Source organism: Schistocerca americana, chromosome 6, assembly GCF_021461395.2.
Source record: "Schistocerca americana isolate TAMUIC-IGC-003095 chromosome 6, iqSchAmer2.1, whole genome shotgun sequence".
Taxonomy (NCBI): Eukaryota; Metazoa; Arthropoda; class Insecta; order Orthoptera; family Acrididae; genus Schistocerca; species Schistocerca americana.
In genome coordinates, this window is record NC_060124.1 from 237,491,741 (window position 1) to 237,563,829 (window position 72,089).

The following is a 72,089-nucleotide window of genomic DNA, read 5'->3' on the forward strand; positions in this document are numbered from 1 at the left end:
TTAAGTAGTGTGTATGTCTGGGGACCGATGACCTCAGCAGTTTGGTCCCTTAGGAATTCACACATATTTGAACATTTTTTTGTGGTAAAGCTTTAAACACTCTAAAAGCCTATATTACACTAGCAATTTCTACAAACAGGTCAACAGTTGTAGGTAATGCATGATACATATAAATTACACTAGAGAACAGCAGTCGCTCATTCGACGTACAGACTCTGTGCCGTATGAAATGAAATTTAGATATGTCGATGTAGTGTAACTTTTCGCAAGTGATTATCACGAGCTCTTATTGATTTTCACAAGTTACTCGAAATACACGCTATCAGAAGTCATAGGTATCTCATATTTTTCCAATATAATATTTAAATTTTTGCCCAATGTGCAACACACATTTTATATCCCCGTAAGGTATGCTTCAGGCAGAAATGATCTTACGCCTTTCAGGTTGTACTGAAATCTAATAAGCCTGCTCCAATGGCGGACGCACATCAAACTCCGAGCGCAAAGATATAGAAGCATTTAATATTAAAACCAGTAAGTGGGCTGGAATCGTAGTTTCCCAGTAAATTATATCTGGATCGTTTTTCAGTGATCAGTCTTTCGTCTGGTACTCATTTCTTTCCATATTGTGCTAAACTTCCAGTTTCTTGGTAGCTGCTATACCAAGGAGGCTCTACAACATTTTATAGTTTTTTCCTTGTCGTACTGTTTTTCCGCACTACTGCTCTTCCTACCGCTACAAATGTTTCTGGATGTTCCACCGGTTAGTCACGTATTTGGTAAAAGTCTTATGTAAGCAACTCACCTCACCTCCTCTTTCTAGTAGTTGCTCTATTCACACCTTAGCTGCTCCTTAATTCATATTGTTCTTCGACAGTATCGTATTTCACACATGAAACTTAAACTACTCCCAGCTGTTAAAATGTTCAAACAACTTATGGGGCTGAAGTCTGTTAACATATTTCTACAGATAGACATCGTAGGGGCAAAAGCAATGAAAGCGCTGTGAAAGGAAAATTAAACCATCGGCAGATAGGACTGTGCCCATAAAAAACGGTAATACGCCATCAGCAGAAGGAGACACACACACACACACACACACGCAAGCACTAGTGTCACCACACAGTGTTAGAGGATTGGGGTTTACGTGTACTTGCTCACCCGTTGGTAATTAATATTCTTTATCGATAACTTCTGACATTTGTGACCTTTGGTTGTGTGTTTGTCGTTTTTCTGCATATGCTGTGTAATGGTCCTTGGTCTACATGTCCCCGCCCGCTGAGGCACAGAGATCTCCCATTACATATCTGTCTTGAAAATGTTACAGCATTCAGCTGTAAAAACGTCAGCGGTTGTCGAAGGCACTTTCCTCTAAGTTGCTTGAACATATTTCAGACGTATCCATTTACTTTTACTCCGTATTTCTATTGATCTACATTCAACTTCTACACAATACCATATTACACCTGCATTCTTTCATGAACTTCCTTCTCGTTTCCCTATGAATATAGTACATTAGTAGAAGTCTTAAGTGACTAATGCATTCTTCTCTCTTGCCAATATACTACAGGCATCATTGTTGCATGTGTATTTCATCCTTGTATTGATGGCAGCAAAATTTTCCTTTTCTTTTTTGCAAATAATTGCGAATTATGATTTTGTCTTCATTTCCGCGAATTGCTACGATATATATGCTATCTACGGACAAAAGTCTTTGTTTATGATTGCATGCTCTGGTACTGTTATCCAATAATAAAGTAAGTATTCACGAGTTTCAAGTCATGTCACGTGGTTAACTTCCCACCAGCTTCTATCAGAGATCTCCACTGCCCTTGTCAAGTTGTTGACTGTCAGTCAAACACTTGATAAGAACAGACCAGATTTCTGCCGAAAGCTCGTGGGCAGTTAACCGCGGCTTGAAACCTCAGAACAGCTTATTATGAGTCTTCGTCATTATCCGCTGGTATCAGCGACGCCAATTGTTTTTGCTAACGCGTTCGACTTTTTGCCAGATGTTAGGCTGGGAGACAACAAATGGACTCTTACCTTTAAGCGATATTAGGCGAATCCTATGTTCGAATTTAAGTTACAGTCGATAACAGTGAAACTTACTCTAATGGTGGTATTCATTACGTTCTTGGCGATTTCTGTCACAAATATACAAAGAAAAACAAACCTGTTAACACTTCTATACAGTTATTATTCACCAAAACTGAAAAATCGCTGTTATCGTTTCATACCTTGAAGAACAAGAAACAAGACGACAAAATCTCTACATAAACTTAGGTTGAAGAAGCAGTGTACCAAAGAATTCATTTAGAAATCGAAATGTCACCGGCGGCAACGTAAACGATATAAGAAGGTTCTTGGTTTGAAACATCAACAGTTTCTACAATAATGTCGTAGGGATCCCATTAGCTAAAAACTCAATTAAGGCAAACAGCTGGTGAAAGGAAACTAATTGTACAGTCAAGGAAATGCCTCACCTGGGATTTACTTCTGCCAATATAAGACTTTTATGGTATCAAAGATTGACCTAAGGTGAGTACACGTTTTCGAAATATTGCATCTTGAGCTCAGATAAAACTAGAGTGAATGAGAATAAAGGAAAATAGAATAATGCTACAGACAAAAAACAAAACAAAGAAAATATCAAAGGATCGAAGAATGACGAGATAATGAATCGAGGGAACTGCGTAAACTGCTTGTACAGATTTGGAAATATGATTCAAAATAACAAGAAACAGGAGAGCAGAGGAAACCTGTCCAAAAGCTGCTGATTAAATGAAGAAAAAGGAGGAAAATGAAAAAGGGGAGTTCGCGTTCCGCTCCCTTTAAGACCGATACTTTCTTTTGCAACTTAATAATGAGTTACCAATAGAACACTTCCTTGAGCGTACTCTACAAAGCAATGATCGAGTTTAGATACCTAACGAACAGCTCTTACTTTTATTTAATTATTTAAAGAGATCTTTAATGAAAGGCACTTTGTACGCTGAGCAGAAAATGGTTGCAACAGATAACCAAACTCTTTGACGCTAGTCTGCTCTTCAGCGTTTTCTGAAAAATTACGGATGAAAGACTGCAGGCAGGTGCAGCGTTAATGATGAACACGACAGCAAAATTAAGTATTAGGACGCAGCCGACATCCTATGCAAACGGGCTTAAATACATAGCGTAGACTGGAGTCAACGTTCAGGAAATCAATTACTGGTATTGATCAAATTGCAAACAGAATTATAAAGATTTGTTTAACTTAATAAGTACTGTCCTTAGTGGTACATACGTCAGAGGGAAATTTTCCAGACAGAAAAATATTTCACCTTTACATACTTTCACTGATCAACTATCAAATGCATTGAATAACCGAACATTACTCACTGGGATTTTTTGTGATCTTTCAAAGATAGTGTGAATCATGAAATTTTTCTAGATAAAGTTAAGTATTGTGGTATGAGTGGGACAATGCACAAATGGTTTGATTCACATTTTACTGTAACAATGCAGAAGGTTGAAATTAACAGCAGAGATAGTCTGCAAAAATCAGCAGAGTCCGCTAACGGGGGAGGTATCAAGAATGGTGTCCCAAAGGGATCAGTCTTGGGTCCCTTATTGCTCTTAATATATATTAATGACTTTCCACTTTATATTCATGAAGATGCAAAGCCAGCTTTTATGCTGATGTTACAAGTATAGTAATCACACCCAACAAACAAAAATCAGCTGAGAAGATTGTATATAATGTCTTTCAGAAAATTATTAAGCGGTTCTCTGCAAATGGACTGTCACCAAATTTTGAGAAACCACGGTTTATACAATTCTGTACAGTAAATGGCATAACACCACTGATAAATATAGACTATGAACATAAATCTGTTGCTCAGGCAGAATATTCAAAATTTCTGACTGTGCGCATTGATGAGAAATCGAATTGGGAGACGCACATTCATCATATGCTGAAATGGTTAGGTTCAGCTGCGTATGCTATTAGGATTATTGCAAATTTTGGTGATAAACATATCAGTAAATTAGCCTACTATGCCTATTTTCATTCACTGCTTTCATATGGCATCGTATTTTGGGGCAATTCGTCATTAAGAGACAAAGCGTTCATTGCACAAAAGTGTGTAATCAGAATAGTAGCTGGAGCCCACCCAAGTTCACCTTGCAGACATTTATTTAAGGAACTCAGGACATTCACAGTACCTTTGCAATACATACATTCCCTTACGAAATTTGTTATTAATAACCCATCCCAACTAAAAAGTAATAGTGAAGTGCATAGCTACAACAACAGAAAAAAGGATGATCTTCACTATTCTGGATTAAACCTCACTCTGGCACTGAAAGGGGAAAATTATGCTGCCACAGAAATCTTTGGTCATTTGCCAAATAGCATTAAAAGTCTCACAGATAGTCAACCAACATTTAAAAGTAAATTAAAAGCACTTCTGAATGTCAACTTTTACTCAATAGATGAATTTAATTAATAATATTTTTTCTTCTCTTATTACAGTTAGTACCTCATATCTAAAAATATATATTAAGAACAATACAGCACCCAAGACTGAACCTTGTGGGACACCATTCTTGATACCTCCACAGTTAGAAGACTCTGCTGACTTTTGCAGACTATCTGTGCTGTTAATTTCAACCTTCTGCATTCTTACAGTTAAATATGAATCAAACCATTTGTGCATTGTCGCGCTGATACCAGAATACTTAAGCTTATCTAGAAAAATTTCATGTTTCACACAATCAAAAGTCTTTGAGAGATCACAAAAAATCCCAATGGCTAATGTTCAGTTATTCAATGCATTTAGTATTGGATCAGTGAAAGCATGTAAAGGTGTGTAAATAGAACTTATGTTAAAATGGCACATTCCACATCATTACGAAATGTCGTATTCATGATCTATGGAACAAGTATTAATGTACATATGTATGTATGTGGTGGCTCGGTAAGAGATTTAAGTGTGCGTACAGCTGATACATGATATACTGTGATTTGACTGTTTTCGTGAAGCCTCGCATTCCATCACGGCATGTATCTGAGAGTCATGGTGGTCGTTCATCGTGTCTGTACGGTTGATGTTGACATCGCGGGTCGAGGCTTCACAAATTGAGAAGTAACAACGTTGTCTTGCCTGTGCAGTGACTGGCGATATTCAGGAGCTGGACATGGGTGTGTTCCTGATGCCTGGGCTGGTAGTTGTGGCCATATACGTCGTCCACGATTCGCTTTCTCCTGATACAGGAACTAAGGTGAACACCATTTATTGTGGATGTTGAGTGTTGGACACGGCTCGCGAGATAACGCCTCCCTTGTGCAGTCACCTCTGAGTACCGTTTGTTATACACTACTGGCCATTAAAATTGCTACTCCAAGAAGAAATTCAGATGATAAACGGGTATTCATTGGTCAAATATATTGTACTAGAACTGACATGTGATTACATTTTCACACATGTAGCTTCAACACGATACCACAGTTCATCAAGAGTAGCGACTGGCGTATTGTGACGAGCCAATTGCTCGGCCACCATTGATCAGACGTTTTCATTTGGTGAATGTGCTGGCCAGGGCAGCAGTTGAACATTTTCTGTATCCAGAAAGGCCCGTACAGGACCTGCAACAATTGGTCGCGCATTATCCTGCTGAAATGCAGGGTTTCGCAGGGATCGAATGAAGAGTAGAGCCACGGATCGCAACACATCTGAAATGTAACGTCCACTGTTCAAAGTGCCATCAATGCGAACAAGAGGTGACCGAGACGTGTAACCAATGGCACCCCATACCATCACGCCGAGTGATACGCCAGTACGGCGATGATGAATACACGCTTACAATGTTCGTTCACCGCGATGTCGCCATACACGGATACGACCATCATAATGCTTTAAACAGAACCTGGATTCATCCGAAAAAATGACGTTTTGCCATTCGTGCACCCAGGTTCGTCGTTGAGTACACCATCGCAGGCGCTCCTGTCTATGATGCAGCGTCAAGGGTAACCGCAGCCATGGTCTCCGAGCTGATAGTCCATGCTGCTGCAAACATCGTCGAACTGTTGGTGCAGATGGTTGTTGCCTTGCAAACGTCCCCATCTGTTGCCTCAGGGATCGAGATGTGGCTGCACGATCCGTTACAGCTATTCGGATAAGTTGCCTGTCATCTCGACTGCTAGTGATACGAGGCCGTTTGGATCCAGCACGGCGTTCCGTATTACCCTCCCGAACCGACCGATTCCATATTCTGCTAACAGTCATTGGATCTCGACCAACGCGAGCAGCAATGTCGCAATACGATAAACCGCAATCGCGATAGGCTACAATCCGACCTTTATCGAAGTCGGAAACGTGATGGTACACATTTCTCCTCCTTACACGAGGAATCGCAACAACGTTTGACCAGGCAACACCAGTCAACTGCTGTTTCTGTATGAGAAATCGGTTGGAAACTTTCCTCATGTCAGCACGTTGTAGGTGTCGCCACCGGCGCCAACCTTGTGTGAATGCTCTGAAAAGCTAATCATTTGCATGTCACAGCATCTTCCTCCTGTCGGTTAAATTTCCCGTCTGCAGCACGTCATCTTCGTGGTGTAGGAATTTTATTGGCCAGTAGTGTATGATTGTAAACTGATTTGGATCAATCTACTGACCGTGTTTCGCCGACGCCATTATGTGGATCAGTCAGACTAAATCAAATAATTGTTTCATAGTAAGAGGGTATCGGTTTCAGAAGGCGTATGTATTTTCTGTGTGTTTGGCAGTTTCTGTACTTAGGTGCCTTTTGTATATACATTTTCTTATTTTAGATACTAGAGGGCGGAATGGAGTCAACTATGTGTCATCAAGTTACTTTTGTCGTTGGGTATATGCATATTGCTTGACACTCCGTTGCAGAGTAAGTTTAATTTATCCTCTTTGTATATGTTTTAGAATTTGTCGAACAACCGTCTGGGAGATCGGCCGAACTTACTGTAATTGCCAAATATATTTGCTCTAAGCCCTTCGGTTGCCTGGAATTTTGTTGGTTGTTAACGCCCTCAGTCTGCTTTAAAGACGCGACCATTATTTTAAAATTTCTATGATTACATATTAGTGAAATAGTAATTTCCTTTGCCAGCCTCACCGCCGTGTCCGTAACGTTAACTTTTTGAAACTAATTTTCTCATCTAAGAGAGTGATATTTACTAACGTAAAAGTATACCTCATAGACGTGGGCATTTCAAATTTTCTACTTTCCATCACTGTACAAACTAGTGGGACAACAGTCTCCTCTGGTTACTTCACAGTTGTAAATGTAAATTTTTTTAAAGTTTTGGCTTGTAATCCTATCTACGCGTTTCGGTAATTACTGATGTTACAGTGCGCCCTGTCTCCATCAGAGACTTGTATATTATTCCATGTTTTCGGGTGGGGGGGGGGGGCGGGGGAGCTGTTAACTCTTATTAAAGGAACTGCTTTTAAAATGGCTATAATTTCTTGAAATTTTCTGCTGTATGTATTAGCGCTGCTTCACAGACGTGTATGTAAACTTACTACTGTCAACTCTTCCACCTATGTGATTTGTTATTTATTGATGCTACATTCTATTCTCTCACAGACGTATATTTTATTTATAAGCAAGTGTTACTTGCTTTTGCATACTAAACACGGCCTCTTTGGTACATAAATAAATAATTTTCTTTCAGGCATTGTTTCTTCTTCGCTCAGCAGCTTACTTCTGTCGGACTCAAGCTCCTAGGTCCCTACCTAGCACGAATCTTACAATGTTTGTGAATCTTCATGAAAATGTATATATTGGAGTCTGTATCGACTATTGAAGTAGAGTTGTGCTAACTCCTTCCGTCCGTGATTTTGAAGACAGGGTCGACTCAATCCGCGACGTTTCAAACCGTGTCTGACACACCACTCTGTCTTTGACGATAGTACTGTGGACGTTAGTGTATACGAGCAGATCGATGCAAGGGAGACGAGTAATACTACGCCATATGAACGTGCATTATGCATTATAAAAGAGTTTGTAATGAGTCATTCTCAGGTATCGACAACCAGTCTTCTACTGTAAACTGCGCATTAGAGATGTTATAGACAACTGGGTATTATTTGTTGTGGTGGGTTCACTAACATTGATGTGGCAGGCACTTATTTGTCACGTAACACAGGCAGTTTACACACACGTGACTCACTCGAATCAGTTATTGAAGAAGTCGTACGAAGCGTCTCATTTCTACATCTACATCCGCAAGCCACCTGACGGTGTGTGGCGGAGGGTACTTCGAGTACCTCTATCGGTTCTCCCTTCTATTCCAGTCTCGTATTGTTCGTGGAAAGAAAGATTATCGGTATGCCTGTGTGTGGGCTCCAATCTCTCTGATTTTATCCTCACGGTCTTTTCGCGAGATATACGTAGGAGGGAGCAATATACTGCTTGACTCCTCGGTGAAGGTATGTTCTCGAAACTTCAACAAAAGCCAGTATCGAGCCACTGAGCGTCTCTCCTGCAGAGTCTTTGACTGGAGTTTATCTATCATCTCCGGAACGCTTTCGCGATTACTAAGTGATCCTGTAACGAAGCGTGCTGCTCTCCGTGGGATCTTCTCTGTCTCTTCTATCAACCCTATCTGGTACGGATGCCACACAGGTGAGCAATATTCAAGCAGTGGGCGAACAGGTGTACTGTAACCTACTTCCTTTGTATTCTGACTGCATTTCCTTAGGATTCTTCCAGTGAACCTCAGTCTGGCATCTGCTTTACCGACGATCAACTTTATATGACCATTCCATTTTAAATCACTACTAATACCTACTCCCAGATAATTTATGGAATTAACTGCTTCCAGTTGTTGACCTGCTATATTGTAGCTAAATGATAAAGGATCTTTCTTCCTATGTATTCCCAGCACATTACATGTGTCTACATTGAGATTCAATTGCCATTCCCTGCACCATGCGTCAATTCGTTGCAGATACTCCTGCATTTCAGTACAATTTTCCATTGTTACAACCTCTCGATATACTACAGCATCATCCGCAAAAAGCCTCAGTGAACTTCCGATGTTATCCACAGGGTCATTTATGTGTATTGTGAATAGCAACGGTCCTACAACACTCCCCTGCGGCACACCTGAAATCACTCTTACTTCGGAAGACTTCCCTCCATTGAGAATGACATGCTGCGTTCTGTTATCTAGGAACTCTTCAATCCAATCACACAATTGGTCTGATAGTCCATATGCTCTTGTTTTGTTCATTAAACGACTGTGGCGAACTGCATCGAACGCCTTGCGGAAGTCAAGAAACACGGCATCTACCCGGGAACCCGTGTTTATGGCCCTCTGAGTCTCGTGGACGAATAGCGCGAGCTAGGTTTCACACAATCGTCTTTTTTGAAACCCATGCTGATTCCTACAGAGTAGATATCTAGTCTCCGGAAAAGTCATTATACTCGAACATAATACGTGTTCCAAAATTCTACAACTGATCGAAGTTAGCGGTATAGGTCTATAGTTCTGCACATCTGTTGGACGTCCGTTCTTGAAAACGGGGATGACCTGTGCCCTTTCGTAATCCTTTGGAACGCTACGCTCTTCTAGAGACCTACGGTACACCGCTGCAAGAAGGGGGGCAAGTTCCTTCGCGTACTCTATGTAAAATCGAACTGGTATCCCATCAGGTCCAGAACCTTTCCTCTTTTAAGCGATTTTAATTGTTTTTCTATCACTCTGTCATCTATTTCCATATCTACCATTTTGTCATCTGTGCGACAATGTAGAGAAGGAACTACAGTGCAGTCTTCCTCTGTGAAACAGCTTTGGAAAAAGACAACTATCAATGCGTTATTTTAGAACGTTTTGACTAAAGTTCTCTAACCTGAGCTTTATTTGACCCTGCAGACGTTACTTGTCATAAAAATTGTCATCAAAAGAAAGATGACAGGAAGATGTTCGAGCAATACCAAGGTACTGATTAGCTCTCATGCACATAAAAAATGCAACACATGGAATAGTAAATAGGAAGCATAAAATAAGCCGTTGCTGGAAGTCGGTGGATTATTTATAATGTATATTCATGGACTTGGGGGCACACCAGTATTCTACGAGTTTCAGCGTGCGCTGCCGGCGTCTACCTGCCTCCTCGCGTTAGTTGCGTCTGCAGACACCAGCCGGTGCAGCTGTTGCTAGCTCCACCCACTACTGTGTCCGCATGACGTCACACGTGTGCTCAAAGGGGACTCTCTCATAGTCACGCAAAAGCGTCTGCTGTTACATTTCAGCTTGACAAGAAGTATCAAACTGAAGAGTCGGGAACAAAAGCTGCATTGAAAAAATACAGTTTACCATGTAGGGCGTGGTTCTCTGGAAGCGCCTTGTTTGTTCTAGACATTCAAAACAAACTCATAAAGAAACAGTCACCTCTAGCCTGCCCGTATTAGCAAGACAGCGCTCAGACAAATGTAGCGTTATGCTCACGTATGTGGCAAAGGCAATGGGCGTTGCAGATGGTAAACAGATGTGTTTACTAACACAATCCCCTTCGATAAAAAAGAATCCAGCAATGAGAAGGAGTGCATATGTCCCTATATATATGAGTCTGTTGAGGGCATTTCGGAGATAGGCTACAACCATGGCTCGTCTGGCTGCCCTGTCGTTGCTGACGATCGTCGGCGTCGCATTCGGTTAGATAACTTTATGCTTATCACGTTAATCGCGCAATGACATACGTTTAATAAACAAACGTCGTGTAAAAATATCTCGTACGGTTCTGAAGCTTAATTTTAATTTTTTATAGAGTGAATTTAATATCGTGTTTACAGAATTCGAATGTGATATTCTCGCATGACTCCGACTGTGTCAGTTCATATACAAAAGCAGTTAACTTTAACTTACCGTAAACATACATGTTGGCCAGTTTTATGAGACGTTTCCCTCTATTTTTTTTTCTGTGACGTGTTTCACAGGCGCGACGTACAACTACACTGAGGTGATCTACAAATCGCTGCTGTTCTATCAGGCCCAGCGCTCTGGCAAACTGACCGGCATGGATCCTCTAGTTTCTTGGCGCAAGGACTCTTGTCTCGACGACAAAGGAATCTTCGGCGAAGACCTCACGCAAGGCTACTTCGATGGTACGTATAAAAAATATGGAAAACTAACACGCAAGCAGTAGTGTTAGCTTTTGTTGACAAGTGCGGTGCTTTCACACTTTACCGAAGCACAGATTTTTTTCTAAATCTTACTGCAGTGAGGCATACTTTTTGTGAATATTCATTGACTTTGCACAACGTGTAAAAAAGAAGTGTTCTTGTATTTCACGATCTGCAAGTACTCTACGACCGCCCTATTTTTAATCTCAATGATCTGTAAAACACCACATGTGACAGAATCAGAACGCCCAATACCATTAAAATGTTTCACTAACTGCTGAAGCACACTGTTCTTTATGTTAATTTCAGTCAGTGTAGTTCCGAATGGACAGTTACAAATTTTTAAGCAATTTATTGCGGTCTACAAAGCTTGCTGGAGCCGGTATAAAAATTACTAACGTCACAGATTGTCGTTCTAGTACATAGACAGCCAACTAGGTCCAGATTCATGGGTTATTTAACATGTAACTACAATAACATTTCTTGACGAGTACAGTTATTTCCTCTAAATGAATATGGATTAGAAACCCAGAAAATATATTACTCTTGAGTTTTCACGAATAGTTAACTGCAGAAATTGCGCACGTGCACTAAATTATAGCACACTCAAAGAAATAACCTACAGCAATCCTAATTCCTTGCTCTATCAGTCCACCTAATTTTCAACCTTTTTCTGTAGCACCAAATCTCAAGTTTCGGTTATCCCACAGTCTATGCCTCGCTATCATACAACGCTGTCTTCCAAACGTACATTCTCAGAATCATTGTAAATTAACCAAACAAACACTGTTTTTGCTTTGTTTCACAGATTTTGTTATTAATGTTACTGCAGAACCTAGGTTTCTGGTTATAAGCCCGTTTTCAAGTACATTACTGATTCCCAAAGATGATAATGCACAGATAAACATGATGATAAAGCAAAGATAGCAGTCTAAATTTCTTAAGATATCGATCCGTAGCTTAATCGAAAATTATTTCATTGATCATTTTTTAACAAATTACATGTGGACTTGCATAATTCAGCAATTACACTAACATAACAGGACTAAAGTTGTGCATCAGCCAAGAACTTTTTATCTATTGATGTTCTGAGGCCCAAAGCTTTGCTTCTATCCTGGAGTTGTAATTTCATCCAAAAGAGGTCAACAGCTGAATTGGGTTGCTCTTTTAATAGTAACACATCTGTCTTTTAATTCCTAAAATTTCGAATTGGTTTAGCTCCCTTTTCCTCTGTGTGTAAGAGTTCAACATCTATTATGTGCTTGTGGTTATTGTTCAGGCGATGTTCCGCAAAGCCTGTATCAGGCTTCTTCAATCTCCAGCCTTTGCGGTACATTGCCCGAACAATAACCACAAATACATAACACTCGTAGATGTACAAGTCCTCCGCCTTCAGGCCACAAATGGCCCATCGGGACCATCCGACCGCCGTGTCATTCTTAGCTGAGGATGCGGATACGAAGGGCGCGGTGTCAGCACACCGCTCTCCCAGTCGGTATGATGGTTTCTGTGACCGGAGCCGGTACTATTGGGTCGAGTAGTTCCTCAGTTGGCATGACGAGGCTGAGTGCACCGTGAAAAATGGCAACAGTGCATGGCGACTCGGATGGTCACCCATCCAAGTGCCGGCCACGCTCGACAGCGCTTAACTTCGGTGATCTGACGGGAACCGATGTATCCACTGCGCCAAGGCCGTTGCCTATACATAGATGGAAAGAGGGCTAAACTACTGCGTCATGCAAGACGTTGAAATTTATTACTTCTTTGCTACTGACTATTCCCAACATATATACATTCAGTATCCGAATATGCCGCATAATTTCGAGTCATCAGTGTTCTGACTGTTTTGATGCGGCCCGCTACGAACTCCTTTCCTATGCCAACCTCTTCATCTAAGAGTAGCACTTGCAACATACATCCTCAATTATTTTCTGACTGTATTCAAATCTCTGTCTTCCTTTGCAGTTGTTATCCCCCACAGTTTAGTCTTGCATATGTCTTAACATATGTCTTACCATGCTGTTCCTTCTTATTGTCAATATTCTCCATACAGTCCTTTCATTTCCGTTTCTGCGCAGAACACCCATATTCCTTACCCTATCATTCCAAATTATTTCCAACATTCGTCTGCAGCACCACAACTCAAACGCATCGATTTTCTTCTCTTACGGTTATCACACGGTCCATATTTCACTACCATACAATGCAGTGGTCCAAACGTACATTCTTAGCAATTACTCCCTCAAATTGATATTTGTAGCCTTCTCTTGGCCAGGAATGCACTTTTTTCCTGTGCAGGTCTGCTGTTGATGTACTCATTGCTCCGTCCACCATGGGATATTTTCCTATCGAAGTACCAGAATTTCTTAACTTCATCTACTTCGTGATTATCAATCCTAACATAAGTTTCTTGCTACTCTCGTTTCTGACCTACTTCTCACTACTTTCGTCTTTCTTCGATTTACTCTGAGTACATATTCTGAACTCAATAGACTGTTTCTTCCATTCAGCAGATCTTGTAATTCTTCTTCACTCTCACTGAGGATAGAAACGTCATCAGAGAATCTTATCATTGTTATCCTTTCACAGACTCTTGAACCTTCCTGTCATTTCCATCGTAGTTACTTCGATGTATAGATTGATCAGTAGGGGTGAAACACTACATCCCCGTCTTACTCCTTTTATAGTCTGAGCACTTCGCTCTTACTCTTCCACTCTTATTATCCCTTCGTGTCTCTTGTACATTTGTATATTATCCATCTCTCCCTATAGCTTACTCCTATTTTTCTCTGAATGTCGAACATCTTCCTCCATTTTGCATTGTCGACCGCTTTTACCGAGTCAACAAATCCCATGAACGTGTCTTGATTTTTCTTTAGTCTTGCTTCCATTATCAACCACAACGTCAGAAATGCCTCTCGGCTGCCTTTACTTTCTCTAAAACGAAACACCGTCATCTAGCACATTCTCAATTTTCTTTTCCATTCTTTTGTGTATTATTCTTGCCAGAAAATTGAATGCATGAGCTGTTTAGCTGATTGTGCGATAATACTCGCACTTGTTGCTTCTTTCTATCTTCAGAATTGTATGGATGATCTTTCTCCAAAAGTTTGAGGGTATATCTCCAATCTCATACATTCCACACATCAACGTGAATAATCGTTTTGTTACAATTTCCCGCAATGTTTTTAGAAATTCAGATGGGATGTTATCTATCCCTTCTGCGTTATCGGATCTTAAGCTCCTTTAAATTGTAATTGTAATACTGGATCCCCTACCTGTTCCCCATTAACTCATGCTTCTTTTACAATCGCATCGGACAAATCTTTATACTCACAGACGGTTTCAGCGTTCTCTTTCCACTTATCCGTTCTAGCCTCTACATTTAACAGTATAAATCCCATTGCAGTCTTAACGTTATCACTCTTGCTTTTAATCTCACCGAGGGTTGTTTTAACTATTGTTTATGATCAGTTAGTCTTTCTTACTATAATTATTGTCCGATTCCTTCACATTTCCGCCTTGGCTTCCCTGTACTTCCTATTTATTTCATTCCTATTTGTGTGTTCCTGAATTTCCCTGAACGGTTTTGTACTTTCTTCTTCCATCGACCAAAGAAGTATTTCTTCTGTTTCCCATGGTTTCCTCGTAGTAACTTTCTTTCTACTATCGTTTTCTTCGCAATTTGTGTTAATACGCATTTTGAGAGATGTCCGTTCGATTTCAGCTGAATTGCCTACCGAGCTGTTCCTTATGGAAGTGTCTATAGCGAACTTCTTCATTCTTCAGTACTTCAGAATCCCAAATCTTTGCGTATTGATTCACTCTGAGACTTCTCTTAAACTTCAGACTTTCTTAATCACTACTAAATTATGATTTGAGACTGTATCTGCTCCTGAGTACGCCTTACAATGCGGTACCTGATTTCGAAATCCCTGCCTTGCCAGCTGATATTTATTGCAGGACTCAGTTAGTCTTTTTCCTCTCTCATTACTGACACCAAGCCCATATTCTTTCTTCTGCTGCTTCTGCCCCTACAACCGCATTCCAGTCTCCCATGGCTATTATATTTTCGTTTCCGTTCAAGTATTGAAACACTCGTTTAATATCCTCATATACTTTCTGTATCTTTTCATCTTCAGCTTGCGACGTCGGCATATATACCTGAACTATCGTTGTCGGTGTTGATTTGCTGTCGATTCTGATAAGAACAACGCTACCATTGAACTGTTCACAGTAACACGTTCTCGGCCCTACCTTACTGTTAATAACGAATCTTACTCCCGTTATATCATTATTTACTGCTTTCGATATTACCCTATATTTATCTGATGATTAGAAATCATTGTCTCTTTCCATTCCTCACAAGTGACCCCCACTATATCGGGACTGAGCCTTTGAATTTCTCTTTTCAGGTTAAACCTTCTGACATTCCACGCCCCGTCTCGTAGAACGTACTCTTTCATTGGTTATTCAGCCGAACTAATGTAAAGATAAAATTATATCACTGCATGACACATAGTTCAGAAGATGTGACTTCATAAACATTGAGCTACATGAAAACGAAACTGCAGAGCAAAGTTCGGTAGAGAGACGGGATAATTACGTGTACAAATACGTGTGAAGCATGTGAAATACATGTGAAGTATGTGGCATGTACTTATGTGGGTAAATCCAAAGGTAAGAAGGTCCTCCTAAACTTGTGGATCGATTTCAAGCAAATTCGATACTCATACTACTTACTCTCTGAAAAGAAATTCTGTGGGGGTAAGAATGAGCAACCTCCTGTTGGAGTACGGGTGATGACGTGGAGAGAGAAGGAGGGGAGGGGGAGGTGGACACAGATATTGGGGAGAAGGAGACGCACATAGAGCGGGGAAAGGGTAAGGGGCAGAAGGGGATGAGGAGGAGATGGACGGAGAAATGGAAGACCAGGAAAATGTCGCACGAAGAACTACCAGAAAGGTTTGATACTGTCCCATCAGCAGTCCGGCAGTGACATAGTTCCAGTATGGTGAGGTCCCACCACACTTTTCTGCTGATGTCAGAGAACGGTTAGACAATGTGCTCAACAGCTGTGGTAAACGGAAATGCCGTGTGGCTAGGGCCTCTCGTCGGGTAGACTGTCCACCTGGTCCAGTCTTTCGAGTTGACGCCACTTCGATGACTTGAGTGTCGATGGGGATGAAATGATGATAAGGACAACACAACAGCCAGTCCCTGTTCGGAGAAAATCTCCCACCCAGCCGGGAATCGAACCAGGGCTGTTAGGTATGACATACCGACGCTCTGAGCACTCAGCTACCAGGGGCGGACAACAACTGTGGTGAAATGGGAGGTATGTGCTAGTACGTGGCCACTACGTTCTCCCAACCTCACTCTCATTGATGTCTTTTCTTGAGGAGAACAAAGCGTTTGGTGTACGAGACAATGACACAAAGAGATGCTCGCCTGTTTAACTGAAGCCGCATCCATTATTCGTTTAACATGCAGGTGACAGGTGCGCTTTAATATAAAGGGACGGAGTATTAAGCAACATCTCTGAAGCAATATTCATCACACAGTAGTCTTAACACCATCTCTGTATATCAGTAGTGCCCAATATTCATGGACCCATCGCGAGGAAATGGTGTACATGTGACATTTTTGCCACTTGAAGTCTTCATTTTTATCTTCTCTAAACACAAAATTTGTGTAAATACTTTTTTGTACGCAGTATTCCTCAGAACATTAACATACTTTGAAACAAGTGCTGCCAGTATAGTTTTTGTTGAAAATGAGTGGAAAACTTAGTTAAAACATATGAACTCTAGGCAAAAGTGGTAATTCATATTGAGATACTGTATAAAATTATTACACCATAGACTAAAAATCTTACGCAAGCGCCTGGCAGGTATCGAAGAGTGTGCTATTTTTGCAGCGGGAGACTATGTCAAGTTCACGTTCCCCGCGGCGTCAGCGTTCACTGTGCTGTCGTGGGGTGCGATCGAGTTCGAACAGGGCTACCAGCAGGCAGGCGCCCTGGACGGAGTGCGCGACGCCATCAAGTGGGGCACCGACTGGCTGCTCAAGGCGCACCCCCAGCCCAACCAGCTGTACCTGCAGGTGGGCAACGGCACCACCGACCACAACTACTGGGGCCGGCCCGAGGACATCGACTTCCCCAGGCCAGCCTACCTGCTCAACGAGTCCTTCCCAGGTGAGTTTCTCTTCGGGTCTTTAAGATGTAGTTCTCCATTCCAGCCTATGGCCATATGTACCAAAAAGGCACTTGCATTTCTTTCCTTGTACGATCCCATCAAATAGTGTACAGCAACGACTCTGGTACTGACAGCAATTGGAAAGTACCGGAAGACGACACACACACACACACACACACACACACACGTACGCTCGCGCACTCGCTCTCGCGCGCGCACAGCATATACACTACTGGCCATTAAAACTGCTACACCTGGAAGAAATGCAGATGATAAACGGGTATTCATTGGACAAATATATTATACTAGAAATCACATGTGATTACATTTTTATGCAATTTAGGTGCATAGATCCTGAGAAATCAGTACCCAGAACAACCACCTCTGGCCCTAATAACGGCCTTGATAGGCCTGGGCATTGAGTCAAACAGAGCTTGCATGGTGTGTACAGGTACAGCCGCCTATGCACCTTCAGCACGATACCACAGCTCATGAAGAGTAGTGACTGGCGTATTGTGACGAGCCAGTTGCTCGGCCACCATTGACCAGACGTTTTCAATCAGTGAGAGATCTGGAGAACGTGCTGGCAAGGACAGCAGTCGAACATTTTCTGTATCGAGAAAGGCCCGTACAGGACCTACAACATTTGGTCGTTCATTATCCTGGTGAAATGCAGGGTTTCGCAGGGATCGAATCAAGGGTAGAGCCACGGGTCGTAACACATCTGAAATGTAACGTACACTGTTCAAAGTGCCGTCAATGCGAACAAGTGGTGACCAAGACGTGTAACCAATGGCACCCCGTACTATCACGCCGGGTGATACGCCAGTATGGGGATGACGAATACACGCTTCCAATGTGCGTTCACCACGATGTCGCCAAACACGGATGCGACCATCATGATGCTGTAAACAGAACCTGGATTCATCCGATAAAATGACGTTTTGCCATTCGTGCACCCAGGTTCGTCGTTGAGAACACCATCGCAGGCGCTTCTGTCTGTGATGCAGCGTCAAGGATAACCGCAGCCATGGTCTCCGAGCAGATAGTCCATGTTGCTGCAAACGTCGTCGAACTGTTCGTGCAAATTATTGTTGTCTTGCGAATGCCCCATCTGTTGACTCAGGGATCGAGAGGTGGCTGTACGATCTCAAATGGTTCAATTGGCTCTGAGCACTAAGGGACTTAACTGATGTGGTCATCAGTCCCCTAGAACTTAGAACTACTTAAACCTAACTAACCTAAGGACATCACACACATCCATGCCCGAGGCAGGATTCGAACCTGCGACCGTAGCGGTCACGCGGTTCCACACTGTAGCGCCTAGAACCGCACGACCACTCCGGCCGGCGGCTGTACGATCTGTTACAACCATGCGGTTAAGATGCCTGTCATCTCGACTGCTAGTGATACGAGGCCGTAGGGATCCAGCATGGCGTTCCATATTACCCTCCTGTACCCACCGATTCCAAATTCTGCTAACAGTCATTGGATCTCGACCAACGCGAGCAGCAATGTCGCGATACGATAAACCGCAATCGCAATAGGCTACAATCCGACCGTTATCATAGTCGGAAACGTGATGGTACAGATTTCTCCTCCTTAAACGAGGCATCACAACGACGTTTTACCAGGCAACGCCGGTCAACTGCTGTTTGTGTATGAGAGAGCGGTTGGAAACTTTCCTCATGTCAGCACGTTGTAGGTGTCGCTACCGGCGCCAACCTTGTGTGAATGCTCTGAAAAGCAAATCGTTTGCATATCACAGCATCTTCTTCCTATCGGCTACATTTCGCGTCTGTAGCACGTCATCTTCGTGGTGTAGCAATTTTAATGGCCAGTATATATAATGGCTATTTTGTTCATCCTCCGATTGGTATCTGAATTAAAACCACAGTGTAAATCTGGGGAGATATGTTGCACCAGTCTCCACTCTCTATCTTGCCGATCTATCGCTTCACGCCGCACCGCCGCACTTCTCAGTTCGAGCGCACAGTGAACATGTTAAGGATGCCTACAACAGTCTCTCCCGCCACGTGTGAAATTCCTGTTGAGGGGTTTCGCTTGATTTCATGCAGCCAGCACAGTGTAACTGTCATGTGTTTCCTCCTTCATGCCAATTATCGGGCAGTGGGAAGTGTTTGACGACCCATCACACAGCATAGAACTGGCTCTCATCATCTTTGGTTTTCGTCTCTTCACTCAGATGTATCTCTGCCTATGAGGAGAATTTTGACACGAACAGAAAACTGCACATACGTGTACGGAGTTGGCGGAAATCACAGGTCGCTGCCTTGTATGGTGAGGGTACAGTAAAGTTAGTAGCATACTACGACAAATGTCTAAGTCGGAGTGCCGACTGTGTGGAGAAGTAGATGGAAGGTGTAGCAAAATTTTGCAGGTAAAATATTCTTGAGTTTTGACTGTGGTTTCCATTTCGCGATCGATCAAAGGTTAAAAAAATAGCAGTCATATATACGTACAGGAACATCAATGTTGCAGCCATCGCATGTGTTTTAAGGGCACTTGTCTAGTGTCCTGTCATTTTATTTACTTATTTTTTTACTTTGCCACAGTTACAGAGGCTTGGCACATAGGAAGAGCGACCGTTGTATGTCAATTTACTTGCTCACAACCCATTCTTTGGCTGATTTTCTCTATATGTGTTCATGTGTGAATCAACATGTGAATGATGATGTATTATACTTGTTTCCACATGTCAGATGGTGTAAGGTAATGGCTTTGCGTTGCCAGCGTAACTGGGTTGTTGTAGTGGATAATACAGAGAGCTTGGTGAACAGAACCAAGGCGAGAGCAGGGACAAAGCATTCCCTGGGGAATGTTGGTACTCTTCTTCCCATGCTAACGAAAAGTAATCCCCATTCTTGACAACCAAGTGGATGGTTAGGGATCTCCACTAAATGGAATTTGACACTGGCCTTCTTGAAGTAGGGGTGGATGATTGTGATTCTTAGTCAACTAGTCGAAAGGATAAAGGTCCTAGTGGGTAATTAATCCTTTTCTTTCACCTATGATGACTAGCTAAGTCACGGGCTCTTTTCATCTGAAAATTTAAGCCAAATACGTGCTTTCTTCTCCGTGTACGATGAATGTGAAATTGGTTTCATTATTTCGGTCATAGACCCTACGGAAGTGTTCGTTTTACTATATAACGTAGCATTTTCGCTCGCTGACTTGTTCCTCGCCTTCTTAAATTCCATGTCAGTGATTATTATATAGTAATTTTCGGTCACTGCCTGGTACTTGCCCTTGGATTAATCTTTGTTCGACTCGGCATCTTTATCATGTGTCCATAATGTCCATGGGATTGTAATATGTTACCGCTTAAAGAATAGCTCACATTGAATTAATTCAAGAGAATATTTGTGTGCTTTATAAATTATCCATTATGTCATCATTTTTCCGTATATCTTGAAGTTACCTAATTCGGTTCTCAGCCACTCACGTGCCCTCAGATGTACAGACAGAGTTTGTCTGTGTTGATTAGAAGATGGGTCGCAGTGTGCAGAATTTAACGAGTACTTCAGGGTGTATAATTGCCATTAATTACGATTTTATGTATCTTTTCAGACGTGCTACAGATTTGGGGTTCGCTCTTTTCACGTGCTACACTATATGTGGCTAGCTTAAAACCACACTTTCTTGGGGCTTGATCACGAACTACTGATTTGTACAACCATTTGCATGTATACTGAATTATGCGGAATTGTCTTAATTCTGAACTTGTCTGCGTAAGTCGATTTCTTGATTGCCACCACCACTGTGTTTCTGAGCTTCTGGGCCCTAATATACCGGATCTAAGTCACTTATTTGGTTGGTAGGTGATACATTCTGAGTGAACGTGTTTACCTATGCGTACGGGAGGCCGATTCTGATATCTGATTTTATGATTTTCATACCAATTTCGACACTTACTGTTGATCTGAGTACAAAAGTCCGTGGCACATCCCTGTTGGTATGAATTACTCTCTGAATTCAGAATTAGGATGAGCTCAGGGAGTAGATGGTGTAGTTTTTCTGTGTGAAACAGTAAATAAATGATTTTGAGTGTTTTCTTGCCTCTCTCTGTTGTAGTTCCCCCGTATTACTAAGAGGAAGAATGACTGTTTTCGTATTTACGCTTGCCTCGGCCGTTGTAGTAATACGATTGTTGACGAAGTATTCACGAGAAGTTTAATGTGTTTGATGAACCACAAGAACGTCTTGAGGTGAACTGTATGTTAGTGCATCTCCCTTGTTGAGTAATAAAACTACAGTTAGTTTCCGTAATCTGTTTGTTCTCTGAAGTACACTAAAACTTCTCTGCCTTTATACTCCTCCATTCCATGCCATAATTCGAAGGCCTTGTTGTATAAAATGCAAAGTAAGTCATCCGTGTAATGAAAGAACAGAAGGGATTATTCCAGAAACTTATTTACGTTTTCCCTTGCCTATTACTTTTAATATGAGAAGTAGTAATAAAATGATTTGAATGTCTGTACAGAGCTTATGAATCAATAATACTGACTAAGGGTTAATAAAGTTAATACAGTCAGTACTTATACTACTGCTGCTTCCAATAATAATAATGACAATAGTAATTGTCATAGGGATTGCAGAGGAGCAGTTCAGCTTTAGAAGAGGAAAAGGAACAAGAGATGCTATTAGCCTGCTAAGAACTATAGGGGAAAGATATATAGAAAAGGATAGAGAAATCTTTGCTGTTTTTGTAGATTTAGAAAAGGCTTTTGACAGAGTTCAGTGGAACAAGCTGATGGATATTTTGAAGAGGAAAGGAGTAGATTGGAAAGAGAGACGACTGATACAGAATCTACACTCCTGTAAATTGAAATAAGAACACCGTGAATTCATTGTCCCAGGAAGGGGAAACTTTATTGACACATTCCTGGGGTCAGATACATCACATGATCACACTGACAGAACCACAGGCACATAGACACAGGCAACAGAGCATGCACAATGTCGACACTAGTACAGTGTATATCCACCTTTCACAGCAATGCATGCTGCTGTTCTCCCATGGAGACGATCGTAGAGATGCTGGATGTAGTCCTGTGGAACGGCTTGCCATGCCATTTCCACCTGGCGCCTCAGTTGGACCAGCGTTCGTGGTGGACGTGCAGACCGCGTGAGACGACGCTTCATCCAGTCCCAAACATGCTCAGTGGGGGACAGATCCGGAGATCTTGCTGGCCAGGGTAGTTGACTTACACCTTCTAGAGCACGTTGGGTGGCACGGGATACATGCGGACGTGCATTGTCCTGTTGGAACAGCAAGTTCCCTTGCCGGTCTAGGAATGGTAGAACGATGGGTTCGATGACGGTTTGGATGTACCGTGCACTATTCAGTGTCCCCTCGACGATCACCAGTGGTGTACGGCCAGTGTAGGAGATCGCTCCCCACACCATGATGCCGGGTGTTGGCCCTGTGTGCCTCGGTCGTATGCAGTCCTGATTGTGGCGCTCACCTGCACGGCGCCAAACACGCATACGACCATCATTGGCACCAAGGCAGAAGCGACTCTCATCGCTGAAGACGACACGTCTCCATTCGTCCCTCCATTCACGCCTGTCGCGACACCACTGAAGGCGGGCTGCACGATGTTGGGGCGTGAGCGGAAGACGGCCTAACGGTATGCGGGACCGTAGCCCAGCTTCATGGAGACGGTTGCGAATGGTCCTCGCCGATACCCCAGGAGCAACAGTGTCCCTAATTTGCTGGGAAGTGGCGGTGCGGTCCCCTACGGCACTGCGTAAGATCCTACGGTCTTGGCGTGCATCCGTGCGTCGCTGCGGTCCGGTCCCAGGTCGACGGGCACGTGCACCTTCCGCCGACCACTGGCGACAACACCGATGTACTGTGGAGACCTCACGCCCCACGTGTTGAGCAATTCGGCGGTACGTCCACCCGGCCTCCCGCATGCCCACTATACGCCCTCGCTCAAAGTCCGTCAACTGCACATACAGTTCACGTCCACGCTGTCGCGGCATGCTACCAGTGTTAAAGACTGCGATGGAGCTCCGTATGCCACGGCAAACTGGCTGACACTGACGGCGGCGGTGCACAAATGCTGCGCAGCTAGCGCCATTCGACGGCCAACACCGCGGTTCCTGGTGTGTCCGCTGTGCCGTGCGTGTGATCATAGCTTGTACAGCCCTCTCGCAGTGTCCGGAGCAAGTATGGTGGGTCTGACACACCGGTGTCAATGTGTTCTTTTTTCCATTTCCAGGAGTGTATATTTACACCAGAAAGTAAGGATAAGGATTGGAAATGAAATGTCAGAAGGAAGCAGCATTGCACGAGGTGCTAGACAAGATTGTTGCCTTTCCCCACGGTTGTTTAACGTATACCTTGAAGAGGTTATTGCGAAAAGCTTAGATGGGAAATGAGGAATATGTATTGGTGGAAAGAGAGTAGAATGTATAAGATGGTATTAGCGGCAGAAAGTGAGCGGACAGTGAATAACATGCTCAAAGATCTGAATGAAGCTTGGGTGGAATATGGGAACAAAGAGTATGATCATCAGTACAAGACGCAGACTGTCCAATATTAAAATAAGACAATCTACCGTTAGTCAAGTAAGTAAATTTAAATATCTCGGAAGCACAGTAACTGAAGACTTGGGATGTCACCAGGAGGTGGAAACTCGAATTGCCATAGCGATGGAGTCATTCAACAGAAAGAGGAGACTCTTATGTGGCAAATTAGATAAAGGACTAAGGAATAGGATTGTCAAATGTTTTGTCTGGAGTGTGGCACTATATGGGGCAGAAACATGGACGCTGAGACGAGAGGATGGAAGCATTTGAGATGTGGATGTGGAGGAGAACAGAAAGAATATGCTGAATGGAAAATGTAGGCAATGAAAGAGTATTGGAAAGGGTTGGTGAGAGAAGATGTCTGCTGAAGGTTGTAAGAGAAAGGAAAAAGAACTGGTTGGGACATTCATTGAGAAGGGAGTACTTGCTAGTAGATGCTTTGGAAGGATTGGTTTGTGGGAGAAGACTGAGAGGAAGAAGGAGATACAAGATGATAGACGACATAAAGGGAAGAGGAAATTATGCAGACCTGAAGAGGACGGCAGTAGACCGGAGAGCCTGGAGAACTACCATGTGAAAACCTGCCCTTAGGCAGAACACTGATGATGATGATGATGATGATGATGATAGTAATAATAAAGATAGTGGCTGATAGAAAGTGAATTTATAGGTCTACAAAATAGCTATCTTCTGATATAGCGAGTTCTGGGGAAGGGAAGGGAAATATTAGGAAATGAGGAAGATCTGGTTGGAAAGAAGGATGTAAAGTGGCAACGAGTCCGTACTGGGACAACAGTAGTCACTATTGCTCCTTCAGCATATATGTAATAAAATTTCTTTTGAAACTGGATATGTTGTTCAGTCTTCTAATACAATGAGGGAGATTATTCCGAAGTCAAGTTACTGCTACTGAAAAGGACTTAGAGCAAGTGACTGAGTGATGAAGTGGTACAGAAAGGATTTTGATCTGATGGGAACGGGTGTTCACGAAATGTACTTCAGGCAAGAGCTTTAAGGCCAAGGAGAGATCTGAGGGGCAGTGTACGTTGGTAAGACAATAGAGAAGACAGAGGGCTTGGAAAGCTCGGCGCTTCACTGCATGTAGACAGGGTAACTGTGCACATGATGGTAAAATATGATCAAAGAGTCGAACGTTAGAGATATATTGAACACAGGCGTTCATAACCACTTCCAGGGGCCGCGAACATTCTTAAGAGAGTCTTTGCAAGGTAACATCACTCTAATAAATAATTGGAGGGGCAAGTGTTCCTACAAGTTTCTTTTTCAGGACTAGAGGGAAAAGTATTTTTTTTTTCATTGTGCATGGAGAACTACTGTGACTTCCTGCACATTGTTGTTAGAAACTCAGTTTAATTTAGATTTTCATATATTATTACTTTTAGACACTTTGGTGAGGGAGAAAAGTTAATATTTTCCCCATTTAGGATTAAAAACGTTAGGGAATCCCAACCATTTAGGGCTAATGAGCATAGAATGGCCAGCCAGTACCGCCTAGGTTTTCTATGGGTTGAATTTTAACTCTATATTCTGCGCCCATTCTGATAGCGCTGAAATTCTCGATCTCGATCTCTGTCTTTAGGTTTTTTGGTTTTGCACACAGATAAAACTGGAGGTCATCAGCATATCAGCATTTATGTGATATTTGCAGTAGGACTAAACTGATGACATATTTTTCAAACAACTTACGGGAATTCAGCCAGGTTACATTTACAGCGACATACAATACCGAGCCATGTGGGCGCCTGACACTGCCTGCCTCCAGTGTGACTCTATGGAGCCGGTTATGACGCTGTGTTGGCGAGTCGAGAGGTGTGAGGGGAACCATTGCATTGCACTTCGCAAGAAATTTAAGCTGTTACGTTTGACAAGAAAATATCTAAGTCGACTGTGTGGAAAGCTAAGAAGCATATTGTCTATTAGTCAAGATTCAGGTAAAATACGACTACTCCATGTATTATCCAACCCACGTATGGGTTTTGCCAATAACAGCATCAGATATAGATATTTAAAATTCATATCATCTCCTTGCTATTTCGTTAACCCTTATGCAGGGTAATTTCTTTTCTTGGGCGTTCACCACCCTTTGCTGTGTATATAGATTTTTAACAGCGGCTTCGCCGGCTGGTGTGGCCGAGCGGTTCTAGGCGCTTCAGTCTGGAACCACGAGGCCGCTACGGTCGCAGGTTCGAATCCTGCTCGGGTATGGATGCGTGTGATGTCCTTAGGTTAGTCAGGTTTAAGTAGTTCTAAGGTCTAGGGGACTGATGACCTCAGATGTTAAGTCCCATAGCGCTCAGAGCCATTTGAACCAACAACGGCTTCGCTCGCACATACTACCGCACAGATATTTCATACATCGTCGACGAAAGGGTCATTAGAGACGAAGCATAAACTCGGATTGGGAAGAACGGAAAAGGGAATTTTTATGTGTTTCTTCAAAGAAACCATCCTGTCGGCGATTTGAACGACCATCGTCTTATAACAGAGTCCGGTGTGTTACCACTGCGTCGTCTCACTCGGTCAGAGATTAGAGCAGTGTCGGCCGAATTGATATTGCCGTCGTATGATATTACGCTGATGAACCATAACATAATGTGACCTTTGTCCACCGCAAGGCTGAATGGGGCCTGGTGGCACTGCGGCCACGTGACGCAATAAGGAAAGTATACAGACTGTTCCACAAATGCTGCGACTAACTTCGAGGGATTGTGAAGGGTATCCTGAGGAACAAATTAAAGATAGGAACCCATGTCCGGAAACGTCACCCAACGACGCTACAAAACATTGATTTTACAGGCGCGGTACCTGCCACTAGGCCATCCTTCCGGCAGCAAACATGACTTGGTTCGCTGACGGACCATAGAGGGGAAGTATCGGAATGTTGTTTCCTATTCAGTGATCGCAGCTGATAGTCACCATCGCCAATGGAGAAGATGGAGTTGGCTGCTGCGTTGGAAGGCGTTGTCTCCTATGAATGCGATGCTCAATTGCGTCAGGGGATGACTGTTTTGGACGCGGGTTTCAAAAAATGTTTCAAATGGATCTGAGCACTATGTGACTTAACATCTGAGCTCATCAGCCCCTAGAATTAGAGCTACTTAAACCTAACTAACCTAAGGACAGCACACACACCCATTCCCGAAGCGGGATTCGAACCTGCGACCGTAGCAGCCGCGTGGTTGCGGACTGAAGCGCCTAGACTCGCTCGACCTCAGAGGCCGGCACACGGGTCTCCATCGACAGTTTATCTTTCTCCTTGAACCCTCTGGAACCTCTATTTTTTTCGGTATACAGAAGAGAAATAAACTTCAGCTGGGGACCTACGTCCGAAACTGTCATCTAACAAGGCAACAGAGCATTGCATTCATAGTAGACGTGGCCTGTCTATGCAGCAGCTAGCTCCACCTTCTCCACTGGCGATCGTTGCAGGTAATCGCGATAAGTGGATAATGCCTGCAGTTCGTCAGTGTACAGAGCCACGTTTGCTGCCGAAGGGTTGGGTTAGCAATGCGTGCCAGCACCTATAACTTCAATTCTCTGTAAAATCGTTGGATGACGTTTCCGGACATTCCTGTCCTCGATGTTCCTTAAGATACCCTTGACCATCCCTCTAAGTGTTTCTCAAGATTTGTGGAACACCCTATACATGTGTGGCAGAGATGAATGGGGAATCATTTTAGTGCTAATACGGGCAGAAGATAGAGAAATTCATTGATGAAAGTGACTTTGGGAAAGGACAGATTGTTATGGCCCTCCGCCTGGGAACGAGCACCTCGGAAACGGAGAAACCGGTCAGCCGTTCACATGCTACTGTCGCGAGCATCTTCAGAAAGTGGTTGAAGGACGGTTAAACGACAAGTAGGTGAAAAGGTGTTGATGTCAACGCCTCATCACAGACTGTGGAAATTGGAGGGCTACTGTCTCTGGTAAGCAAGGTAAGCAGCAATCTGTGGCAGATCTGACGACGTAGTGCAATGTTGGCGCAGGCACAAGTGTTTTGGAGAACACCGTTCAGCGTACGTTGCTGAACATGAGGCTCCACAGCAGACGACCGCCACGTGTTCTCATGCTGACCTAACGCCTCGTCACTCACTACAATATTGGGCACGGGATCATCGACACCTGACACAGCATCAGTGGAAATATATCAGCTGGCCGCATGAACGACATTTCTACACTACTGGCCATTAAAATTGCTACACCACGAAGATGACGTGCTACAGACGCGAAATTTAACCAAAGGGAAGAAGAGGCTGTGATATGCAAATGATTAGCTTTTCAGAGCATTCACACAAGGTTGGCGCCGGTGGCGACACCTACAACGTGCTGACATGAGGAAAGTTTCCAACCGATTTCTCATACACAAACGGCAATTGACCGGCGTTGCCTGGTGAAACGTTGTTGTGATGCTTCGTATACGAAGGAGAAATACGTACCATCACGTTTCCGACTTTGATAAAGGTCGGATTGTAGCCTATCTCGATTGCGGTTTATCGCATTGCGACATTGCTGCTCGCGTTAGTCGAGATACAATGACTGTTAGCAGAAAATGGAATCGCTGGGTTCAGGAGGGTAATACGGAACGCCGTGCTGGATGCCAACGGTCTCGTATCACTAGCAGTCGAGATGACAGGCAACTTATCCGAATAGCTGTAACGGATCGTGCAGCCACGTCTCGATCCCTGAGGCAACAGATGGGGACGTTTGCAAGACAACAACCATCTGCATGAACAGTTCGACGACGTTTGCAGCAGCATGGGCTATCAGCCCGGAGTCCATGGCTGCGGTTGCCCTTGACGCTGCATCACAGACAGGAGCGCAAGCGATAGTGTACTCAACGACGAACCTGGATGCACGAATGGCAAAGCGTCAATTATTCGGATGAATCCAGGTTCTGTTTACAGCATCATGATGGTCGCATCCGTGTTTGCCGACATCGCGGAGAACACACATTAGAAGCGTGTATTCGTCATCGCCATACTGGCGTATCACCCGGCGTGATGGTATGGGGTGCCATTGGTTACACGTCTCGGTCACCTCTTGTTCGCATTGACGGCACTTTGAACAGTGGGCGCTACATTTCAGATGTGTTACGACCCGTGGCTCTTCCCTTCCTTCGATAACTGCGAAACCCTACATTTTAGCAGGATAATATTCGACCACATGTTGCAGGTTACGTACGGGCCTTTCTGGATGTAGAAAATGTCCGACTGCTGCCCTGGCCAGCCTATTCACCAGATCACTCACCAATTGAAAACGTCTGGTCAATGGAGGCCGAGCAACCGGGTCGTCACAATGCGCCAGTCACTACTCTTGATGAACTGTGGTATCGTGTTGAAGCTGCACAGGTCGCTGTACGTGTACACACCATCCAAGCACTGTTTGACTCAATGCCCAAGCGTATCAAGGCCATTATTACGGCCAGAGGTGGTTGTTCTGAGTACTGATTTCACAGGATCTATGCACCCAAATTGTGTGAAAATGTAATCACATGTCAGTTCTAGTATAATATATTTATCCAATGAATACCTATTTATCATCTGCATTACTTCTTGGTGTAGCAATTTTAATGGCCAGTAGTGTAGTTACACCAGGTTAATAGCTATGATCAAATACGCTGTCATGCAGACAAATAGCTGACCGGAACATCCACCACGCCACATAAGTTTGGCGATGGGGTCAGTGTTGTGCTATGGAAAGGAGGGGCACTCACCTGGCTTTACGGTAGTAACTGAAGACACCACAGCTGCTGCGGACTGCCTGGAAATTATCGCGAAACAATTGCCTCGCTTTATGTTTTATGTCTTCCTGGTAGGTTATAGCAGCATCCAGCAGGATATCTTGCTACAGTGGTTCGAGAAACATGATACTGCAATGACTTGATATCTTGGTCACCAAATGCGCCAAATCTGAACCCAGTGGTCCACATGTGAGCCGCTGTCGGTCGCCAGTTCTGTTTCCACAAACCACTGGCCCGTAATTTAAGGGAACTGCTTAAGCTGTGCGTAGATGTTTTCCTGCCACATACCTCCGTAAATGTATCAAGGACTTGTCGAGTTCATACCACACAGAAGTGTTGCTGCATTACGCTCCAAAGCTGGATCATAAAACTATTAATCATGTAGTCGTAAAGACTTGGCTCGTCCTCGTGACTTTCTTCGGTTTCTTGGTTGTATGAATAACTCCCGTCTATCCTCACGTTCACTGTGGATGTAGTCTTCCTGTAACGTGGAGCACAGTCGGCGGGTTGCTGCAGGGACGGACGCCGCCGGGGAGGCGGCCGCGGCGCTAGCGTCGGCTTCCATCGTGTTCCAGTCGGTGGACGCCGAGTACTCAGCCACTCTGCTCAACGCCGCTATCGAGCTGCTCAACTTCGCCGACACCTACAGGGCGCTCTGCACCGACTCCATCCCAGATATGGCTGAGTTTTACACGTGAGTCCTACCAGTACTTTCTTCCTCGGCATCATTAACTCGTGTAATATTTGCTGTATCACTGGACGTCAACGGTTCAACTGGCAAGTATCTACCAATTTGCTTACGTTATAATTTAAAAATAGGAATTTTGGACAGGAACATAAGGAATTTGCAATCACCTTGAACTGCGTGAGTGATAATGACTGTTAATGAAGCTGAACGGGATGCAAACAGCCACCATGTTGAAATTTATCCAGTAAATAGTCTTCTGTAGTAGCTACTCACCGCCGAATCCATGAAGTTGCAGAGATTAGGCAATATGTGCCATAAAGGCTGAGTAGTGGATTTGTACTTACAATTCCCAACGTGAACATCGTAATAGGAGAACCTGGTCGCAAGATAGAAGAAACAGTGATAAGGTGTTACTTCTTTGGGGGCAGTGAGGGAAGTGGTTAGAAAGACACCGAGATCGCTCACCGCTGTGGGAAAGGGGGGAGGGGGGAAGGAGGAGGACGGGTTGGGCGGCTGCAGATACAGTCCATTCCTGCAGCAAATCGCAAATCTTTAAATTGTATCGTGAGCTGCACCAAACTCCGTTGTCATATCGTTAGAACGTTTTTTTAAAGAGTTGATGGGAAAACATCGGTTCCCTGATCATTTTCTGCGACTGAAACCAAGTGCACTACACGCTTCGTCCTGTAACATTAAAACAATATAATTTCAACGTTCCTTTTTTATTCTCTGAGCGTGCGCTGAGTCAATGGCACCGACTTATTTCTGTTGCACAGATCTTTCAAAATTTTCAGTAAAAGATTGAGGTGATTGTTTTTGATATTTGTTATGAAATAACAATTCTTTTACCCATATCTTGCCCACGGACTTGAATGTCACATACACAGTAAGACAAAACACGCATCACCAAGGAATTATACGGTTGAGACGATAACTGGTAGATATCATTCACATCTACCCACAAACAAACCATTACAATTTCAGAAAAATTGGATGATTTATTCAAGAGAAAGAGTTTCACAGACTGAGCAAATCAATAATTCGTGGCTCCATCTCTCGCCATTATATAAGTAGTTATTAGCCTTGGCACTGTTTGAGAGAGACGTTGGATTTCATCCTGGGGAACATCGTGTCAAATGCTGTCCAATTGAGGCGTTAGATCGCCAAAATCCCGCGCTGGATCAAGGGCCCTGCCCTTAATGCTGCAAACGTTTTTATTTGGGACACATCCGCCGTCCTTGCTGACCAAGGTAGTGTTGGGCAAGCACGAAGACAAACAGTAGAATCTATCACCGTGTGTAGGCGGGCATTACCTTGCTCAAACGTAAGCCTAGGATTTTTTTACCATGAAGGGGAACAAAACGGTGCTTTGCATTTCGTTAACATACCGCTGTTCTGTAAAGGTGCCGCGGATGATGACTAAAGGTGTCCTACTATGAAAAGAATTGTCACTCCAGGTCATCACTTCAGTTTCTCAGGCAGTACGGCAGCGACAGCAAGTTTGGTATCCCACTGCTTTTCATGCATCTATAGACACGTCTTCACTGACCTCTGGGACCTAATTCAAAGCGGGACTCATCAATGAAGACAATTCTATGCCAGTCAATGAGAATCCAGGCATAAGAGGAGTCTGCAGATACCCCAGACAGCAATGAGGTATCAACCCATATGGCCCGACAGCCGTGAGTGATGGTTTGGGATACCAATTCGTATCATCGAAGGACGCCTTTGGTTGTCATCCGGAGCACACTTACAGCACAGCAGTACGTTGAAGATATCTTCGCCCTGTTTTGTTGCCCTTGATGGTAAGACACCTTGGGCTTTATTTTCTGCAAGATAATAGCCCTCCACACTCAGCGAGAGCTTCTGATGCTGGTCTTCGTGCTTCTAAGGCCATCCCCTGGCCAGGAAGGTCACCGGATTTCTCTCCAATTGAAAACATTTGGAGTATTGTGGGCAGGGCCTTCCAACCAGCTCGTGAATTTGACGATCTAACGCCTCAATTGGACAGAATTTGTCCCTATGGACAGTGTGCGGTCAGTACCATAGCCAGCTGGAAGTCGTGAGAGAGAAGACATGCCTTCGCGAGGAATGTTATCATCGATGATTGAGGGAATCCCTATAACATTTTGGTAAGGGTATAGTTGTGGTACCGTTTCCCTACTTACATAAGGGAAATCGTACTGCCTTTTGGGGAATGCGCATGGATCGGGTATTGGAGTTTAACAGACGTTGTGTGTCAACAACACACAAGTGGAACATGCAGAACTGCCGATGCTGCAGAAACAATGACTCCAGTTCAGCCGCACTCCAATAAGAGATTTTTTTTTCCTCCTGTGCGAACCTTTTCATCTCAAAGGAGCAATTGCAATTTACGTCCTCAGTTAGTTTCCGGATGCATTCCAATCTCTGTCTTCCACTACAGTTTTTACCACCTACAGTTCCCTCTAGTGCCATAGGCGCTATTCTCTTACGTGTTAACACATGTTCCATCATCCTGTCCCCTTTTCTATGTGGTCCTTTCCTCGCCAATTGTGCGGTTACCCTCCTCGTTCCTTACCTTACCAGTCTACCTAATTTTCAACATTTTTCTGGAACATCACATCTCGAAGGCCTCGATTCTCTTCTGTTCCGGTTTTCATACAGACAACGTTTCGCTACCATAAAGTACTCTGCTCCTAACGAACAATGTCAAACATTTATCCTCCAGTTAAGACCTATGTTTAATACTAATAGACCTCTTTTGCTAAGAATGCCCTTCTTAGCTCTTTGTATCTGCTTTTTATGTCCTCCTTGCGGTGGCCGAGCGGTTCTAGACGCTTCATTCCGGAACCACGCGGCTGCAACGGTCGCAGGTTCGAACCCTGCCTCGGGAATGGATGTGTGTGATGTCCTTAGGTTAGTTAGGTTTAAGTAGTTCTAAATTTAAGTGATTGATGACCTCAGCTGTTAAGTCCCATAGTGCTTAGAGCCATTTTTGTCCTCCTTGCTCCATCCATCATATGCTATTTTGATGCCTCGGTAGCAGAATTCCTTAACTTTAACTACTTCGTGATCACCAATCATGATAAGTTTCTCATTGTTCTCATTTCTGCTACTTCTCATAACTTTCAGCTTTCTTAGATTTACTTTCAGTCCAGATTCTGCGCTGATTAGAATTTTATTCTGTTCAACGTATCTTGTAATTCTTCTTCACTTTCACTTAGGGTAGCAATATTAATCTCACCATTGAACCTCCGTTTCATTCTGCATTATCTTTTTCGATGTATATGTTGAACAGTAGGGGTGAAAGATTACATCCCCGTCACCGTAACAGATACCGGTACGCAGCTCCGTGATGTTCCAACTTTAGGCCGAAGTTCAACAGTAGTGCCCGATAACAGGTGGCGTGCTTGTCGTTCAGCAGCGCATGAGCATATGTTTCCAGTAGGTGAGAAATCTGGTGAACGTGCTTCGCCATGGGAACAGGCGGACGCTCAGTGTATTGAGGTACCTCAGAACAACATGGGAAACATAAGGTTTTGCGTCATCTTGTTGGAAGATAACACCAGTACGACCCCGAAGCAACCGTCATTAAGGCATCGTAAAATGGTGGCTACTGTCCGAAGCCGAACCCAAATTGATCGTGCTGTGTACGCAAAGGTACCTCATTACCGTCTGACGGTGGACAAGTATGTCGACGACCAATACAATCTGGCATCGTTCTCCTCGGAGCCTCCACCCAATGATATTTTCACCATGATGATGTGCTCAAAACTCGTTCCGTAAGACGGCGTGATGGCCCTTCTGTGTCTGTTGCTGTCTGTGAACACACCACCGTCACCGCGTCTCCTCCTGGTGACGAGCCAAGAGAAATGCAACAATAGTCACCGTGCTGACGCTGTGTAAGCTCCAGACCTCGTCGTACTGTTCTTGTAGACACTTCTCTTGCTGTGAACAAACCCCGTGCGCTACACGGCTTTACGATGCTGCACAGTGGAACGAACGCTGTTAAGACCCTGCATTGCGTTGAGAGTGAACCGCCTGGTTCAAGCGAGTCCGTACTCTCATATCGTGGGATCTAGACCAACGCTGAATGATAAGAAAGGCGGTCCCGATGGGCAACTAGCCTGACGATGTCGAATACCAATAATTGCCGCCGAACGTATATCAATTTTACAAGGTTCATAACATCATGTTCTATCGTGCAAACGGTGTTCAAATACGATTTTCGAAAGCCAAATTCTCTGCATATTAATGTGACCAGCGACTGTCTTCGCAGTTAAATAGCAACAAACGCTCAAATACGGCATGTGTCAACACTAACGATGCAGGGTACATAAAGTGTGTCCAGGGGACACGGAAAACAGTGCAGTCATTGTCGTAATACTGAAACGGGTCGATTTAGCTGACACTGGAAAGGGCATGATCATTAGCTTTCGGGCCAAGGTTGGAAGCATATCCGAAACGGTTAAATTTTGTAAACTGTTCACGAGTCTCTGTGGTTAAAGTATTCCGTGATTGCTAAATGGTCTTATCCAAAACAGCCACCGAGGGAACTTTGGTGCAGCACGGGCGAGGGATGGCCTGTGTGAACGACGGCTGCGGAGACGTGTACGGGGGAACAGACGTGCAACTGATGAATAAAGATCACTCAGATGAACCAAGAGGCTACCAACAATGTCTCCTCAGTCCCTGTTCGGCAACGTTGCTCTGCGTGGGTCTCTGAAGCAGGCGCCTGGTTTTGCGGCTGCGCTGACTGCCATTCATTGGCGACGAAGGCTTGAATTTGCACGTCAATCCCGCAGCTGGGCGTCCCGAGAGGCGGCAGGTAGCCTTACCAGATGAATCACGTTTTATGCTCCATCTGCATGACATGTTTAAAAGAAAAACACACTGCAACAATCGTCGGAAGAGTCCAGGCAAGAGGAGGGACCGTTATGGTGTGGGGACTGTTTTAGGGGCACTTCCTCGTCGTTCTGAAAGCCAAAACGGATCAACAAGAGTATTTACCTATCCCTGGGGACACGTTCACCCCTCCATTCAGTCTGTTTTTCCTCAGCACCATGGCACCTGTCAACAGGACAATGCAACACGCCACACAGTTTGCACTGTGCGTCCGTGTTTCAGAGAGCACCAGGTGGAGTTTACCGTACTCTCCTGGCCTCCAAATTCCACTGATATAAACCCATTCGAGAATCAGTGCGATCACAACGTTCAGGCCGTCATTTATAGTGGGAACATACGTCAAATCACGTATGACATGTGATACATCTGCGATAATTTTTTTGCCACTGATGATGGTTTAAAATCTGAATCGATATCAGAATAAATAACGTTTTCACTGACAGCACAGTGTTATGCATTTTGTAAAATATGGTTCAATCAAAGTTGTGTTATCAGTGAAACATAAATATAGACTGTCAATTCCTGTAGGTGATTAGTGACCAACGACCTGTAGTAATAGCAGAGCAACATAACCAGCAGAAACAATCCGATGCTAACGACGAGTGTGTGGAATATGTATAGCCAAGTGGGTAAAGATAAAGTGAACGAAAAGTGTTGGTAGGTAGCTCTTTTACCCGCCTGGTTACCCGCTCGATCTAACCCGCTGCTTCCCGAGCGGGAAGGCCTACTACTCCCCGGCACGAATCCACCCGCGAATTAGTGTCGAGGTCCCGTGTGTCGGCCAGCCTGTGGATAGTTTTTAAGGCGGTTTTCCGTCTATCTCGCCGTATGCGGGCTGGTTGCCCTTATTCTGCCTCAGTTACACTGTGTCCACAATTACTGCGCAAACAACGTTTACACGTACACCATAATTATTCTACCACACAAACCTCTGGGGTTACACACGTCTGGTATGAGACGTTCCCAGAGGGGGGGGGGGGGGGGGGTCCACTGGGGGCCGAATCGCACAGTAACCCTGGGTTCGGTGTGAGGCGGCGGAGGGGTGGGTGGACTGCTGTGGTCTGTTTGTGGGGCTGTGGATCACTGAGGGCTACGGCGGGACGAAGCCTTTCCGTCGTTTCTAGGTCTCCTGTTAAATACATGCGTACGTAGCTCTTGTAAGACTGTTAGAAAATCTTACACAATAAATTTCATGGATATAGTATCAGATAGATTTAGCATACGGTTATAGATCTGTTCACGAAGCTCAAGCTGGTAGCTTTTCGATATAAGTCTTCATCGACGAAATTTCTTGGCTTTTTCTAAGATAAAAGTTTTTGAGTTTGATTCTGACTTATTACTATGGCCACAACTAGCATGTGTACAATCGGCTGAATGGATCAGGTATAACTTAATTGTTCTGTAACTTACATGCTTCCTTCCATTCAAAATGCCATATATAACCATTACGTAACACGACAGAGGAGGGTAGATTATTTTCAGAAAACTCCTCATGACTGCTTCATATTTTGAAGAGCTCCAAAGGGATTTTATTTAACTTCCAGAAGTACGAACTCAGTGTTAAAAAGGTTGGGCCTAATTGAAAAATCCGCATTAGCAATCACCACAAGTGATTAAAATAAACCAGGGATAACGTGTGAATGATATGACTGGAATTTGTGCTCCTATGAATAAGAATTCGGTGTATTAAAGACAATATCACATATTTTCTGATGAAGCTAGGCAGTGCGTGACAGCAATTCTGTGGTCGATAGTTTGCTGTGGTCTTGCTGGTCTTGAAGACAAGTGGCACAAAGGTTAAAGTGTATACCATGGTGTGTTCGTTATTAATTTCTCATTATCTCACAGGTACTAAGCTATCTGGAAACTGTGTGGATCGATTCTCCCAAACCATAAGCGCTACATTATAGCCGTTGTGCTCATTTCAGGTCGTCCGGCTACACAGATGAGCTGGTGTGGGGCTACGTTTGGGTGTACAAAGCAACTGGGGACGAATCGTACCTGCAAAGGGCCCTAGAGCTCTTCGAAGAGTTCCAGCTGCAGTACATCTCCAGTAACCTCAGCTACGACCAGAAGACGATGGGCATTGTGGTAATGTTAGAGAATTCCTAAATGCTAATCTCTTACGACCAATAGGACAATTTCAGATGACTGTTTTTCATCTCGGGCACAAATGAGAACAGTACGTAGTCTTTCAACGTATAATCATTGTACCTTATCTAAACGTGTATATGTGGCAGGTTCAATGTTGAGCTCTATTTTTTTCTGTTGTACCAAAATTTTTCTTCCCAGGTGCCCACTATAACCAAAAAAACCTTTGTCATTAGTTTAACGTGCTATGGGCTTTGTTTGATACTGCTACTCTTTCTCCTCTGCTGCCCCTTCCAGCTCCTTCAAACCCTTCTTGGGTGCAATAACAACTATCCTATCATTTGAAACTTCCTGGCAGATTAAAACTGTGTGCCGGACCGAGACTCGAACTCGGGACCTTTGCCTTTCGCGGGCAAGCGCTCTACCAACTGAGCTACCCAAGCACGACTCACGCCCCGTCCTCACAACTTTAATTCCGCCAGTACCTCGTCTCCTACCTTCCAAACTTCACAGAAGCTCTCCTGCGAACCTTGCAGAACTAGCACTCCTCGAAGAAAGGATATCTGCCAGGAAGTTTCAAATCAGCGCACACTCCGCTGTAGAGTGAAAATTTCATTCTAGATCCTATCATTTGTCCCTTCTACTGGTAAGAATCTTCCGTATGCGTCTCTCCTCACCTCTACTTTTCAGTATTTCTCCGTGTAGTACCTTATCTGTTAATTCTTAACATTCTTCCATGATCCCTGTTTTCAGATTGTCCTCATTCCACTTTAACACAATGCTCCAATTGCTCAAAAAAAAAGAAAAGAAAAAGAAGGTTCAAATGGCTCTGAGCACTATGGGACTTTACATCTATGGTCATCAGTCCCCTAGAACTTAGAATTACTTAAACCTAACTAATCTAAGGACATCACACAACACCCACTCTTCACGAGGCAGAGAAAATCCCTCACCCCGCCGGGAATCGAACCCGGGAACCCAGGTGTGGGAAGCGAGAACGCTACCCCACGACCACGAGCTGCGGACGACCAAGTGCTCACTTTCATGAACTTCATCCTCGTTTCCGCATCAGTACCTGATACCAGTTGAGGAATATTTTCTCGCCTGTGCCAAGCTACTGCAGATCTCTTCGTTGTATACTGTGCGAATCAGGTGTAAGAGCAGATATTTCTGTTGGGGACTGAGGACGGTGTACTGAAAATCGTTACATCAGTATTAGCGTCATTTGCAGAATAATGATTACAGCTATTACAAATCGTATGCTTTAGGTTGTACAGTACCTCCAAGTACATATGGCAAGAGCAAGCTGCTAATGCTTATTTCCTCTGGACAGGAAGTCAGGCGTTGGAGTGTGGACACGTGATTGCCAAGCGGTTAGCCTATACTGAGAACTGTACTTCAATTAGTGGAGCATTTATGACCATGCAGAAAACTTCAGGTAGTAAATATGTGATGAGTCTATGGAAAGACCGTTCGATGCAGAGAAAAAACAAGTCAACCGACTGACCTGTGTACATATTAAAAGCACTCCGTCTGCAGGCCACGAGTGGCCTACCGGGACCATCGAACCGCCGTGTCATCCTCAGTGGAGGATGTGGATAGGTGGGGCGTGGAGCCAGCATACCGCTCTCCCGGTCGTTATGATGGTATTCTTGACCGAAGCCGCTACTATTCGGTCGAGTAGCTCCTTAATTGGCATCACGAGGCTGAGAGCACCCTGAAAAATTGCAACAGCGCAAGGCGGCCTGGATGGTCACCCATCCGAGTGCCGACCACGCCCGACAGCACTTAACTTCGGTGATCTCACGGGAACCGGTGTATCCACTGCGGCAAGGCCGTTGCCTGTGTACATATTAAGGTAGGACGTAAAAACTCTGCATTTATGCCCATTACATTCTGTGTAATTGTGCCACGGACTTCAGTATGAAATTTTGTTCTAGTTAACACAAATATACAGCGTGGCGAAGGGAAATGGGAAATTATGAACGTTACTGTTGTCAACAGTATAGACCCGACATTGTTAAGAAGCAGTGGATGGTTATTGTGAACCCTTTGCCATTTAGTAATCATACAGCGTCGGTGTGTTGCGGAACGTGCTATCGCTGTGTGAGCGTTCCACAAGCAGGATGGCAGTGTGACTGCGGCGCAAATAGTATTTACACAACATTAACAGCTAGGACGCCATAGCTGTACGTCATCCAATCGATGAACCTTGAGGTTCCTTTTCAATCCTGCAACAGTTCGGGAGGACGATGGTTCAATCCCGTCTCCGGCCATCCTGATTTAGGTTTTCCGTGATTTGCCTAAATCGTTTTAGGCAAATGCCGTGATGGTTCCTTTGAAAGGGCACGGCCGATTTCCTTCCCAATCCTTCCCTAACCCGAGCTTGCGCTCCGTCTCTAATGACCTCGTTGTCGACGGGACGTTAAACACTAACCACCATCACCACCACCATCACCACTGGAACAGTTCCCTGAAACAATCCTGTTGGCAGCACATCCGCAGCTGAGCATTACAGGAGAGATCGAAAATACCGCTTCGGTCGTAAATTACTTGTTTTTCACACGACCGGTTGCGGACTGTTATAAGCGCATTCGCAGGTGTCGTAGCTGTGCTGTGGCTCCCCTGTTCTGCGTTCATAGGCAGTGCACCGCGCGTTGTACACGCGGCGCTCGGGGACCACAGCACAGATACGACACCTGAGGATGGGCTTATAACAGACCGAAACCGGTCGTGCGAAAATAAAATAATTTACAACTGAAGCGGTATTTTCAACCTATGCTATAATGCTCACTTGCGGATGTTCTGCCAACAGGATCGTTTGAGGGAACTGTTCCAGGATTGAAAAGGAACCTCAAAGTGGCGTTCGAACGGTACGTTCACCAGAGAACTTTGCAGCTGCTAGAGTTTCCATCGAAAGGAGCTTTCATCGCTCCGTTCGGCAATATGCATCTCCACACCAGAGAGTGGGCGACAAAGCGTACAAATAATACCACACGAACTGAAGATCGGCCACTGTAAGATACACATCGCGCAGCAATTAAATCCACGACATTGTGTCATAGAGAATTTAGGACACCAGCGTCTTTAACATAATACAGATGTCAGACGAAGCCAACTTCGATCTAAACGGATGTGTTAACAATCACAATTTTCGTCACTGTGTGGAGAAAAATCCTTGTGAGTTTCTCGAATGTCCTTTACATACCATCAAGGATAAAGTATGGTGCGCTGTATAATGTCATAGTGTCTTTGGCCCTTATTTCTTTGAACGCAGGTGTGGCATTGCAGCGATATAACATCCTAACATCCGCTCGGTATACTGATATGCTTGGAGCATTCTTTATGTCGAGAACATGAAAAACGTGCTGTTTCAACAGGACGAAGCCATGTCCCATAATACTAGACAATTGATGGCAGCCTTTCGCTAGTTGTTTGCAGGCACGTCATTTTATGTAACGATGACATTCCATGGACTGTGAGATACCGTGATCTTTGTGTATACGATTTCATCCTCTGCAGACATCTTAAAATAGATGTGTTTCTTGCAAGGTACCTCACGCTGCCAAACTTCAGTGCGAGTTTCTCAGTTTGGCCACGAGTCTGTAGCAACTGATAAAAATGACGTATAGTGTAACTAGTTATGTCTTCCTAACCGAGACTGCGCTACTTAAGCTAACACATTCCTGCCCTATCAGAACGAATCGGGCGTAGGATTTCCTTCCACCTGTTTCCTGAGAAACTGGCGTTCATGTTGTGCACAAGAAGTTCTCGTAGCTGACTGGATTCGTTAGGAGAAGGAAGCAGGCAACCTGTGATTATAGGTGGATGTACAGATAGCTGTTTATTCATTAGTGGATACTGTAAAACAGTTAAAATTAAATAATCTGAAATGATTCATCTAAAAAGTTAACGAAATTCGAGAGTGTGGTCAGACCAAGTACCATATAAGAGCAGGCTCCAAGTATATCCTATCGCTGAATGGCGAGAGTGGCATTCAGCCATCAAAACTTAAATGCATCGTAAAACTTCTTAGCCCTTCTTGCATCGACGATAATTTAACAATATTCATTTGTCTACCGAATTAACTGGTTTACTGCATAGTTATAATATTACAATGAAGCCCTGATGGCCCTTAGGTTCCTCCTAGAATTTACTATGCCAAAAGTGGACTTTAATAACTAATATGGCACTGTTTCCTATACAAGTTGTTTTGTCTTATTGTATATATGTACTTTTCTTTGAATTTATACAAACATATTACACGAATGTACTCAAAATTCGCTCTTGTGGGTTAACACTTTCTTCCGCCAACCCCCTTGACTGTACCATGTTAAGTCATCAGTTAATAAGGCATTCCTTATTAAGGTAGACAATGGATTCAGTTTTATCACCATTAGATACGGACTTAATCGAAGAGTTACATTTCAAATACATGTTTCGTCCTCAGAGGTGGCTGTTAACGATGTTCCAGCAAATATGCCTAGAAAAAGCTCATTTATGGACCTGTGTTTGTCGGTTAGTGCTTTTGCTATCGTGTACTTTTTCATGTGTCCATTTTCGCTGTGCACCTTTACCAAATTTTCCTTTCTTCTAGAAATGATTGATAATCATGAATTCTTAATTTTTAATAGTTGCCAGAGTTCTTTTCATTGTCGGATGAGATTCGTGGCATGACCGACTTCTGATCACATGTAAGACGCACCTACTGTTCCCTATAAAGCATTTGTACGTGGCAGACGGCACTCTCCTAAGTCACCATTACTTTTGACAGACAATATGGATCATTGTTGGACTTTAAAGAAGCATCGACACCCGAGGAACATACTCTAACGGCGGAAGACATAAAGTTCCTAGTGATTCCTGTCACAAAAATGTACAAAAAGTTCAATGAAAATCGGTAAAACTTCTAGACAGTTATCACTGTAAATTTTGAAGTTATTTAGAAACCAGAGCGATCGTAAATTACAGATTTAACAAAAAAGTCCAAATCTCAATAAATTATTTATTTTTAATTTCGGTAAACCGTTTCGGTCTATATCACCGTTTTCAGACCAGAGGCTCAGGTGACGTGAGGAGTTGGAACACGGAACTGTTGTGAGTATCGGTTCCTCACTCATCAGAGCCTTCGGTCTGAAGATGGTCATATAAACCGAAAGCGTTTATCGAAATAAAAAATAAAAAAGTAATGCAATCTCGAGTGTTCTTCTGTTAAGACAGTTATTACTACATTAAAACTCTGTAGTTGGAAAATCGAGAAACGAAACGTCCAAAACCTCAGAACTTACTCGTAGTGCAGAGGCAATGAATCGATGAATTCAATTTGAAAAGAAAATCAAAGGTGAATGTTGGTTTGGAAGAAAAGTGGATTCAGTTTTCCTCTCCAAGGAAATAAATGTCTGTAACAATGATTTAAGTTGAACGACTGGGACGGGGAAAAAGCTTGCTCATTCAAGAAATTATCATACATGGAAATTTTTATCGCCATTTAGGGCGAACTGATGTCTCAGCGTTGTGCTAAACTGAATGGACGTTTCTAAACTGTACATCTGCAGCACTTACAAAAAACGGTGAATGCCAATGAAGAACTGGAAACGTAGCAATAACAGACAGAAAGTAAAACGAAGAAATCATAAAAAGAAGACGTACTACACAGAATAGGGAAGCGATAATCGACGAAATTGTGAGGAACAGTTATACAGAGATATATATTGGAACAAAATATCTTTAAAGTGGGGACTACAGTTAAGTGAGAGAAGAAAAGAGAAAGGAGAGAGAAACATTCACCTTATATCTCCTTTAAGAAAAACGTTTTCCTCCGTAACGTAATGAAATAATAAGAGGTTACATTGGAGCCAGACTTTTGAGCGCCTCTGAAAAGCAGCGTCAAGACCAATTCAAGTATCTAAGGAACACCTCCCGAGTGTACTGCGAAATTTAAAGAGACCATTAATGAAAGGCTTTTTGTATTTTTAACAGAGAACACCTGGAACAGATAACAAAACTCTTTGATGTTAGTCTTCTCCTCTGCGCTCTCTGGGAATTTAAGGATAAAAGATATAGCTTGTATGGCGACATGAAAAGAAAACAAAGTTTCAGAGCGAAGAGGCAATCTTATATGAATGATCTCAGATACGTAGCTGTTATCGGGGTCTCAGATCGGTAACTGAATCATTACTTTGCCGTGTGTGCCAATCTCTTCCAGTATCAGCGCAAGATGTAGGTTAATGTATGCCGTGAAGGTAAGTTTGTGAAAGACTGATGCGATCGAACATGGAACAGTAGCCGGCCCTGTGACCGAGCAGTTCTAGGCGCTTCAGCTCGGAACCGCGCTGCTGCTAAGGTCGCAGTTTCGAATCCTGCCTCGGACATGGATGTGTGTGATGTCCTTAGGTTTAAGTAGTTCTAAGTCTAGGGGACTGATGACCTCTGATGTAATGTCCCATAGTGCTTCGAACCATTTGAACCATTTGGAACAGTAAACCGAAGTTATATCTTAGAAATGTCGCAGCATCCAATAGGCATCCTAAGATCTGCTAGGAAGCCATTCAAGATGAAGGTAAAATACAGTAGTTGTTTTTACTAAACGGAAGAAATGTCTCAATTTGATAACATCCCGTCTTTAAGATATCCATCAGCAGAGTTGACCGGTGACAATATATAAAAGGGGAAAATCGAGTATTGCACAATGTTTGTGGAATATACTAAATGTCGTACCATTCTGTTTATTCAGTTTGCCCGAGCATACAGTTGTGTTTATTGAAAATTTACTAACTCACAAGCAAACGATTTCGGGATACGTAACTCACCTCTTCTGTCACCTAAAAGCACTATAAAAGAGCCCCTCAGTCCCCTACAGTGAACATTCAATAAGAACATGCTTAGCTCATTTATTCGTCCTACTGATGCTAACCTGTACATGGAAAACATATTGTCATATTAAAACTAATGATACTGAGGATAAAAATCCATCTTTTTAAAGAACATTGTAAAGCTAATATTCAAGATGATGCTATATCGAATTACCTTACATGAAAACCTGGTGTTAACCATCTCCAATTGAACGGCATGTCAGATACGGTACATAACGGGGGGGAGCAAAAATATGGAAACATCACAAACATAACACATTCCCACGCGTAATACCTTGTGGGAAAACCTGGCATTTGAGACATATTCCAATCGTCTCGGAATGGGTAAATACAGGTTCTTTATGGTTTTCAAGGGGATCTTATACTATTCTTTCTGCAAAATAGTGGCAATTTAAAGTAACTGTGGAGGTAGCGATTACGCAACTTTCTCTCCAAAGTAGATGACAAAGACTCAGTAACACTGGGGTCTGGTGACTGGTGGCCAGGGGAGGCGCGACATTTCATCCTGGTGCTCACAAAACCAGTCCTGGACCAAGTGATCTGTGTGAACAGCGGCCCGGTCGTCCGAACATAGCACTATCATTAGGAAACAAACATTGTACCATGGGAGGTACAGCCAAAACAGCCAAATTATCCTCGACAGTAATGCAGTCTTGCAGAATAACCATGAGACCCATGGAATGTCAAGATATGGCTGCTCAAATCATCACAGAATCCCAGTCGTGTTTCACTCTTGAGACATGACCTGGACCAGAAGTTGGGAACAGTACGAAACAAGACTCACGTCGCCAAATGACTTTTTTCCATTGGTCCACAGTACAGGTTTTATGGCTTCGGCACCACCGTTTTCCTGCAATTTCCAGCTTATGGAGCTCTCTTGGTGCTGAAATTTTCTGCAAGAGTGGCATTCAGTTCTGCGGTGAAGTTACGTCGTCATCTTATTTTTCGTCACAATCGTCTTTAGCAAACGTGCGCCACGGTCACTCAACGCATATTTTCGTCCGAGTTGTAACGCAGCCGAGGATGTTGACCCGCTTCCTGTATGCGGTTTGATCTGCGATACGGTGCCTCTTGAAACACAAAACACTTCGACTACCTTCTTTACGAAAGTACGCACCATACAAACACCAATAATTTGCCCACGTTAGAATTCAGTTACCTCCGGCATAATACAATCACGACTGAACAGAACACTGTTCTGACCACAACTGATACTTACAATGTACTGGGGAGACTGCACGGCTGCCGTACCTGGTCAAATACGACAGGGTAACCTCAGGTTTGGCCAGCATCTGCATTCAAGTTGAAGCAGGCATTTTCGTCGATGTTTCCATATGCAGTAAATATTCATCACAGTAAAGCCTTACGACAATATTTCCCTCTTAATGAATCATGTACTGGTACCGTAAGACATAACATGAAATTCTTGCAAATATTCCCTCAGAATCATGTGAAATTAGACAAGATAGTGTGCCGTCGTCTGGAGGCGGGCCTATTCCTAGAAATATTCACAGATAATAAAGTAGTTCACTTGACGAAATTGTCATTGGTGATAGTGTTGAAAAAAAAAATAGATTTGGGATAATATTTCAGTAACAGTACAAAACCTTGAGTGGTTCCTGTACATATTTGAAAGGCCCTGTTATGAGGAAGGTTCGTTTCGTAAAAATATTGTTGTTAATGGAACAAGTAGAAAGATTCCTGGTCATGTGGAGGGTACATAAAAGGTTTCTCCTTCTAATGATTCTACCTTATTTATCATTCTCTCTTTCTCTGATAATTAATTCTCTGATTTTGATTCTCATTATAAATACGGGATTCTACTTTAGTTGTTTGGAATAATAGCAAACCAATGAATAAAACATTAATTTATTTTACTGATTGCAATACATAACATCTCGATAATAATGTCAATCTCCAGGGTGCCTTTATAACTATAAGCCAACGGATAATTTACTCAAGTAATGGATGAGGACTGGATGTATTCAGATTCATACGAGTACTTGTGTGCTTGAGTCATACATTTACTGCACACCGGATTTTATTTCATGCATCACGATTATCATGCTGCAACAAGTAACAAGTAATGCAGCACAGTCGAATGCTATCTGGACGTTTTCTGTTCTAGCTCAGTTTACTTTTATGATTGTCATTACATTTTCTACTCAAACTGAGTTTATTTCTATGAGAGGGTCCAAGAAGGAATCTCTCGAAATGCTTGAAAATCACCTGTGCAATTAGGCCCCTTTACAATTAGACCTCGACTGCTTTGGGAAGTTGTTCTCTTGAGCTGTATTTGATGACCATTTCCTCTGTTTCTTCTCTGATGAACATTTGCAAGTAGCATTCATTACAGTACCTCCATTCTCAAATTACGTAACAAGTTGTGTATATACGAGTAACAAGTACGGATGGCAAATTATCATCTTACGGCTAAAATATCAAGACAGGGTAGAAAGACTGAATAACTCTTTTCTTAAAAAAAGAATTATAATAATTGTCTCAAGATTTCACTAAGTCGAACAATGTTTTGGTACTCTAAAAAACATTTTACAGAACTGAAGGGGAATCAGAATTTCACAACAGACTTAAAAGAGCTTATCGTTAATGAAAGGGTTAACAGAAGGATTAATGTTCTTCGGTCAAATTGAAGCAGGAGATTTGGGAGGCTTTTCGATGGGTTTGTGGGTAACATAATTTCCTGGGCTGCAGGCGCTCCTGGCGGACATAACCGGTGACGAGCAGTTCATCACTCTGCTGACTAACCACTGCACGTACATGGTGCACCAGCAGCAGCGGACTCCCCTGAGACTGCTCTACCTCTCCGACTGGGGGAATCTCCGGCTAGCAGCCAACGTCGCTTTGACCTGTCTCAAGGTAAGTCTGTTGGAAATAATCTGTAGAACAGCTTCGTCCAGAACTAACATGACTATCGTTTCATGGGATAAGAATTCATGAATACTTAAGCAATACGTTATCATTCTCTTTGGTTACCCGTTGATAATGTCATCTGCATGAGCAGCCGTTAGTGAACTAGCAAACTGGTACACTTCTATTTTCTCTCCATTTGGCATTATCGTCAGAACTAACATAAACTAAGGTGTGTGTTCTTGTTTAACTCTACTGTAAGTCTTTACGCAACAAAAGAAAGACTGAGCCAACAGTCCACGAAGACAGTTCCTGCACTATACTCTACAATCAGTCAAATGTTTTTATTCAAGTCTTTGATCACAATATCAATTCTTCTGACAATGACCGGTTTCAGTCCGTAATGATCATCCTCAGATCTACAATATACAAGTACATACACCAAGTGAGCGTGTGTCTTTCAACACAATACAGCAATACATATCACAATATACTACAGACAGCTAGGGAAATGTACAGATTATATACGGTAAAACGTACCTTTTCTACACCATGTCCTAAAGTGATAAGGCCATAATTGCATCGTCAAAATATATAAATATAATCAGCACGCCGGCCGGGGTGGCCGAGCGGTTCTAGGTGCTACTGTCTGGAACCGCGTGACCGCTACGGTCGCAGGTTCGAACCCTGCCTCGGGCATGGATGTGTGTGATGTCCTTAGGTTAGTTAGGTTTAAGTAGTTGTGAGTTCTAGGGGACTAATGACCTCAGAAGTTAAGTCCCATAGTGCTCAGAGCCATTTGAACCATTAATCAGCACAGCATCGTCACATAGATCTAAAATAAGATGTAGAATAGACCACATCGTCCACACAGTCATTATTGCAACTAGCTACTGAAGTACAGTAGCTGCCAGAAATCTCCCTACATCCTACCTAGATGTCGCTACTGTATAGCGACATTTTACCGTATTTTATCTGTACATTTCCCTAGTTGTATATGGTATATTGTGATACGTATTGATGTATCGTGTTGAACGACACACTGCTCACTAGGTGTATATAATTGTATGTTGTAGATCTGAGGATGGTCATTACGGAATGAAACCGGTCATCGTCAAAAGAACTGATATTCTGATCAAAGACTGGCATAAAAAACATTTGACACTATTGGATCACTCTTCGTATACGCGAATATGTTGCAGCTGGTGAATCTACAGTCAATAGTCCCTATTTGCAATAATATGAGCAAGGCATGTCTGCTTCCTGTAATATAAAGGTAATTTCACTATTGCAGGTAAAAACTAAGACGGTGAGTGGTGGACAATGAAACAAGTAGATAATCCTGATAAACATATAAGGGACAGTCAAATGAAAACCGAAATCCGCCTTTCAAAATAATCACCGCGCGTGTTAAGACATTTGTCCCGCTAGGAGCCGAGACGATCAATTCCAGTTTTATAAAAAGCGGCCGGCCATTAAAGGATCCACAGCCGCAACCACTCTCGCACTTACTCGTCCGACTGAAACCGACGTCCACGAGTGTCTTTCTTCAGGGCGCCAAATCACACAGAGAAAGATGTGTATTGAACAAAAGGATATTGCAGTGTTTCCCGACCAAATCGCTGAAGCGCAGCCTTCGTCTGATTAGCAATATGCAGGTGGGCATTGTTGTGCGACGGTATCATACGCCTGACACCACTCGTGGGCGTTTTGATTTTATGGCGCGTTGCAGTTTCTGCAAAGTGTCTTAGAAGTGTTGCACATTGATTCTGATTCCTCGCTCGAGCAACTAACCAAACAGAGTGGCTCTGCAGTCGAAGAAGGGGGTCATCGCGACCTTACCGGAACTTGTGTGAAGAATTTGGGATTTATTTGGCTGGAAGGTGTGGGATGCTACCACTGTTGGCTGTTCCGTTTGCTTTCGGGCTGTCGGAGTGCTGTTGGACAGGATCATCCAGCTGCGCGATAGCGCCTGCCCTCACACTGCCAATATGATGAAGGCTACGCTTCGGCCATGTGGATCGGAAACACCTCAACATCCAGAAGGACGATAAATCCATCGAGAGTTTATCGCTTTGTAAATGCGTGCTGTGTTTCAAAATAAACGAAGCCTTGGACATTAACAGCGTTGTGACACTGGTACGACTGTAGTTGTGCATGCGTCATGTTGGTGTGAACATTGGATTCCAGACTTTCTTTTAAAGGTTATGTTATTGTTTCATTACCACTGACTTGCCCCTATCGTTTGTACCTATACCATCCACACACATTGTATTATTTGAATAAATAAATAACCGCAACAAATGCCGTTAGAAGATTTATTGGTCTCTTATTGGTGCACACCGTGGTCTATACCGTGTATTGTCTTGCGACTGCACTAGAGCGATCTGGAATCATATGGAGATAACTCATGTAAACAGACAAGGACTGTCCAGTCGAGACCCATTCCACTGTACAGGCAGAAAAGACTCTGTTTGCTTGGTCACTACGTCTGCAGTAAAAATGCACAGTGAATATAAGAGTGCACGATACCTTCTAGGAATATCGGGCATCGGGAAACTAAGCACTATTTCAGAAGTCATTCAGGCCGAATAATTTCATCCAGTATGTTTTCTTTTAGCTTGGGATGTCATGAAGGATCAACAAATGATTTTACGATGTATTTTCAGTGAAGCAAGGAACCTAAAGTGGCCAATAAAATGTAAGAACTAGCTCAGGGCCAATATCTGAGAATGTTAGAGAAGCGACAGAGAGAGATGATCAACTTTTGCTAAGAGAGCTGATGTGACACTCTCTAGCTCCTGCTGGGAGGTGGCTCAAGTCTTGGGGCATGTGCATAAGTGATGGCCAACCACCGCATCATTGATGCTATTGCTTCCAGCAATTCTGTGAAGTTGTGGACATGCAAAAGGCACTGCATGACGTTTCAATGGATGCCACGAGTCCTTAGTATCACGTACTGGCCTGATCCACCTGGGAGAGAAGCATAGTAATGCAACTTAGCAATCGTTCACCTTGAAAGACGTCCATTAAGAAACCACATTGCAAAAATTCATCTTTACTGCGAGGTATTAGCTGCTGGCGAGGCGCAAAGATGCACTATGCATGGTTTTAGACTGTCACGAATGTTACAGTTTTTGGCTGCACAGCAGAGGTACGTCTGTACACTATACCTTGGAGCAGAAGCTGGCCAAGTCGGTGTCACTATGGCAGTTTCAGTAGCATGCTCGAGTAAACGGCCAGACAGAGAATACTTGTGTTTCCTGGAGCGTTGGGATCAGATGCATTACGGGGACTCTGTCTGCCTTATGTCGATGACTCTGATGTTTCAATTCGATAACCATTTTCCACGTTGCAACCGAGAGACGTTTACGGTGGTTGTGGCTTCTATGCACTCCCTGACGTAATATTTCATTCGCAGCGTTTTCAGCTTTATAAATGTACTGTCTTTGTGATCAAGGTCAAATGAATTGGTTGAAACTAGAGCCTTTCACAAGTCACTTTCTGCTTTCAGCAGAATCGTTTTTCGGGTAAGCTATCCGGAGAAGTATTTTCTAATTCTTTGCATGCATTTTACAGCAAGTATGTTGCAGAGAAGTTCGAGTATTCCTGCTGATCTTGAATATGTTCAGACTGATTATTGTACTTGATGTTAATTGTGAATAGGTGTTAGACCACACAAAGTGACGTTTTACATCCTCTGTTGCAAAGGTAACAAATGAACTTGCAGGTCGTATTAGGAGACTGGAATGTGCTGATCGTAATGTTGCAGTCATGTAAATACATGTTCTAATCCCTTTTTCATTAAATTACTCGTTGCGCTATGGTCTTTCCTGTTTCATTAATCAAATAAGTCAGATCACTTTAACTTTTCTTTCATGGAAAAAAAAGTTGTATAAAAGAGGTAATATTTTGTGCTCATTTTCTCTTCCGTAATTCTAGTTGTTTACTCAGCTTACTTCAAATAAGGAAGTAGGAGGCTTTCAATCAGTCAGTATTCCATTTCACTCAAGTAAAGTAACACGTAGGACAGTCACCTTGAAATAAGTATTGATACACAGGGCATATTATTGCCTTCCATTTAATCGAAGCGTATGATGCGAAGTTATTAATTTTTTAGGAATACATTATTTAAAAAAATAACCATAGTGAAAATTAGGTAAATGTTTGGGAGTTGAAGAAGTTGTGATGTAAGTGAAATAACCATCGATTGATATGGGAGAAGGAGACACTGCCAGAAGAATGGAAATTGGCTATAATATGCCCAAAGTGCATCATGACAAAACAGAGTTGACGCAATTAGGAAGAAGACAAGAGCAGATAGAATTTGTTGAGATAGATGGCAAGAGGTTCAAGAGTGCAGACTAGTTCAAATACTTGGGATCGTGATTTACCACGGACAATAACATAACAAGGACATCAAGGAAAGAATAGCAGTGGGAACGAAATATATGCATACCCTCAATGAGACGCTTGGCTCTAAATCGATCTCAGTGAACACTAAGACGAAAATCTACAGCACAGTGATATGCCCAGCAGGTTCAGAAACATGGAGCGTGACTAAGCGAGAAAGGGAAAAACTATTAATATTTGAAAGAAGAGTAATGAGGAAGATATTGGGACCAGTTTTAGATAATGGAGAATGGAGGAGGAGCAAAATCGAGGAAATGTACCTTCTGATGCGACAACCAACTATTCTACTGAAGATAAAGAGCAAAAGAATACAATGGATGGGCCATGTAGCCCGTACGCCAGATGGAAGACAGGCGAAGGTCGCACTAGCGGGGAAACCAAATATCACTCGCCGCATTGGACGACCAACTCAGCGCTGGATGGACGACCTGGCGAAGGACCTAGCAACCCTGGGAATAGAAGAGCCCTGGTGGAACCGGACACAAAACAAGAAGGAATGGAGGCAGTTTGTGGAAGCAGCGCGTGGTCTGCAGGGCCTGTGATCGCTGAATATCTATCTATCTGATGTTGCTGCTCTTAGATGCATTTCTTTAAGTAATAAATGTATTAGTTTTTAATGTTCCCTAATGTAATAAATGCTTCATCTCATAAAGAAGTTTGCAAAGTGTGCGTAACGGAAACAGAACTACACGAATTAGATTACTAATGCAGGACTGACCACAGAGAGGATTCTCCTCTGCATCTTCGCAGGCCGCGCGGTACTAGCCGAGCGGTCTCAGGCGCTGCAGTCATGGACTGTGCGGCTGGTCCCGGTGGAGGTTCGAGTCCTCCCTCGGGCATGGGTGTGTGTGTTTGTCCTTAGGATAATTTAGGTTAAGTAGTGTGTAAGCTTAGGGACTGACGACCTTGGAAGTTAAATCCTATAAGCTTTCACACACATTTGAACATTTTTGTTCTTCGCAGGCAGCTGCACTGGGCATCAACACGGAGGAGAACCAGGCGCTGGCCAAGGAGCAGATCGGCTACATCCTGGGGGACACGGGTCGCAGCTATCTGGTCGGCTTCGGTGAGAACCCGCCGCTCAGGGCGCACCACCGCGCCGCGTGAGTAGTCGGGCAGCTATAGTGGAGTGCAAGTAGGAAGGCGGGTAATACAGGGGATGCGCTCAGTCTTTGCCGCCTTACTGCTACCACATTACCAGCACTTTCAGTTTTCCGTTGCAAATGTAAAGACGCATAGCCAGTGATCTACTTACAAGGGTCACTCCAAAAGTAATGCACACTATTTTGTTTAAATCCATCTTTTATTCTACATGTTTGAAAGTTTTACAGTGTGTAGATACATCTTTCAAGAACAATATTTTCATTTCTCCACATAATTTCCATCCCTTTCAACTGCCTTACGCCATCTTGGAACCAGCGCCTGAATACCTGCACGGTAAAATTCTGGACCAACCTGTTGGAGCCACTGTTTGGCAGCGTGCACAAGGGAGTCATCATGTTCAAACCTTGTTCCACGAAGAGAGTCTTTCTGTTCCCCAAAGAGATGATAGTCACATGGAGCCAGGTCAGAACAGTAAGGCGCGTGTTTCAGTGTTGTCCATCCGAGTTTAGTGATCGCTTGCATGGTTTTTTGACTGACATGTGGCCGTGCATTGTCGTGCTACAGCAAAACATCCTGCTTTTGCCAATATAGTCGAACACGACTCAGTAGAGCTTGAAGTTTCTTCAGTGTCGTCACATATGCATCATAATTTATGGTGGTTCCACTTGGCATGATGTCCACAAGCAAGAGTCCTTCGGAATCGAAAAACACCGTAGCCATAACTTTTCCAGCAGAAGGTATGGTTTTGAATTTTTTTCCTTGGGTGAATTTGCATGATGCCACTCCATTGGTTGCCTCTGGTGAAAAGCGATGGAGCCATGTTTCATCACCTGTCACAATTCTTCCAAGAAATTCATCTCCACCATTCTCGTACTGTTCCAAAAGTTCGCTGCGTACCGTTTTTCTTGTTTCTTTGTGAGCCACTGTCAGCATCCTGGGAACCCACCTGGCACAAACTTTTTTTAACGCCAACACTTTCAGTATTCTGCAAACGCTTCCTTCCCCTATCCCAACGTAGCGTGACAATTCGTTCACTGTGATGCGTCTGTCAGCAGTCACCAATCCGTTAAATCTCGGCACATTGTCTGGGGTGTGTGCAGTACGAGGCCTGCCGCTGCGAGGACAATCTTCAATACTGCCGTGCCCGCTTTCATCACGTAACCTGCTTGCCCACCAACCAACTGTACTGCGATCGACAGCAGCATCTTCATACAGCTTTTTCAACCTCTTGTGGATGTTCCCCACTGTCTCGTTTTCACAGCACAGATCTCCTCGCAGATCACACTCGCGCAGTGATACATGAACGCGCGAGGTATTATAACGAGTGTACAGACCTCCGATTAGGGAGTCTACATTTGTCTGTACCAGTCTATAGTCAAGTTTCAGTCTGCGCCTTATAAGATTACCATACTCCTGTACATAGCCATGAAGATAAATGTATAGACACTTTTGTCAAGTATCAGAGATATATGCGGGAATAAGATTAACGTACCAATACCAAAGGAACTTCAGATTGTCAATTGTAAATAGCATCCAGATCCAAGTTAAGTAATTTTTATGCTTGTTACTACACTCCTGGAAATTGAAATAAGAACACCGTGAACTCGTTGTCCCAGGAAGGGGAAACTTTATTGACACATTCCTGGGGTCAGATACATCACATGATCACACTGACAGAACCACAGGCACATAGACACAGGCAACAGAGCATGCACAATGTCGGCACTAGTACAGTGTATATCCACCTTTCGCAGCAATGCAGGCTGCTATTCTCCCATGGAGACGATCGTAGAGATGCTGGATGTAGTCCTGTGGAACGGCTTGCCATGCCATTTCCACCTGGCGCCTCAGTTGGACCAGCGTTCGTGCTGGACGTGCAGACCGCGTGAGACGACACTTCATCCAGTCCCAAACATGCTCAATGGGGGACAGATCCGGAGATCTTGCTGGCCAGGGTAGTTGACTTACACCTTCTAGAGCACGTTGGGTGGCACGGGATACATGCGGACGTGCATTGTCCTGTTGGAACAGCAAGTTCCCTTGCCGGTCTAGGAATGGTAGAACGATGGGTTCGATGACGGTTTGGATGTACCGTGCACTATTCAGTGTCCCCTCGACGATCACCAGTGGTGTACGGCCAGTGTAGGAGATCGCTCCCCACACCATGATGCCGGGTGCTGGCCCTGTGTGCCTCGGTCGTATGCAGTCCTGATTGTCGCGCTCACCTGCACGGCGCCAAACACGCATACGACCATCATTGGCACCAAGGCAGAGGCGACTCTCATCGCTGAAGACGACACGTCTCCATTCGTCCCTCCATTCACGCCTGTCGCGACACCACTGGAGGCGGGCTGCACGATGTTGGGGCGTGAGCGGAAGACGGCCTAACGGTGTGCGGGACCGTAGCCCAGCTTCATGGAGACGGTTGCGAATGGTCCTCGCCGATACCCCAGGAGCAACAGTGTCCCTAATTTGCTGGGAAGTGGCGGTGCGGTCCCCTACGGCACTGCGTAGGATCCTACGGTCTTGGCGTGCATCCGTGCGTCGCTGCGGTCCGGTCCCAGGTCGACGGGCACGTGCACCTTCCGCCGACCACTGGCGACAACATCGATGTACTGTGGAGACCTCACGCCCCACGTGTTGAGCACTTCGGCGGTACGTCCACCCGGCCTCCCGCATGCCCACTATACGCCCTCGCTCAAAGTCCGTCAACTGCACATACGGTTCATGTCCACGCTGTCGCGGCATGCTACCAGTGTTAAAGAATGCGATGGAGCTCCGTATGCCACGACAAACTGGCTGACACTGACGGCGGCGGTGCACAAATGCTGCGCAGCTAGCGCCATTCGACGGCCAACACCGCGGTTCCTGGTGTGTCCGCTGTGCCGTGCGTGTGATCATTGCTTGTACAGCCCTCTCGCAGTGTCCGGAGCAAGTATGGTGAGTCTGACACACCGGTGTCAATGTGTTCTTTTTTCCATTTCCAGGAGTGTATTTTTAATAAATGTGTGTGAAACTTAATCAAGTTGGTCACCGTCAATCTGCTACTCTACGTGTGCAAGTGGCATTCCTATCGCCTGACCTAACGGCAGAAGATAAACGCGCCACGATGAGACCATGAGACAAATTGCTGACACTCGCCTACTTCGTTAGAGCGACAAGTCAAATAATCTGATGGTGTGTGTACTGAAGATATTGCAGTACGAACGCCACACGTGTCTTAAATGTACATCTCTGACCAAGTCTCCGAAACCGCCTGCTGTACTCTAGGTACAGTTTCCTGCTGTTCTGTATCGACAGGTCGTGCCCCGACGCGCCCGCGACGTGCGACTGGACGCAGTTCAGCACGCCGGATCCCAACCCGCAAGTGCTCTATGGCGGCCTGGTTGGTGGGCCGGATGCCTACGACGCCTACTACGACAACCGCACCGACTACCAGCACAACGAAGTCGCGCTCGACTTCAACGCCGGATTCCAGGGGGTCGTGGCGGCTCTCGTACAACTTGGACTCTGAACCATTCCCTTCCACAGGTGTCCCACAATAAACTAAAACGCTAAGTGCACGACTGTGTTTGTTACTTCCGTCAGTATTAACAAATTCGTCGTACCTCCTGAGAATTCCAGTTCCTGCATCGAGCAATTTGCAATGCGGCTGAGACAAGTAGGAACTCCGTTGTATATGAAGTTCCTTTGCGCTGATAAAGGTGCAGTTTGCAACAGTTCAGGTAAAGTATTCGAACTGCTCCTTTCGCCTCGTCATCACACCTCCAGTGGCCTCAAACTGACCCACACATTTTTAGCGCTTTGCGGCGCGTGAGAAATTACGCGACGTGCAGCTCCGCCAGATTTACTGGGAAACATTTGTTGCCGGCTCCAGATCAATCATCGGAAGCGCCACACCGCTAAATCAGTCTAAATAAGGGTGGCCGGCTCCTATATGACACCAAATGCACTATTAAAATTGTCCCTACTATACTGTTAACGAATGTCCTGTATCAAGCGAACGCTATTCAGAGCGACTTCTAGTTTCGAGTGTGTGTGTGTGTGTGTGTGTGTGTGTGTGTGTGTGTGTGTGTGTGTATGTGAAATCTTATGGGACTTAACTGCTAAGGTCATCAGTCCCTAAGCTTACACACTACTTAACCTAAATTATCCAAAGGACAAACACACACATCCATGCCCGAGGGAGGACTCGAACCTCCACCAGGACCAACCGAACAGACCATGACTGCAGCGCCTGAGACCGCTCGCCTAATCCCGCGCGGCTAGTTCCGAGTACTATTTTGAAAAAGATACACTGAAAACGTTCGCTACACCACCTCCAGCCGGTTTTAGCAAAACATATCTACAATTTACTACAGAAAAGCAACAGACACAGAAAAAATCCCACTACAGATTTCCATTGAAAAAAAAAAAAAGGAATTTATTGCCTCCAATTAGATTCCAATACGTGTATCTGGAACTGTAAACATCACCTCTAGCTGGCTGATGGATCTACGCCATGTCGTGCTGGCTGTTCCTACCGATCATGGGCGCACTAACTAGACCGACAATTGCAAAGAAAAGTAACTGACCAGAAGTCCATGCCCACACACGGGGAATGCACTTGCGAACTCTTTCAAAACATTCTGTACTGGCCGAACATCTTTACTGTTCACTGGAGATCCTTCATTCCCAAATCAACACACTCTAAACTCTTAAATACAGCCTCTGCCCAACAGGACTCACTACCTGCTTCCTACAAATGGGAGAACTGACAGCCGCATCACGATTACGCAGCTCTCCAAGCATCTCTACAAAGTTGTTATACGTCCAGAGCTTTCAGCCAATTGGACTCAGGAGCAGAATCCAGACTACTGCAATGACCATTTGCTCCGCCAAGTGATAGAATTGAGTAGCAAAGTGGTTCTTCCTGTCAACACATTTCAAAAGTTTATTTCCAACAACAATTGGAAAACACCTGGAATAAGGGGAAAGTAGCTAGTCATTTACCCATCATAAAATACCCCAACAAAGAAAAAAATCTTTTCTATGTGCAAAGGCTGTAGAGTTTCTTTTATTCTCTACCGGTTTCGGTACTGGAAACCATCTTCCCTTGTACAAGACAAGAATAACAGAATGTAATTTCCTACAAACTTGTAACATGAAAGCAGATAAAAAGATTTGAAGCAACGTTATACTCGTGCTTATATAATGTACATCAACCGCTCAAAAATACATCTCTACCAAATGCGGCAACATAAACTATAAAATGTGACTAATTATCACCACTTTTGTGTCAGAGAGTTCACACTGTAGTAGATTTACACTATCGAAGCTTGGGTAGCATGCACACACTTAATCTTAACAGGAAAAAGTAGTCCATCGATGCGTAGTAAACAGTGCGCAGTACAGTTCAAAGATAAAATTGCAATACCGAAAGAAGTAGACATTACGTGTACATCAAAGAATATCAGACTACAGCTTCGTGTTTCAGATATTATTGTTTGACCACACATGGAATAAACATTCAAGTTAAGATGGCGTCTGATAGTAATGGTGAGAAGAGTACTGTCCCAAATATATGTCACAGTTGCATGCAAAACTAAATAAGCCCTCAATTCACGTGTTTTTCTTTCACTAACTGAAGGAATCTATAGTACTCAAATTCTCCAAATGTATTGGGTGTTTACTATGTTACGCAGCATCGTGCACTAAAAATATTTTTTTCAGTTTGGAAGAATATTTACTAAGAAAAGTGTCATTAAATTAAAATAAAAAGGTTGTGTGGAAGATTATACTACACGAGGATACTTAACCTTACTTAAAAATAGTATACAGTTATCTTCTAGTGTGCTGGAGTACATCGTGATAGTATCAAATTTTACTTGTAATCTAAGTAGCAGCGTAAGTATTAGCGAGTGTCATATTTTTCAACGAAATCTATGTAGGCCATACATAACAATAACTGCTACACACAAAAATTATTTTATATTCAAACATTTTTCCGCCAACAACAGCCCCTTTTTTTCTACTATCTCATCATTGTCATGCTGTGACTTGGTAATTCAAGAAGTTACTTACTTACGAATGTCAGTTATTTATCTACATTAGCCATATGGTATTTATACCTACCTACAAACTCAGAACTCGGACAACCTGCGACAATACTACTAGATGAGCTATTATTTCACAAGAAAAGGAAAATAGCTACGTGAAGGGCAGTCTTGTGTAATACAAATAATTGTGGTGCACCCTGAAATTATTGGTCTGAACTGACATATTCATTAGATGCATATAAGACAGAGCTTTCCAATTATTTGCTAACCAAATAATTAGTGGAAATTCACGGAAACATTTATTGTCATAATTAGTCACATTCTGTACTTGACGCTTCCTTATTTAGCAGAGGCATATTTTAGACCAGTTGACTTACGTTATGTTTTTGTTTCCACTGTCATGTTGTAAGAATACTTGTGTTATGTTGTCTTGTATCTTGCAGTACCTCCTGCGAAGATCATTGCCAATACTGAAAGTGGTAGAGACTAAATAAAACTCCACAGCTGTTAGCACAAGGAAAGATTTTTTTCCAAGTATCTATAGCTGTAGATAATTTGAAGAAAGCTTCATTTACAAGAATTATGGAAATATTGTTCTATAGCCCCAAATTAGGCAAAACCTCTTCCACAGGTGTCGGAAACCAGGTGTGGCTTGCACAGTGTACAAAAGGAGTAGCCCGGACTGCGATAGGGAATCACACGTGTCAGATTCTTTAAGATAGCAATCAAGTTCTCAAACAACGTGTAAAACACTATACGATTTAATTCTGACATCTCTATTGCGAAGTACAATTTGCGTAACGGGATAATGACCACATTAAGGTAATAATAACCTGGTACAAAAATTACATATTATGAGCTGTAGTCATTACTAGTGTGTCGAAATTTTCATGGAAATGGAAATGAGCGTACGGCATTGTGGGCCGGGAGTCCCCCATTCGTGGAAGTTCGGCCGCCGAGGGCAAGTACTTATTGCATTCGACGCCATATTGGGCGACCTGCGCGTCGGAGATGGAGATTAAATGATGATGATGACAACACAACACCCAGACCCTAAGCGGAGAAGCTCTCCTGCCCCAGCCGAAAATCAAATCCGGGCCCCTTGGCGTGACGCCGGCCGAAGTGGCCGAGCGGTTCTAGGCGTTACAGTCAGGAACCGCGCGACTGCTACGGTCGCAGGTTCGAATCCTGCTTCGGGCATGGATGTGTACGATGTGCTTAGGTTAGTTAGGTTTAAGTAGTTATAAGTTGTAGGGGACTGATGACCTCAGAAGTTAAGTCCCATAGTGCTCAGAGCCATTTTTTTTAACCTTGGCGTGACAGTCCGCCGCGCTGACCAGGCAGCTACGGGGTGGACTCGAAATCTACAATTATTGCCGTATAGTGACATACGCTTGATTCAGTTTCTCAGCGAAAGCTTAAATATGGAATGCAAACAGACTAATGTGTCGATTGGTTGCCGTTGTGACTTATCACTCGTACGTAGTCATACAATAGAACAAAAGTAGTATAATACCACCCCATTCAAAATATTGCACCATAAGACACGTGAGGGGTTACTGGTCCCCCATCGGGCGCCTCCCCAGGTGGCAGATAGGGGAATGCTCTCCAGATATGGTGGGTACCGGGGAAATAGAATACCCGGGGTGGTCCAAAACCAGTGAAGAGGAAGTCAACGTCTCGGATGCCGGAAGATAATGTTTTTATACCACTCCGATTGTAGAAGAGGCAGAAGGCATCTCTACGGGGCAGGCAGAGCTTAGAGCCTGGGAAAGGCAATCTGCCTAGGAAATGGTAATCCAAAATATTACACAGCGACCTTGTAAGCTGTGAGGTGGCAATCCCATCAACAAGCTTAACCTACGAAGCACTCGTACAGCGGCCAGGGGACTGTATACCTACTGGTTCACATCAACGATTTGCCTCGGATAATGGATTCAAAGGAAACGGACAAAGGCTATGGAACAGGAATTCGCGAAATGGAAACAAGACACACTGCTTCACATTTGGGACATGGAACGCCAGTAGTCTTAATAAACCAGATGCGGCAGCGACTTTGATATCTGATCTAAAAACATACAAGACAGACATTGTAGCTCTGCAGGAAGTTAAGTGACTTGGAGAAGGGATACACACGGAGGATAATTGTGTCATTTTTTATGGGAGAGATGAAAAACATCATGAATTTGGTACTGGTTTTGCTTTTAAGAACAGGATTGTTAATCGGGTTAAGGAATTCCATCCCATCAACGAAAGAATGTCTTACATAACAATCAAACACCAGTGATACGATATAACATTCATAAATGTCCATGCACAGACTGAAGATTCAACTGAGGATGAGAAAGATTAATACTATGAAGAATCAGAGAGAGTAACCGAAAGTTTTCCAACAAGAAACATGAAAGTTATCTTAGGGGATTTTAATGGAAAAATAGGTACCTAAAGAGGATATAGTCATCCCCACAATAGGAAAACATAGCAAGCACTCGACCACAAACGAAAATGGATTAAATATGATCAACTTTGCACTGTCATAGAATATGAGAATTTGCTCGACGATGTTCCCTCTCAAAGATATACACAAATGTACATGGTGCTCCCCAGATGGGGAAACAGTAAATCAGATTGATCATGTTACGACAAATCAACATTTCACTTCATTTATAAGAGATGTCAGAGCCTACTGAGGAGCTGAAATCGGCTCAGATCATATCCTAGTGGGGGGAAAGATGAAAATCAAGATGATTTGGAATCAACAACCAAAAGCCACACCAAAATCTAATTTAGACATCGAACGACTGAAGGAACAGTCTGTTAAAGAAGCCTATTTGATTGAAATAAATAACCGATTTACAGCATTGCAGGAAGCTGAGGAGGAAAATAGTGTCCAGAAGTCTTGGGAAAGAATAAAGACTGTAGTAACAGATGCAGCAGAAAAAACACTGGGCAAGAAAAAGAAAACGAAGAAACAGAAATGGTTCAACGAAAAGTGTCAGAGAGAAGTAGAAAGGAGGAAAGAAGCTGTGGCTGCATCATGAGAGTGAGGACAGGAGAGAGAACTTGAAGGCGGTTAGAAGGGAAACAACATGAGTTCTACGAACAGAAAAAAGGAAATATCTAACTGGAGAACTAGAATCTATAGAAGTGGAAAGCAGGAATGGAAACTCAAAGAAGTTGTTTCAGTATACAAAGAAAAGTAAGAGAGGTTATCAAAATGAAAATCTATTTATAAAAGATAAAAATCAAAATATGCTAACGCAGCTGGAAGATATCCTAGAAAGATGGAAAGAGTATTTCTCAGAAGTGTTAAATTTCGCTGATTCGCACATAACCCTCAATTACGCAATGTCTGAGAGTGACAGCATTAATAATGCCGAATTTAGAATCACAGAACAGGAATTGATCCACACCATTCAAAAGCTCAAAAACAAAAAGGCAGCAGGCGAGGACCAGATATCAGCAGAGATTTTAAAAATGGCTGAAGCAAGCTACACAAAGACATTTATAACATCACAATGACGTGGGAAACTGAAACACTGCCGGAAGATTGGAAAACAGCAATAATTTGTCCGATACACGAGAAGGGAAACAGAATGGAATGTAGAAATTACAGAGGAATCAGTTTGCTGAACGTAACATACAAAATCCTCTCAATTATCATTCTGGAAAAACTTGAACCTTACGTAGAAAACATTATTCAAGATTACCAGGCTGGATTTCGAACAAACCGTCCCATAACTGATAATTTGTATACTATACGGCAGATCTTTGAGAAATACTGGGAATTTAACAATAACATCCACTGTCTCTTCATTGACTTCCAGCGAGCCTACTACAGCATCCACAGAAGTAGCCTCTACAACACATTACGAGAATGTAGTGTACCCAGTAAAATCATTAGGATGATACAACTGTGCATGGATGGCTCCCAGGCAGCAGTGAAGTTCAGAGGATCCATATCCCCACCTAACCAATTAAAACAGGCTTACAATTGGGAGACGCTCTTTCATGTGTCCTCTTCAACCTTGCATTAGAAAAAGTTGTTAGGGAGAGTAATTTACATTCATACAATGGTCTCCGATTCGAACACAGTGAAGTAAAACTCCTAGCTTATGCAAATGATATAGCGTTGCTGAGTGAAACTGAAGAAGAACTGAAAGAAATGTACAGATCTCTCAGGCACAGTGCCAGCAAAATGGGGATTCTGATTAACCAAGAGAAAACCGAATATATGGAAATGAGTCATAAACCCAAATCCTTACTTTGAAACTGACCAGCTTTCTAAATTCAGAAACGTTCTATAGTTTAAATACCTTGGATCACGTTTCAGCAGTAAAAATATCAGAACAATGGATATAAATGAAAGAATAGCCTCAGGGTCAAGATGTCTGTACTCACTAAGCAACCCACTCAAAAGTAAAGCTTATCGATCACCACAAAGATGAAGATATACAACACTATCATCTATCGCATAGTACTGTACGGTTCAGAAAGCTGGACGCTTATAGAGAATGAAAGAGAAAAACTGAATGTTTTCGAAAGAAAAGTAATGAGAAAAATATGGGGACCTGTGTTGGAGAATGGTGTATGGAGGTTTCGAAAGAAAAATGAAATTTATCAGTTAATGAAGCAAGCCACTATCATCCAGAAATCAAAAAGTAGGAAACTGGAATGGGCTGGACATGTGGCTCGAACAGAAAACAACGGAATCACCAAGAAAGCATTTGAAGGAACTCTCCAGGCAACAAGATCATTGGGCCCACCCCGTAGAAGGTGGAAAGATGACACAGAGAAGGACATCGCAGCATTAGGAATTTCCGCAGGGTGGAGAGAGGCTGCGAGAGACAGAAGGCGGTGGAAGCAGATCGTTGATGCAGAGCGTGGTCTACAGGGCCTATGACCGCTGAGAAGAGAAAGAGAGAAGACACGTAACAACAAACTTTGTAAAACACTAGGATCCAAAATGCCGACTTATTCACAACGCAGCAACATCACAGCAAATGATATACAGCAGTGAATCCATAAAGGTCAGAAATAATGAACAAATACTGGAGGCAAGAAATTACTGATACATCCTATTCCAAAGAGAGTGAAACAAAAGAAGAAGATACACCACCAAAAAAGATACTATAAAACTTTACTGTTCCACTACTAGTTTCGACAATGTACTTCATTATCTCGCAGGTAAAATTCAGCTTGAGTTCTGGTGGAATGTAGGAACACGTGAGGCAATACTAACACTACGACTTATGTTAGAAGATAGGATAAATTAAGGCAAATCTACGTTTTTAGCATTGATAGACTTAGAGAAAGCTTATAACAATATAAAGTGGAGTACATTCTTAGCATAGCTGAAGGCGGAAAGGGCAAAATACAGAGAGGAGAAGGTTATATACATATTGCACAGAAACCAGACTGTTGTTATAAGAGTCGAAGGGCATGAATGGCAAGGAGTGAATAGGGAAAGTGTGAGACATGGTTCTATCCTACCCTCGATTATATTCATCTGCATGTTCTCCAAACAGGAAAGGAACAGAAGAAAAATTTGGAAAAGGAATTGGAGTTCAGGGAGAAGAAATAAAAACACTGGAGTTAGCCGATGACACTGTGTTGCTGTCAAAGGCAGCAAAGGACTTGCAAGTGTAGGCGAACTGATTTGACACTGTCCTCACAGAAGGATATAAGAAGAATATCAACAAAATCAAAATAAGGGTAATGGACTATAGTCGAATTAAATCAGATGATGCTGACGGTGTTAGAGAAGGAAATAAGGAACTAAGAGTAGTAGATGAATTTTACTATTTGGGATGACGAGGGCTGAGATAGAGAGGATAGAAAATGTCCTCTCTAAATCACAAGAAGGGCGTTCGAGAAGAAGAGATATTTGTTGACATGGAATATAAATTTAAGCGCTATCAAGTCTATTCTGAAAGTATTTGTCTGGAGTTAGAGTTTCATGGAAGTGAAACATGGACGATAAGCAAATCGGAGAACAGAAAAATAGCTTTTAAAAAAGGTTCTATAGAAGAATGTTGGAGAGTAGGTGGCAGGTGGCATAAATAATGAAGTACCTAACAGAATTGAGGAGGAAAGAAATTTGGGGATACCCTGACTAAAAGAAGGGATGGATTAATAGGACACGTTTTGGCAAATCAATAGACCACCAATTGAGCACTTGGTGGAAGTGTATACGTCTGTGCGGGGTGGGGGGGATAGAAATTGTAGAGGGAGATCAAGAGATGAATATGGTCAGCAGATTAAAATGTTAAATGGATGTGGATTGCAGTAGATTTTGGGAGACGAAGAGGCTAGCACAGGATAGAGCAGTGTGGAGAGGTGCATCAAAATCAGTCGTCGCACTGAAGTCTACAATAAGAGCTTACAGAAATGGCCCAGAACAACATATCAGAAATCATATGGGATTGGCGCAAACTGATACATAGTAGGAGCAATCAGAAAGCACCAGATACTGAAATCACTACGGTGAATTAGACTGTGACGTAGCAATGGGTGTGGCACAGGTGGGCGCTGCCGCCGAGTAGACGGGCTCCGGCAGTCGCGCGTCAGCTATAGAGCACGCTGCTGTCCTAGGTAGTGAGCGACGTCACGCGAAGTTCGTTGGAAGTAGCGAGTACGGAGCGTATAGATGCGGCCTCAGCGCTGAAATTACGCTGCTGCTGCTTTCATTTATTTTGTGAGACGATAACTAATGACGTATTGGCCGCTGGAAGACGAGTAATTATCTTAAAACCTGGTCATAATTTTTTTATTGCAATGACTCAGCTTTTCAGACGGAGCGCAAACATAAATGACCCTGCGGATAGCATGAACAGCAATCTGCAACTGTTTGCTGACGACGCTTAATCTACGAGAAAGTGTAGTCACACAGTGAATGTGGGAGGATACTGGATAACTTACACAAAATTTCTATGATGTGTGATGATGGGTACTTGCTGCAAATGCAGAAAAAGTAAGTTAATACGGATGAGGAGGGTAATCTTGGAATACAGTGTTAGTGTTATGCATCTTGTCACAGTAACATAGACTAAATATCTAGCTGTACGCTGCATAGCGATAGGAAATGGCTCGAGCAACTTAGGTCAGTAGTGGGGAACGCGAGTGGTTGACTCGGTTTACTAGGAGAATTCGAGGTAAATGTAGCTTATCTGTAAAGGATACTGTAAACAGAAACTAGCGCCACCCATTCTTGAGCATTACTCGAATGTTTGGGATCCGCACCAGGTGAGATTAAAGGAAGACATCGAAGCAGTTCATAGGCGGGTTATTATATTTGTTACCGGTAAGTTCGGTGAGCACACAGATATTACGGAGATACTTCGTGAGTTGAAATGGGACGCCGGCCCGTGTGGCCGAGCGGTTCTAGGCGCTTCAATCTGGAAGATCGCGACCGTTACGGTCGTAGGTTCGAATCCTGACTCGGGCATGGATGTGTGTGATGTCCTTAGGTTAGTTAGGTATAAGAAGTTCTATGTTCTAGGGGACTGATGACCTCAGATGTTAAGTCCCATAGTGCTCAGAGCCATTTGAACCATTTTTTAAAATGGGAATCCCTGGAGGGAAGACGACGTTCATCTCGCGTATTGAACGCAAAGGCAAATAAAACTATGGCTAGTATTAATAGCGACAATTAGCGTTGTTTTACGATTTCTATTTTATAACTATATTATAATAAACAAATATATTAAGTGATCAAGATGGTTATATTGAAAAAAATTATTATAATATGCCCACCAGAAGAGGGGAAGTATAATGTGCACTTCTCAATCAGTCTATTACGAAATAACGACGATATCCCATTACTCACAAAGCAGAATATTTCTTCTTAGTGTATTTTTTCACTTCACACCTCTCAAAATGTCAAGATCGGACTGATAAACCAGCTGAAATTATTAGTCTTTCACATATTCACCCTTCACTGCTAACATTTCTCTCAAAGTTGGATGAGTAGACGGAGACGTTGGTTGGAGAAATTTGCATTTTAGCTGTTGAGGAAATACTCTGCTTGTGAAATAATTTCGTCGTGTTTCTGGAAATGCCTGCCACGCAATGGTTTCTTCGTTCAAAGAAAGAGGAAGAGGTCATTGGGTATCAGGACAATGAGGAGCGTGAGGCAAAATTTGGTAGCCCAAAAATGTAGCATCTGTTACTGGATCGTGTGAAGTTTCAGCTGAGTCTCGATCAAGGAGCAAAAATTGCCACTGTGGACAGTTTCTCCGGGCCTTTCCTCTTGACAGCGTCAGGACACTTTGATAATATACTCATGTGGCGGTTTGGCCATTACGAGCGTCAGTTGTTAGCTCCCAGCGATGGCATCCCACAAAACGTTCGTCATGATTTTGTCCGAAAAGTAAGTCTTCCTGTCAAAAAAGCATCGATAAGATTCCTTTCAGAATTTGCTGATACAAATGTCCCATACTTAGCAATCCTATACAACGGCTCGCTCGACGAAAGATCCATAGTAAAAGAATGTAAAGTTACCCAGGTCACTCGAATATTCAAGAAAGAAAATAGGAGTAACCCCTTGTACTACAAACCCATATCACTAACGTCGTATTTGCATTAGGATTTTGTAACGTACGCTGTGTTCGAACGTTGTGAATTACCTCGAAGGTAACAGTATACTGACAAACAGTTTGCACGAATTCATAAAATAACGTTCTTGTGATATACAACCAGCTCTTTATTCGCACGAAATATTGAGTGCTATCAATAGGAGATCTCAGATTGATTCCATATTTCTAAATTTCAAAATGTTCAAATGTGTGTGAAATCTTATGGGACTTAACTCTAAGGTCATCAGTCCCTAAGGACAAACACACACACCCATGCCCGAGGGAGGACTTGAACCTCCGCCGGGACCAGCCGCACAGTCCATGACTGCAGCGCCTAAGACCACTCGGCTAATCCCGCGCGCCTTTAAATTTCGTGAAGGCTTTCGATGTCGTTCCTAACAGGAGACTTCCTAATTAAGCTGTGTGCCTGTAAATCAGCGCTTCAGTTGTGCTACTGAATCCGTGATTTCCTCTCGTAGTAACAGAAGAAAAATCACTGAGTAAAACGAAGTGATATCTAGTGTTCCTCAAGGAATTATCATAGGCTCTCTGCTTTCTATAATCAACATAAAAGATTTAGGAGATAATCTGAGCAGTCCTCTTAGATCGTTTGTTGATGATGGTGTCAGTTACCGTTTAGTAAAGTCATTAGAAGATGAAATCCAATTGCAAAATGACTTAGACACGATATCTCAATGGTTCGAAAAGTGGCAGTTATCTCTCAGTAGGAAAAGTGTAAGGTCATCCACATGATACAGAAAAGGAATCCGTTAAATGTTGATTACACGATAAAAGACACAAATTTATGAGCTATCAATTCGATTACATTCTTAGAAATTATAATTATGAATGAATGAGCTGGAGCCATCACAAGAATGAGCTGGAATGATTACATAGATAAAGTTGTTGGGAAGGCAAACCAAAGACTATGTTATATTGGCAGAACGCAAAAAGATGCAACAGATCTGCTAAAGAGGCTGCCTATGCTATGCTTGTTCGTCCTCTGCTACAGTATTGCTGTTCTATATGGGATCATTGCCACATAGGATTTTAAGTAGGACATCGAAAAAGTCCAAAGGAGGGCAGCTCGTTTTGCGTTATCGAGAAATAAGGGAGAGAGTGTCACGGACACGATACCGGATTTATGACGGACATCATTCAAAAGATGGTGTTTTTCGTTGCTGGAGAATCTTCTCACGAAACTTCGATCACCAACTTTCTCCTCCAATTGCAAAAATATTTTGTTGACGCTGACCTAGACGGAGACAAACGATCGTCACAATAAAATAAGAGAAATCAGAGATCGCACGGTGAGATGTAGGTATTCGTTTTCTCCGCGCTGTTCGATAGTGGAATAATAAAGAATTATTGTGAAGATGGTTCGATGAACCCTCTTGCAGGCACTTAAGTGTGATGAGCGGAGTATCCACGTAGATGTAGTTGTAGATGAGCAGAACTAAAAATAATAATGTGTTCATTAATGTTAACACTAATCACGTGTACATATCCTGTAAACTTAGTTGTTATACACTTCTATAAGAGAATCATTGACACGAACTGACGAACATTTGAATAACTAACTGACTGGCTCCGTAAACTTTCCGGCCTAATAATTCATTGCATTCATATCCGGTCTCCAGCCGGAACATCTCGTCATCTGGACACAATATTTCGGCGGTCCATCTTCAGGTGAGCAGGCCGTCGCACTATCTTGCCGGAACTGAAGTCAAACACGCCGCTGCGGCTCCTTTATACACTGACCGTGGGTTCACCACGCGTGCGCGAAAATAACTGCACTCTAGCAACAGGCACAAAGCCGCACCGGTGGTGAAAGCTCGTGAAAACGATAAATCGATATCAAACTCTACTTACAGTTTTTGAAGACAGAGACAGGGACCGTTGTCTCTTAATGTCAAACAGAACAGGGTTCCAACTCTTACTTAAAAGATACTCCTTATCTCTGTTTATAATATCGTCATATAGCCGAATTTCAGTGGCTTCTTTCACTACACAGTCTCAATTCCGCGACGCAGGGGCAACCACTAGTGTCTCATAGTACAGCATTTTATGTCCTTCCGTAAGACAATGCTCCCCACCGCAGACTTTTCTGGCTGAAATAAACGTGTGTGGCAATGATGCTCCACGCAACGCTCCTACTTACAACTTAGGCAAGTATTTAGCGTCCATTCTCAGGCCCCATGTCGGAAAATGCGAACACCATATCTCCAATTCTCAGGATTTTATTCAGCGTTTGAAGTCTTTGTGTCTCAGTCCCACGGATTTTCTTGTTAGTTTTGATGTTGTGTCTCTGTTCAGCAGAGTTGAAGACTCTATGCTATTGCTTGGTGAAAAATTGGACGAAGATACAATTAAGCTTTGTCGCCATGTGTTGACGTCGACGTATTTTTTATTTAAAGACAAATACGTTGAACAAACGGACGGAACGGCTATGGGGAGTCCATTATCCCCCACAGTCGCCAGTTTGTTTGTGGAAGATGAGGACATGGCGCTGAAGAAGGTGTTCTGAAAAACAACTTGCTTCTGGTGATACGTGACGATACCTTTATGGTATGGCCACATGGGAGGGATGATCTAGATCGTTTTCTAGATCATTTTAATTGCCTGAATCCCAATATTAAGTTCACGATGGAAGTTGAAAAGGATGGAAAACTTCCGTTGTTAGATGTCTCGGTCTGCAGGAGGGATGATGAGACATTAGGACACAGTGTTTATCGCAAGCCCACGCATACGGACCGATATCTTCATGTATCAAGTTGTCATCCATCGCACTAACGCAACAGGGTCCTACTTACATTGGTAAAAAGAGCTTACGTCATCTCAGATGCAGATAGCTTGACAGAAGAGTCGGACCATCTAGAAGCTATGTTCAAGCAGAACGGTTATACCGACAATCAGATCCGTCGTGCTCTGTTGTTTGGACCTTCGCGGGAACCAACGGAGATACAAGCAAGTCGGTGGCATTCCTACCTTTTGCGGGGAGCATATCTTGAAAAATAAGTGGAATTTTAAAGACATTTAATATTAAAAGTGTATTCCGAACGCCAACTAAGACCAGAGCGCTGTTGGGTTCGGTGGAGGGTGATTTAGGTTTGAGAAAGCCCGGAGTCTACAACATTCCCTGCCACTGCGGGAAGGTCTATATTGGGCAAACAGTTCGTACGGTCCAAGATCGTTGCGTGGAGCATCATCGCCACACAGGTTTATTTCATCCAGAAAAGTCTGCGGTGGCAAACATTGTCTTAGGGAAGGACACAAAATGTTGTACGATGAGACACAGGTGGTTGCCCCTGCTACGCGGTATTGGGATTGAGTAGTGAAAGAAGCCATTGAAATCCGGCTATCTGACAATATTATAAAGAGAGATAAGGGGCATCCTTTAAGTCAGAGCTGTAACCCTGTTCTGTTTGACATTAAGAAACAACGGTCCTTGACTCGGTCTTCAAAAACTGCCAATAGAGTTTCATATCGATTTATCGTTTTCACGAGCTTTCACCACCGGTGCGCCGTTGTGCCTGTTTCTAAAGGGCAGTTATTTTCGCGCACGCGTGGTGGACCCACGGTCGGTGTATAAAGGAGCCGCCGCGGCGTGTTTGACTTCAGTTCTGGCGAGACAGTGCGACGGCCTACGCACCTGAAGATGGACCGCCGAAAAATTGTGTCCAGATGACGAGGTGTTCCGGCTGGAGACCCGATATGGATACAATTAACTGACTGTGTTGCTACCTTCATGTAAACCTCTCAGTATCATTATGTAACCCCGTTGCCCATCATATACTCACACCATTTCCCATTTGTAGGAAAAATTATACTCTGTGATGAAACTACTCAAAATATGCTCGTACAGGGGTGACATTTCAGTTAACAATCCCCACAGGCACGAAAGTACCGCAGTAGCGTAAAATGTGGTGATAAAGACAGTGGAGTGAATAGGAACGAAACTCCCAAAAATGTTCCGTGCTATCGTGTCACAGTAAAAATGAGAATATAATTCGAAGATCTGATTGTCGAGGTTGGTAGTGAACCAATGTAGCGGAGAAATTATAAATTTCAAAGTTGGCGACACTGTCAGTTGATGTTTTATTCACTGTATGATAGAACTTCATTTGTAAGAACAAATCTAAATTGTGTTGTTTTATTGTAAGCAAATTTACAGTCCAATTTCATTAATCCAAAGTGTTTCTTCTAATCGAAAATGTTTGGTTGTGTTTTCGGAATTTGTGGGATGAACAGAAATACTAATAATCAGTGTTTCTATGAACAAACAAAGTATTTGATAGAAATGAAGAACCACTGGGCACTGTTCCCAACACAGGAGTTCATGCTGTGATTAAATTATATGAAAAAAGTAAACAGTAATTTAGATCGCACGCATGTGAAACATGTTATTAAGAAAGCAAAGACTTTGATCATATTTGTTTTCACAAAAAAACAAGATCGATTAATGACATTTATTTTAACAAATGAGGAGTCATTTTTTAACACATGTGACCTAATGTATTAGGAAACAAACCAAGTTCATCAATCTGCTGTTACTAGGAAGTAATTAGAGATATAACAATTGGAGATATAACAATATTTATTTGGAAAACAGAGTAGAATATCACAATTCATGTAATATTTTTAGTTATTGTACTGAATAAAACATTTTTTGAAGGAAAAAATTATTATTTTCCTACATCGGTAACACAGTTCGATAACTTCCCATTCACCACAAAGACCTATAAATAAGGAAATAATAAGAATAACACTGTTGTTTCTACTCAACAGTCTCTGTCAGCTGAAATGCACTTGGCCTTTTTTTCAAAAAAATTCAAAATTATTTATATTCACTCCTATCTACCGTACCATCAGTCTGGTA

The 72,089-nt window shown here is 43.2% G+C and overlaps 1 protein-coding gene, 1 non-coding gene and 1 pseudogene across 2 annotated transcripts; 1 reads left to right on the forward strand and 2 right to left on the reverse strand.

The window, feature by feature from the left end:
• The first annotated feature begins 10,527 nt into the window (after nucleotides 1-10,527).
• Nucleotides 10,528-56,159, forward strand: LOC124619235 (endoglucanase A-like). The gene is made up of 8 exons (XM_047145478.1): nucleotides 10,528-10,683; nucleotides 10,966-11,133; nucleotides 17,072-17,350; nucleotides 30,190-30,367; nucleotides 37,177-37,339; nucleotides 46,924-47,088; nucleotides 52,456-52,595; nucleotides 55,897-56,159. The coding sequence occupies exons 1-8, from the start codon at nucleotides 10,632-10,634 to the stop codon at nucleotides 56,108-56,110; spliced, it is 1,359 nt and encodes a 452-aa protein (XP_047001434.1). The 5' UTR covers nucleotides 10,528-10,631; the 3' UTR covers nucleotides 56,111-56,159.
• On the reverse strand, nucleotides 37,709-37,783 carry Trnas-cga. The gene has a single exon. It is a non-coding gene; the product is annotated as a tRNA-Ser (tRNA).
• LOC124621204 lies at nucleotides 39,065-39,182 on the reverse strand (annotated as a pseudogene).
• Nucleotides 56,160-72,089: the final 15,930 nt, after the last annotated feature.

Bases quoted from the DNA above. Each gene is read 5' to 3' on its own strand.
- LOC124619235 (XM_047145478.1), top strand. From the start codon at position 10,632: ATGGCTCGTCTGGCTGCCCTGTCGTTGCTGACGATCGTCGGCGTCGCA. The intron at 11,134-17,071 runs GTACGTATAAAA...CTATTTTTGCAG, and splicing joins CACGCAAGGCTACTTCGATG to CGGGAGACTATGTCAAGTTC. The intron at 52,596-55,896 runs GTGAGTAGTCGG...CTGTATCGACAG, and splicing joins AGGGCGCACCACCGCGCCGC to GTCGTGCCCCGACGCGCCCG.